Here is a 72,089-nt window from a genome sequence, read left to right on the forward strand (position 1 = left end):
ACATTATAAGGGAGAATCTAATTTTTTTTTACAGGAGCTAAAATAAAAACTCGCTAACATTTTAGGGGAGTTGTATATTTAACCCAAAAATCTATTATTAATCTAAATATTTTTTTAACCTTTTATTTAAAATAAATATATTATGTAAACAAATACGTATAAGATAGCAGAACCCGTGCGTATGCATGGGTTTGTTACTAGTGTATCTTTAAAAGTATAGTGAATTGAAATTATAAAGAATATTCTTGGAAATTTTTTTAAAGTATTTTTATTGTTACAAATCTAAAATAGAAGTTTATTGAAGAAATAATTTGGATGACAAAGAGACCTAATTGGATATTTGTTCATCCCATTAATAAATTTGTGGGACTTTTATAATTGCTCAAACGTTTGACAAAAATGGTGTCAACTATTGGTATAATTATATGTGTTATAGAACCTTATGCTAGGAGATTACTTGATGGTCAACTCATTTGTTAAAACGTTTTTTTGGCTTAAATGCACTTTTGGTCCCTCTATATTAATTTTTTTAACATTTTAGTCCTCCAATAAAAAAACCCAACTATTAGGTCCCCCGATATTAAAAAACGTGAATTTTTGTTAGTCCCCAGTCATTTGGCAGATTTTTTAATGACATGGCACCTCATTGTATGTCCAGTCACTTGCCACCTCATTAAAATTAATTTGTTATTTATTTTCAATTTGTTATTTAATATTTATTTTATTAGAAACATTATATTTATTTTGAAGGAATAAAAAATCATTAAAATTAGGTTATAAAGTGGAAGACATCTTAAAAATTGAATCAGAAAAAACCCAATTTTTCACTTTCTTCTTCTGAGTTTCTCGCCCCCATTCTGAAACCCTAACAATAATTTCATTGATTCTTCTCAAATTGCAGGTTATGATGAACATGCCAATATAAATATTTATCTAAGGGTTTCGATTCCGTCATTGATTCTTTGTAAAGTTGTTGCTATTGTTGACCCAGAAACAGATGAGGTTTTTGCTATAAGGAAGCGTTTGCCTTTAAGAAATTCATAACTTGGTTACAATGAAGAAGGTGTTGGTGGTGATGATGGTTTGGAAAATTCTGAAAAAGCTACATCTTTTGCTAAGACATTGACTAAATCTGATGCAAACAATAGTGAAGGGTTTTTTGTTACGAGATGCTGTGCTGAAACAATCTTTTTGCGCCTGGATTATGCGGCTGAACCGCCTGTTCAGACGGTGGTGGCGAAGGATTTTCACGACGAGCTTACGAGATACAGTGTAGGCACTTAAACGAAGAAGAAAATGGAGAGAAACTCAAACGAAGAAGAAGATGGAGCATTGGATCTTTCAGATTATTTTTTAAAATATTTTTTAATTGTAGCTGATAGTATAATTAATTAAATTGATTTAAAAAATGAATCAAATAATTTTTATGGATTAAAATGAAGTGACATCATTAAAAATGAATAAGAAATTAATTTTAATGAGGTGGCAAGTGACTGGACATGTAATGAGGTGCCATGTCATTAAAAAATCTGCCAAATGACTGGGGACTAACAAAAATTCACGTTTTTTAATATTGGGGGACCTAATAGTTGGGTTTTTTTATTGGGGACTAAAATGTTAAAAAAATCAATATAGGGGACCAAAAGTGCATTTAAGCCTTTTTTTTTTTTTATAAATAATCTTTGTATTTATGTGCTATAAAATCTTTCTCTATGTGGTATCTGTCCTAGGTCAACCGCTCCGAAATTTTAGGGAAGATGCGGTCTTTTCTAAAGTGCGTAGACTCTATACTATTTAGAGGATTCGAGGTGAATGAACCTTATAAGGAGGAGGGTCCTGTAGCGGGGAAAATTTGAGATCAAAGCCATTGATTGACTTGACTCATATTTAGTGAAAGTTGCCACTGCGCTATATTGTTTCTAAAGGAAATGAGAAAATAACGAAGTAAAACCCAAAAGAAGTTTTTAAATCAAAAAGCAGAGATCTTAGGTATGGATGTTGATTATACAAGGGGAAGGTTTTAAGCACCCCTCATATATGTGGTACTCCACAGGAACCATTTTGAAAATATGTGTTGTTAAAGAATATTGTGTGCAAAAAAAATGGTTTGTTTTTAAAACGATACTCAGCAAGACATAACATCTTGTGCCTACATACCTCCTCAATGCAATGGAGAAGTCAGAGCAACTATAGTTCCACTTAAAAGGGAAGATTTTTAAAAGGAATAAACACTTTATCATCATAGGAGAGAATACTCAGTCATTGATCTTAAACATGAGAACAGATGGATCCTTTGCATTACAAATGAAAGAAGACTCCAACTTGGATAAAATCAACAAGTATGCCAACATTCAGAATATTGGTTATAGTGATATAACAATGAGGCTGACATTTACAGTAGAATGGTTAGTGATAGTGATGTTAAAAAGGTATATCAATACAACGTGAAAATGAAACTGCACTTATATGTTGAGCATAAATGTGATGCTCAAGAAGATTAAGTAGGTGATGCTCAAGAAGTTGAAGTAGGTGATGTTCAGGAAGATGAAGTAAGTGATGTTCAAGAAGATGATGTAGGTGATGTTCATACAGATGATGTAGGTGATATTCAAGAAGATGATGTAAGTGATGTTCAAGAAGATGAAAATGAGGACAATGGTAGTAGTGAGGATAGTGAATTTGAAGTTGATGGTTTATCATTTGGTGATAGTGAGGATGAGAGAGCTCTTGGGTCGATGATTGCTTTAAATACCAAGGCAGAAGTAGTGGGGCAAAAGTTGTAGAAAAAAGCACAAGTTCACAAATATATAGGGATGACATACTAACAAATCATTAGAAAACAAGGATGAAATACAAACAAATCATTGTGAAACAGGGATGAAAGCCAAAAAGGCCACAAACATAGAGGGACATACTTCATTAATGTCAAATGTTCTTATCCATTCAATAATTAAACAATACAAGGACGTCATTCCACAATTATACTTCTTTTAGGGACTAAAAAAAATACAGACTCCATGAACATCAATCTCACTACCATTTATGCTAAGTAAGGAACATGCACCATGATACAATCAATAAAAGCTTAAATAAATTGACCTTCTTTCTTTTGTTTTCCAACTTCAATTGCAATTACCTACTGATGATGTTGCCATGGATGAGTGTGCAGCGACCTTAACACTAATGATGTTCGGAGAGAAAGAATTTGCAGAAGATGGTTTGAAGAGGGAAGAAGATGATGCAAATAGTCTACTTTTTTGAATTTAGTCCTCCTTTTTAAACCCTCCACCCCCTTCACTAGGTATTCCATGTGTATAATTTATTATACAAAACAACCTATAAATTCATTTCAATTTTATCTCTTATCTTTTTACTTCTAAAATATATATTTATATAACTCTCTTATACTTAACATATTACGATTTTTCTTAATTCAATAGTTGAAACGGTTCTTTTTTGTATTCTTCACATCTTTAATATATATTTTTTCTTAATTCAACAGTCGAAACGTTCTTTATTGTATTTTTCACACCTTTAACAAAGTGAATGTAAATGAGTTTAACTTTATAAATGTCACAATTTAGTGAGTTTAGGCCAAACTATATCTTTGTATAACCATCCAATGATGTTCCTTTGTAATTGGCTAAGCGTGCATGTCTGTCTTCCCTAGTCTTTAGCTACCTTTGACCTTTAATTAGAAACTCATCTTTTGACCATTCATTTCCCACTTTCTCCCCCTAAGCAAATTTCAACTAACATAATACTAAAATAATAATTAAAAAAAATACAAATTTCAACATGCACCCCACGTTCACATAAAACCAATCTCATCCACTCTTTTGTCAAACTAAAAAAAACAAAAGAAAAAAAAAGCTACAATTTCATTTCTTACTATACTTTTTCTTTCTCATCTACATTAATTTTTTTTCTCTCCCTTGAAGGTCTCTTACACCCCATGTTTTGTTCTTCCTTGTTCATCCATTGAAAACCAAAGTTTTCTTTAGGAAACCACAAACAAAATGGTTAGAGCAGGGGAACAAGACCAAGAAAGTTACAGGTCCAAACTGTTTAATTTCAGAGGGATGTTTGAGAACAATGCAGGGAGACATACCAAGAGTTTGAGCGTTGATACCGCTACCACTTTGGATTTTCAACAACCTGCTGAAGATGGTTCTGCCTCATCAAGAAGCCAAGGTTCAAGGCCTCTTGATTCAGATAAAATTCCTAAGGCAAGGAGTATAAGCAAGGAGGAAATCGCGGCCAAGGAAGCCAAGGAAAAACTATTGCAAGGTCCGCACAAATTATATACTTGCAATCACGGCCGTCTTAAGTTTTTGAATGACCTGTGTTGGCTAACCACGATTTAAATGTGCAGTAGTCTGGTTTGCACGCCCTCAAAGACGGCCTTGATTGCAATAAACATTATGTATATGATTGTTTACTTTAATGATAAATTTTGATATTCGTTATTGGTTTTGATTCAGATATGGAACAGATGAAGGAGAGATTTGCTAAACTGTTATTAGGTGAAGACATGTCTGGTGGAGGAAAAGGTGTTTCATCTGCTTTGGCACTGTCAAATGCTTTCACAAACCTTGCAGGTATATAGTTCTTGCTTGGTTCGCAAGGAACAGATATTTGTAACATTGTTTCCGGTTTCAGAAAATGATTCATAATTTCATATCAGAAATGTTGTTTTGTTTTCATTTTCTCATTGTTTGTTCTTATTGAGAATATCAGCTTCTATTTTTGGCGAACAAAAGCGGCTAGAACCAATGCCGGCTGAAAGGAAAGGCAAGTGGAGAAAAGAAATTGATTTGCTTCTATCAGTCACTGATTATGTCGTCGAAATGGTTCCTTCACAGCAAAAAAATAAGGATGGCACACAAATGGAGGTAATTATTCTCCATCTCACATCATCAGTATTACAAAATTCACCGCTAGATTGAAAGTTTTACAGGAATATACATTTGATTAATATGTTATTGAAACATATCATGATTGAATCTTATTTTTGAATGAATAGATTATGACGACTCGACAAAGGACAGATCTCCACATGAATATCCCAGCCTTACGCAAGCTTGATACAATGCTTTTCGTAAGATTACTAACTTAGCCTACACATTTGTCACCTTTTGAATTTCTTAACGGTTTGGATCGATAGTTAATACGAACAATTGTTGATGTTGATGATGAGCAGGAATGTCTAGATAACTTCAAAGATCAAAATGAGTTCTATTATGTATCGAAGGATGCCGATGATGATAATAAAGACAAGGCAAAGACAGCCAATGATGATAAATGGTGGTTACCTACACCTAAGGTTCCGGCAGAAGGTCTATCTGATGCAGCTAGAAAATTCTTACAATATCAGAAAGATTGTGTGAATCAAGTACTTAAAGCCGCTATGGCGATAAATGCTCAAATTTTATCTGAAATGGAGATCCCTGAAAACTATATTGAATCTCTTCCCAAGGTGAGACACATAAGAAACGGACCTCGATTATCAGGGTTCAAACTCGGTTTCTCCTGATTGAATCGTTTTTAACTGAAACTCATTAACCGCTTGGTTACAATAAGTAGTACTACTTTCTTACACGGTTTAAGTTTTTTTTTTCTTTTCAGAATGGAAGAGCGAGTCTAGGGGATGCAGCCTATAGGAGCATTACAGTTGAATTTTTTGATCCTGACCAGTTCCTATCGACCGTTGACTTGTCATCGGAACATAAAGTCCTAGACCTCAAGAATAGAATTGAAGCTTCAATCGTGATTTGGAAGCGGAAAATGCACCAAAAAGATACCAAATCTACTTGGGGTTCTGCTGTTAGTTTGGAAAAAAGAGAGCTTTTCGAAGAGAGAGCAGAGACCATCTTACTTCTACTAAAGCACCGATTCCCCGGCATTGCTCAATCTTCATTGGACATAAGCAAAATCCAGTTCAATAGGGTAAGAACATTCAACGATAAAAGATTGTTTGGATTGATTCATCAGAGCTTATCTAGTCAAGTTGAAACGGTTGTCTAATATGATATGTTGTATATGTTTGCAGGATGTAGGACACGCCGTTCTTGAAAGCTATTCAAGGATATTGGAAAGTTTGGCATTCACGGTACTATCGAGAATTGATGATGTACTTCAAGCCGATTATAACACTCAAAATCCATCAGGAAAAAAGAGAGTATCAGTTTCGAAGCCGGCTCCTCCTCCAAAAGAAGAGATAGACAAAGGCAGCGTAGACATGTCTGGTTCGATGACACTACTGGATTTCATGGGTTGGGATGATCAACCCGACTCAGACACAAAGAAGGACTCGTTTGAAATTTCAGAGGACTCTTGCCAAGAAGTTGAAACCAAGCAGGAAAAAAAGCTTCCGGCCGTAGTAGTGACCAACAAGAAAGTTTCATACCTTGAAACCTTGGGAGTCATGAGGAGTCCCGAGTCGCGTCATTAAAACGCTGCATTTAGACTCATAGAGGTGTATAATTTGTCGGAGTCTTGTTGACTGTTTATTCTTGATCCATTCTCTAATTTTGTACATAGGAATGGCGGAATCATAAGAAACATTGTCATAGATATATTTTCCTCTGAAGGATTTGTAGGCTGGTAGGTAGCTACCAACTGGAGAATTTTTTATGATACCACAATGTATCTTTTCTATTGTTGTGGTAATAATTTTATGTAGACATTATTATCTTTGATTCAATCGAATATAGCGGCAATGATACTGTATATATGGATTGAAAATAACTAATAAGCATCATTGAATAGAAGTAAGATGTAATCATACTTACACATCATGCGATACGAGATAGATATACATGTTCGGTTTCAAAATGAGAAAAGTAAACGGGTTGAATTCGGAAACTAAATTAGAGCTTGCCGCGGGGACCGAGCTTTGGTGGAAGCTGTGGACCTTTCTTGATTGGTAGAATGTCACCTGAGGCTGTGGCACTGAAGTATGCAAGAGTTGAACCACCTCCAAGGATCAAAAACTTGAGTAATAGTCCTCTTTTTGTGAATGGTGCAGCGAATGTCTCAAAGAACTTGCTCTGCAATGCCGAATCAGAATCAACAAAAGAAAGTGGTCAAGTTTGTGCATTTTCATAAGCATGTTTGAATCGCTTTATTTGAGTTTGTCTACTAACATAAGCACTAGTAAGATTATTCGGAAGAGCTTATTGAAAGCTTATAACATGCACTTTAAGAAGTTTTTTTCAGCCTATTTTCATAAGTTCTTCAGGATAGCATATGAAAACGATTTGACTTTATTTTATATTTTGTTATACAAATAGCTTACACATAAACACTTATATGATAAGCGCTTAACTAAGTTGCATATCCAACACATTATCTGTTAGATGAACAAATTCTTTGACCTTGTTAAACCTAGACTCATATAAATATCACTTTGTGTTCATTAGTGTGTGAATGTGCAAAACATAGTAAAATATAATCAAATCAGTCTTTGAGGGCGTGCCAAGCTAATTATCGTACAAGGCCCAAAATTTGTTACGATTAAATCTCAGGCTAAATAGGCATCATAAAATGTTAATCAGGTATAAACCGTAGTTAAATAGGATCTTTCTATATTTTGTCATGGTTAAATTGCGACTAATTTACATAGGCTCTTCTAAAATTCATGAGACAAACCTGAAGAGGATTGTAGGGTGATGGTGCATCTGAGCCATACAAATCCCACTGACCTGTAGTGTTGCCAATATCCTCCAAATCAAAGTAAACACTCTTGTCACCATACTTTGCCACCACACAGCCACTTCTACATGTTAATCAATTATGTTACAACCAAAACTACACATATAATAACATGAATATTAACTTCTTCAAACTTATGAAAAACTACCTGAAATTCTTGGATTTGAAACTCTGGCGAGAAGGTTTGAAAGCAAGCTTAGTTCCGGTAAAGGAACTTCCACAAAGACCCTTAACATTGAGAGAAGCTGGTTGAACAGAAGCAAAACTAGCAAGAGAAGCCATGGTTGATTTGTTTCAACTTATTCAGTTCCTCTTGTGTGATCCAAATGTGACATACTTTGGTTTTTTTGATATCTTATTATGTTATGTTTGTTGATGGAATCTCATCTTGGGTGACACGTGGCAAACTGTTATTATTTTTGAAGATTTAGAAACTCATTTATGAGATGCCACGTGGATGAAGATGGATAAGGCTATCTACTTGGATGCCTTGGTAAAGAGATGTGCGATGATTATTTGCTGCTGACTTGGAAAATGCAAGTTATGAGAGGATTTGCTTTTACAAGTTATATTTGCAAACCAAAATAAAAAACAATTCACATATTTTCAACGGTAATAGTAGTTTAGAATTCAAACATTTATTTGTTATAGTAACAGAGTAAGAAATTGATTTCTTTACTTTAATTTTTTTAAATGGCCAAATTATATTAACCTCAACTCTTTAAAACTAGAGAATATGAATTTGCAACCTTATTTTAGTAAGATCAACTCTTTAAAGGCTAATTGTCAATCCCTATTTCTTTTTAGTGGTGGTGGAAGTGGAACCACACAAGGTTTTCAAGATTTTGGCTATTGTCAGAATATTACTGGAATTTGATTTCATTCGAAACCATATTTGATTAAGATCCACTATTAATATGAATCAGTTAACACGTCATGATTTTGGTTAGCTATGACAAACTAGCATGTCTTTTTAGCAAAAATCTGAAGAAAAAAATAGGTGAAGCAGAAAAATGCAAAATATTATGATAATTTCTACGCCTGCAAAAGCCCGTAAAAATGTGGCAGGGAGAGACTGACACATTTGAGGATGCAAAACTAAAATCATGTCCCGCCCTGCAAAAAAATGCGGGAAAAACAGGTCGTTGGGTCTGTTTTACCACCCTTAATTTTGGTCATGTCTATACTCCGCCTCCCACTTCTTTCTGTCCTCTTGCTTCCCACTACCATGGTTGTGGTAAATAGAACGAAGGATACTATGACCAACACCAAGATATTCGTTGCAACTATTACAACCTCTATTTGAAGATGAATGTCAATCAAAGGTAGAACAAAAATAACGGTTGGTTTAAGTTCTAGGTCAACTGTTTTGTTAGAACTTGATACTTGTATCGAATTATCTATTAAAAATAAGATATTTTTTGTGATGTTTGTTTTTCTAAAGTAACAAAATCTCTAGAATAACTAGTTTATTTGATGAAGCATTAAGAGTGACTTAATCGTGATACTCTAACAACTATATTTTGCTTTGAACTATTCCAGCTCACAACGCGACTATTTAAGCAAAGCACATAATTTGAATGCGATCTAAAATCACCTATATCTGTCTAGAAGCTAGTATCATTGTATTCAAATAAAACAATATCTTCTTGACCTCCATATATCACAGCAACCCAATGATTATCACCAGAATCAGATTGGTTCCTACTCGTTGTATTTAAAGCATATGAGACATTTGATCGAGTACATAACATGGCATACATTTCATCTTTGTAACTTGCAAATCTTCTTGGCTTGTCATGTCAAATCCTTCAGGTTGTGTCATGAACACATTCTTAAGGAGATTCCCATTAAGGAAAGCAATCTTAACATCCATCCGCTGAATTTCATAATCATGATATGCAGCGATATCAAGTAAAATCGAAATAAATTTGGGCATAGCAACTGGTGAAAAATTTTCATCATAGTCTACACAATGAATTTGATTAGCTCCTTTAGCACTCAATCGTGCCTGATAGGTATTCACCTTACCATATGCATTGGAATAATTTTTCTATGGCTAAGAGAAGTTAATTCAAAGGGAAATAAGAAAAATCAGACATACTAGTATCAGGCGAGCACAAAAGTATTATCATAGGTCGCCTGATGTTATGCTTTTTATTGCCCATTGGATGCAATTACTCGCATATACTAGGCTTGGATCAATTTGTACCTCACTTGCTTATAAAACATATAAAGTGAGGTGTCTTTGCATATTAACGAAATAAAAAGAACAGTCAAGGAGAGAAACCATTTTCTCCTTGATAATAGGAGAAATAACTACTCATTCATTCCACGCTTCTAAGGGAAGCGGAAATAACCACTCCATGGGTCTAAAGATCCAGGTGTTGCACCCCAAAATTTGCCCTCTTTAGTTGAGCCATAAGTTATAAAAGGCGTCTGTTTCTTCGTTCAAAAATGGAAGAAAAATAATAAAGAGTTCTCACGGTTTTAAAGAAGTATGGCGTGAAATTTGGTTTATATGGGGAAAATACGAAGAAATTTACAAGTCCTATCTGGAAGGTGCTATGAGCTTGATTCTTGCTAGACCAGGACTATTTTGACGTTCTCTACAACTTTCTTGTTCGTCCCAGAGACCAATTCTATGAAGAAGGTTGTTAAATTTGCAAGGTACTTGAGCTTTTACAGTGGAAATGGCGCCGAATCGTAGGTTTTCGGGTATTAAAAAATTCGTATCTCATTATCCGCTTGTCAGATTCACTCGAAATTTTAATTGCAGCTCTGTGCCATTATTCTCGAGATTTCATATGTTCGGGCCATCGACCAATTATGCATTGAAAATGCCCAGCATTTTGAAGAGCGTTGTGAGTTTTTAGTGAAAGTGCGTTTTCGGGTATGTCGCGACAAGTTTGAAAATTCATAACTTCTTCGATTTTTATTGTATGAGGTCCATTCCGGCGGCACTCTCTCGGAAATTTCATTAGCTTCGATTCTTCATCACAGGTGCTCGTTCATATTTCGAACCGAAGAATGAGTTTGATCGCGTTCTTTGAGTGGTACTCACAAAATTCTGCACGGTCGCGCGAGATGAATCGGCGTTTCTCGTCATTCAAACGCGCGTAATTTCTTCGCTGCTTATGAGATTGAGACGGTTCTCGCGGATACGAGTCACAAATTTAGCCATCTTCAAGTTGACATTGGTCCCGATTCCGAATTTCGCACCGAGTCACGTTTCCTTGAAAACGGGCCAAAAAGAGATAATTAGGGGCGTTTTTGATATTTCACCACTCACACTATATAAACCATTTTCCCTCTTTTTCTCTCATAACTTGAATTCACCCAAGATTCCAAAATCACATTCTCTCAATTCTCCCTCTCGATTCTCTCAAATCAAAACCACAAATCTCATAAAACTTTCATCAATCTTCATGGATATTCATTGATCTTCATCAAATTCAAGAACAACATTCATCGAGGATCAAGATCTCGAGTTTGCATATGCTCTCTCTCCCTATAGCTTGTGCGCCTCTCACTCTCTCCGGATTCGCAATTTCGACTTTGTTTCAAGTCCGCGTTCGGGTTCGTGTTCGCATTTCGGATTAGATCTTCGTTCGGTAAGCTTTCGGATCTTGAATTAAGTGCTTAATTGTTGATCATCATGTGAATTTGAATTTAGATCCATTGTTTATTGTTGATAAGTGATGATTGATGATGATTGTTCGATAGATCTAATAATTATTATTGAATTGGTGGTGATCATGTGAATTTTGAGTAGATCTAATGATTGTTGTGTATAATTGATGATTGTTGATGATTGATCATAACGTTTGTGCCTTGGATCTATGAATTGGTGATGATTTGGTGTGTTTAATTGTTAAGATTCATTGGTGTGAATTGTGGTGCACTCAATGTGTTTGTATAAATGCATGCGCTAAACTTTTGCTTGATAGTTGCCGCATTTAAGGACTAAATCTTAACTTGAGCACACTTGCTTTGATATGATCACATTTTCATATGCTAATCCTTGTATCCATTGTCGTGTTGACGTGATCGTTGGTGATATTGATTAAATGTGGAATTGATGGAACTTGAGGCTTGTTTGTTTGAATTACGTGATTGGTAGTAATTTGCTATATGTGAATCATACTCGTCGCTTGTTGCCATAATGTTGGTCGTGTCGTGCTTAATTGTTAGAGCATGATATACACTTGGTTTGCTTACTTGATATATGACGAGATGTGCCACTTGTTGCTTGTGTTGCTAGAAAACATGCTTATGTCGATTTCCAATTTGCATTTCTTATATGCTAGCATGCGATATTCTATGCCATGAGTTTGTGTTGTGATTCCATGGGCGTTTTCGTTGATCTTGAGGTTTCTTTGTTGGTTTACATTATGCATTTAAGTTGGCTTTGAATTTGATTGGATCGAATTGGTTCCCAAGGGTTAAAAGTATCAAAAAATTGGTTTTTAAACAGGGGAACCTGGGTTCCAGATTTGGGGAACCGGTTTCCATCCAATTAGAGGCAAAAGTATGTGGCAGTAGGTTCTGGGAACCAGGTTCTGGGTGTTTTTGTTGATCTTGAGGTTTCTTTGTTGGTTTGCATTATGCATTTAAGTTGGCTTTGACTTTGATTGGATCGAATTTGTTCCCAAGGGTTAAAAGTATCAAAAAATTGGTTTTTAAACAGGGGAACCCAGGTTCCAGATTTGGGGAACCGGTTTCCATCCAATTAGAGGCGAAAGTATGTGGCAGTAGGTTCTGGGAACCCGGTTCCCAGTTTGGGGGAATCGGTTTCCATCCATTCCTTTGGTTTTGCTCGCTGGCAGTAGGTTTTGGGAACCCGGTTCCCAGTTTGGGGGAACCGGCTCCCAACCTTTTCTTTTGTGTTTTTGCGTAACAGTAGATTTTGGGAACCGGGTTCCCACTTTGGGGAACCGGTTCTCCAGTGTGTTTTTTTGCCTTGTTGCTTTCTTAACTTCATTTTTTCGTATCTCTAGCATCGTTTTGAGTTTTCATGCAAATAAAAAGTGCTTTTCAAGTATAATGGTGTTTCCGAACACCAAATAATACCAAACACAACGATAAAATTATAACCCAACCCCACATACGGTCCATCATATCCCCGTTTATAGAGCAAGAACCCCACTCTTACCTTGTATTCAGAGTCCGCTCTATAATTCTACCGATCAAAGCCTTCTAGCCTTAGCTTCCAACCCTTGCCTCTTTTAATCAGAATCAAAAGCTGAAAATTACCCAAAATATGCAGATACAGTGCGATGATGATATCTCACAACTCAGAACTTATTTTGAAGATCCCAACGGTCAAAATTTAGATATAGGTGTTGCGAACATACCCTCAAAATTTGGTTAGGATCCAACCGTTAATGAATCAGGGATCTTTGATTTAGTGAGACTGCTGCAAGAAAAACGGGAATGAGTTTCTCTCCTATTTTCTCTATTCTCTGCAACTTCCCATGACCAATTCCCCAATACTTTTCCCTTCTAATTAAACTAATCTTTATATTAACCTAGTTTCATTAAACCTATTGGGCCTAACATTCACACCCTACCTTTTACTACCACCATCACTTAATTAAGTCCATATAATAAATCTAGTATTTCTTCAATACTATTTCTACAACTTAATCAATTAATTAATTGACTAATTAATCATAACGACCCATGTCAACAATTCTCTACACTCCACAAATTCAACAATTAAATTCGAAATAATTTAAAAATATTTAATTAAATATCAGGTGTTACAAGGGCCGCCCGCCCGTCCTTGAATGTGGCCTTCCCACTTTTCTTTTCTAAGGGACGTCCGTCCCACCTTATGGTCCCAGTCCCTATCATTTCCTTCTACCTCCATACTTGTTTCTTTCGTTTTTTTTCATTAACCAAGAACTACTCAATTTCAGAAATTCATCACCACAACAACACAAATTCATTCTCAGCAGGGAAAAATACTCATCGATCATAATTCCAATTCGTCCCAAATTAGAGACATCACAAACCAGACAATAAACACATATCAACAAATGTTTACACACAATTCCCAGAACAACAACACGACAATACCACACATGTCAGAAAAATCAACTGAAACAAAGGGATAATATTAATTCCCTAAACCCCGCATACAATTCATCATATCCCCGTTTATAGAGCAAAAACCCCACCGTTACCTTGGATTGACGATCGCTCTAACGGTTTCTGGTCGAATGTCCAAACTTAGCCTTGCCTCTTGGTCTCTATGCCTCTTCTCTCAGCAACCTTCATGTCCTCTCTTCCCCCAAAATCTTTGTGTTATGCTACTGACACCAAAACCTAATCCCCTTCTTTTATTTAACTTCACCCAATTATAATGTTATAATTCCACTTAATCAAATAATATTATTTCTCTTACTTGGCCTACTATTTGTACCTCCACCAATACTAACACCATCACATAAGTTTAGTCCACATAATTTCTCTTATAACTCATTTCTATTAATATTCTACCACTAAACTCAAATCATCAATTAAATAATTCCAACATAGTAATTACACCGATAATTTCCAACATCAACAGACAAATTCCGAACTAATTTAATTAAATAATTAAATTATCAGGGTGATACACGAAGCATGCTCAAGAGCAAGAAGATGCCGAAGAAGTTTTGGGCCGAAGTAGTGGCGTGTGCGATTTACCTGAAAAACTTTTCTCCAACAAGAAGTGTGCATGAGAAGACACCACAAGAAGCATGGATTGGAAGGAAGCCCGAGATCTCTCACCTTAAAGTGTTTGGAAGCATTGTCTATACCCATGTTCCAGATGAGAGGAGAACAGAGCTTGATGATAAAAGTGAGAAGTATGTGTTCGTGGGTTATGACTCAAGCTCCAAAGGGTACAAGCTCTATATCCAAATAGTGGAAAGATCGTCATAAGTCGCGAAGTGGAGTTTGACGAAGATGATTGTTGGGATTGGAGTGTTCAAGAAGACATGTATGATTTTCTTTCTTACTTTGAAGAAGAAGGCGAAATGGAACAACCAATGATAGAGGAACATATTACATCAGTGGCCTCACCGACACCAAGGTTGGATGAGACAAGTTCAAGTGGAAGGACACCGCGACAAAGGAACATTGAAGAGCTTTATGAGGTAACCGAAAAACAAAATGACATTAACCTCTTTTGTCTTTTTGGTGATTGTGAGCCTCTAAGCTATCTAGAAGTGGAGAAAAACATAAAGTGGATAGAAGCCATGGACGAATAAATCAAGTCAATCACGAAGAATGATACGTGAGAACTTACTACACTTCCACGAAGACACAAAGCAATCGGAGTAAGATGGGCATACAAGGCAAAGAAGAATGTAAAAGGAGACGTGGAGAAATATAAAGCATGATTGGTGGCAAAAGGATATGGTCAAAGAAAAGGAATTGACTATGATGACATATTTTCTCCCGTTGCTCGTCTTGAAACTATTAAACTGGTCTTTTTTTTACAGCTCAAAATAAATGGAAGATCTATCAAATGGATGTGAAGTCGGCCTTCATGAATGATTTTCTCGAAGAAGAAGTTTATATCGAGCAACCATTGGGCTATGAAGTAAAAGGGCAAGAAGAAAAACTCTTGAAGTTGAAAAAGGCATTGTACGGTCTCAAGCAAGCACCGAGAGCTTGGAATGTTCGAATCGACAAGTACTTTCAAGAAAGGAACTTCATCAAGTGCCCATATGAACATGCACTCTATATCAAATCGCAAAATGGAGATATTTTGATTGTGTGCTTGTATGTAGATGACTTGATTATCACAGGGAACAATCCAAGCATGTTCGAAGAGTTCAAGAAAGACATGTCAAATGAATTTGAGATGACAGATATGAAGCTCATGGCATATTATCTCGACATCAAAGTAAAGCAAGAAGACAAAGGAAGTTTCATCACCTAAGAAGGTTATGCCAAAGAAGTCCTTAAGAATTTCAATATGGATGACGGCAATCCGGTTAGCACCCGATGGAATAAGGCAAAAAATTGAGCAAGCATGAAAATGGAGAGATTATGGATCTAATTATTTAAGAATGTTTGGTTAGATGTCTACGTTACTTGATATATACAAGGCCAGATATTCTCTAAGCCGTAGGAGTCATAAGTCGCTACATGGAAGCTCCAATAACAACTCACTTCAAGGTGGCAAAGAGATTCATTCGATACATCAAAGGTACAACAAACTTTGACTTGCATTATTACTCTTCTAACAATTATGAGATTGTTGACTATACTGATAATGATTGGAGTGGAGACTTGGATGATATAAAAAACATTATTGGTTTTGTGTTCTTTATGAGAGATATTGATTTCACTTAGATGTCAAAGAAGCAACCAATAGTCACACTGTCAAATTGTGAAGCCGAATATGTCGATGTCACACCATGCGTTTGTCATGTAATTTGGCTAAGGAACTTTTAAAAGAGTTAAAACAAAAATTTATTATTATTTAAGTACGATACAAAAATAATAATTATAAGATGTAATAAAAAATTATTTTCATAATTCTCATATAATAAAAGTAATTTATAATAACCAAGCAAGTGGTTAATGAACTCCTCTTAAAAAAATAATCGTTAAAAAAAACTAGGAAATTTCTTAACAGACCTCCTAACCTTCTTGGTCACCCTTGGCGAAATTTCCAAAATACCCCTTGTTTCGGAAATACATTTTCGAAAACGTACTTTTATTGAAAAAAAAAAGGTGTTTTCAGAAATGCACTTCCGAAGACACGAAAAAAATGTGTTTTCGGAGATGCATTTCCGAAAACACCCCCTTTTTTGAGTTTTCGGAGATGCATTTCCGAAAACCCCTTTTTGGGAGAGGGGGTGTTTTCGGAGATGCATATCCGAAATATTCTAAGACCAAATTGGTCTTGGAATATTTCGGATATACACTTCCGAAAGAATTCAATAATTATTAAAAAATTAAAATCAAGGTGAATCAATACAATTAATAGGTATAAAATGAAAGTGAATCAATAAAATGAAGGTGAATCAATAAAATCAAGGTGAATCAAAATTTCCTAAACAATTTTAAAGTTAAAAATTATTTTACTAACTTATATAAATCAAAAACATCTTAATTTCATAAGTAAATTTTGAAATATATAAAATTAAATATAAAATTTATTCATTAAATAAAATTAAGACAAAATCTTTTTTTAATTTTTTTTAAACTAAATAAAAAATTATAACTCATTTTTAATTATGAATCAGAATAGAAATATATAAATATATAATCATAATTATTAATTTTGTAAGTGAAATATATAAATATATAATATATAAATATATAATAATTATTATATAAATATACAAATATATAATAATTATTATAAATTAAAACACTCATTTTTTTAATTTTTATAATTATTATATAAAATATAAATATATAATAATTTTTATAAATATATAATAATTATTATATAAATATATAAATTAAAACACTCATTTTTTTAATAAATATATAACAATTATTATAAATATATAAATAAAAAATTATAACTTATTTTGTAAGTGAAATTATTTTAATTTTTTTAGTTAAAATTATTTTAAATTTTAAAATATGAATCAGGATAGAAATATATAATAACTATTATTCATAACTAATAAATTATATCAAAATATATAATTATTATTATTATTCATTACTCATAAATTATATCAAATTTATGATATGTGAATTAATTAATATTCTAAAATTGGATTTTTTTAGATTTTTTTGTTGTTTCGGAGATGCATCTCCGAATTAGTCAAAATCTCAATTTTTGGGATTTTTTCGGAAATGCACTTCTGAAGTCTGGAAAAATTTAGAAAAAAAATATTTCGGAAATGCATTTCCGAAATGGGGTAAAATGAGTTTTCGCAGGAGGTGACCCCATAGGAAGGTGGGTAAAGAAAAAACCAAAAACTATAGTTCCTTCTAATTTAGAAACAATGATTGGCCAGACCACACGTACTTCTCTACCAAATTCTAAGATTACTAGAGTTTCTTCTAATGTTTTTTTTAGTAAAAAAAACTACATTAAGATCATTATAGAAATTTATGATCAAATACACACTTTAATTAATTATCTAAAATAAAATAATAATAAATTAAATCTAATAATTTTTTCCATATTATTTTTGGAATGATTACGCTTAAATTCAATGATTTATCTTTCTTATAAACAAAAAATTTATTATAATGTATAAATTATAAATATAATATGCTTAAGGGTGTGTTTGTTTCAAGATTACCAAAATTATTACTGGGAATATGAGTTTGGGAATGCAATATTCTCATGTTTGATTCAAGTTTTAAAAAGTTATTTCAAGAAATTTTTTATTCCAAGGAATATTATTTACACATAGTTTTTCAATTCTTATTCCAAGGCATAAAGGGTGGGAATAAAATATTCCCATGGAAATAAATTAAACAACTCTAACTTCCAACTATCACACATAATTATTAGAGTTAAAAGGTAGTGCACTGACAGTGTAAAATAGTTTTACACTGTCATTCAATAGAAAATCATAAATGTGCCATGTCATTAAGTTTTTTTTAAATAAAAAAATGATTTAATTGGATACATGGGTGGTGATTGGTTGACAGTGTAAAAATATTTTATACTGTCAGTGCATCACCCCTTTTTTCTAATTATTATTATTTTTATTTTTTTATAATTTAAAATTTAACAAATTTTATTATTATGTCTAAAAATCTAAATTTCTACCAAACACATAAATTGAAACAATATTTCCGAGAATAATAATCCTCGTAATAGTATTTCAAGGAATATAATATTAAGCATCAAAACAAACACACCATATCCACGCAAACCCCAGGTCAAAGTTTAGTAATACTTAAATTGCAGTGGCTAAAAGTAAAATATAATCCATCAATTTTTCAACTAGAAACCAAATAAAAGACTCAAAAACACATGCAAAGACTCATCATACACTAAGCTACCAAATAAAAGTTATAACAAACTAAGCTAAGAAAAAAAACTAAAAAACGGTAAATGAGAATAAAAGAAAGCATTAAATGCCTCCCCACACTTTAATCCAGCGTAGTCCACAATGTGGGGAAATAAGTGCAAGATAGGGGTAAAACCTAGTGAGAGAAGCTCAATGCCAATGTCGGTCTCGTCCATGTCCATGTCCATGGCCATGCTAGTTACCTTGCCACCACTCTAGACCTTGCCATTGTCCAGCTCCTTGGTTGTTCATGTTTTGGACCTGCATATGCAAACTAGACAATGTCTCTGAAAAGGCATCCATCTTGGTTTTAAGGTCGTTCTCAATTGTTTGCACAATCTGAAGATGCTGGAGTATTTCATTGTTCTGGTCTTGCAAGGCAACTTGTGACGCCTGCATGGCACGCATGTGCTCCATCATCTCAAGCTGTTGCTGATGCATGGCACGCATGTGCTCCATCATCTCAGGCTGCTGCTGGTGATGCATGGTATCACGCTCAGCATCAACGTCATTTCGGGTTTGCACCGTGTGGAGCACATCGTCATGGCTACGGTCCATCTCAACATCAGTGTCAGCATCCTCTGGGGCGTCAGTAGCACGCACAGTGGGGCATGCAGTAGTATCAGCTGGTGCATCCAAAGGGAATAGCCAATTCCTTTCCTCTTGGACATTAATGCGATCCGGGTTTGGCAATACAATGCTCCGTATCTCTTGGTTTTTAATCATAAGGAAGTACTCGCTCTGGTCTTTATATTTAATCAATTTTTGTGCCAAACACGAGTTTAGGTCTAAAGGCGCAGTGGCCGGAATAGGCTCCAAAGTGGCCACCTCATTTTCTAAACCCATGGCTATGGCGAGGGAGGTGATCAGACCTCCCATCGCAATTGCACCGGTGGTTGCCGTAGCAATCTTTTGCATTTTAGCGAGCATAAATGCAGCCGAATGGACCCACCGAGGACGGAAAACAGCATCAATGAAATATAATTCTTTAGAATTTACGTTGCCACTACTGTCCCCACGGCCAAATATTGTATGAGCTAACACCTTCTGAAAATACCGAATTGCTGGGTTATGGATGTGAGAGGATTTCCTCCCTTCTGTGCTAGCTGTTCTATCTCCGGTTAGTCTCTCCCAGATAGAACAAAAGTCTATGGCATAACGGCTGTCAACAGGGGGAATAGCGGTGACGCACAGCACGGACACCGCTTCAAAATGAAAGAGGTCGCCTATCTCATCTAGATGTAGGGTATACTCTTTGTCAAACATTCGGAAAATGGCGCCACCATAATTTCGCCGCACATTGAAATCAAGTGAACTCAAAAACTCTAAGGTAAGCCTAGTGTAAGTTCTGTGCCTTAGAGTCATGAAGTTACTCAACTGTAGGCGGTTATACATAAAGTGCACAGAATCGTAAAGGCCTAGTGCCCGAAGACAAGGGTCATCGGAATACCGGGTGGAAATGATTTGGCGCTGGGATAACTTTTCGAACCGTCGCATCTGCTCCTCATCTCTGAATTGTATATCCATATAGTCAACATTTCGAGTTCTTTGAGGCATGGTAGAAGAAGTTTTCGAAAAAATTGAAGGAAGAAAGTTTCGGTTATGAGACTGGAAATGGATTCTGGACAGTTTGGTGGTTACGGTTTTTGATTTAGGTAAGAGATGAGTGAGTTTTTAAAGTGGTGTTAATGGAGTTTTAAGAGAAGTAATGGAGGGGAGGAAGAAGAAAAAGTGGAAAAATTTTTGTAAAAGACCCAGCAAAGTTATGAATGGGTACAAGATTTTGTAAAAAATTATAGTATGTATAAAGAGAATACATACTATAATTATATTGGGTTGGCTCTATTTTCATTCCTAGAATACTCTCTATCTTTTAGTTAATTATATTTTATTAAAAAAATTAAAAAACAAATAGCTGACACAGAAAAACTGCTTCAAGTTGGTGGATAATGAAGCGGTTCCTCAAAGCTTTCTGTAACTGTAAAATATAAATATTGGTGAAAGAGGGATAAACATATATGTTGCAATAATTGTGACATTTTATTTTAAATTTTTAAGTCATAGTATCTATGAAGAGGCCCACGTTCTTTAACAATGGTATGGCTTTTAGTTGTGATGAATTGTTGCAATAACTGTGTGACTGTGAGTACTCCTCCTTATTTTATATTACCTTTTTTAGCTAAAAATGATAGAAATCGGTCCTCTTAAATGAAAGGGATTCGGCAACTTTGAAAGGTAAATAATACTTCTTTCCGTACCATTTATAAAAAAAAATTCTCTTTTTACGTTAACTAAATAATATATTTAGACAACATACTATCTACTTACATTATTTATTCAATGTATATAAAAAAAATCATTTTTTATAAATGGAACCGATTATAAATGAGACCGGAAGTAGTATTATAGAAGAAAGACTCAAGACTGTCTCGGTCTCGCGACATTAATGCATGATGCATCAAGCCACTGCAATGTGGCTAGGGGTGCTCGCGGTGCGGTTTGGGCGGTTTTGACGAAAAAAATCATCCGAACCGCAAGAGAAAAAATAGTGCGGTTTGGTTTGGTTCGGTTGGTTTTTTAAAAAAATCCGAACCAAACCAAACCAAACTAATGCGGTTTGGTTCGGTTCGGTTGGTTCGGTTTTTTACAAATATTTTATTGAGCCATACATACACATATAGATGATAACATAATTTTGTATTTATACATTCATACACTATCAAATAACAACAAAACTCGTCATATTTTGACAACAATTTTCCATTTAATATGTAAAAATTAAATTAGACAAAAGTGGAATATTAAACATAAAATAATAGCATAAAATAATATAAAAATTATTATAACGAAACAAAAAAATAGAAGAGACGAAAGATTAGTGAAAGTGAAAAAGAAAAAAAGTGTTGAGCGATTAGAGAAGAAGATATGCGATAAAAACGAAACTGAAATACGGAACATTTACATAAAAATGAGAAGGTGAAAAAGAAAGAATATAAGAGAGTAGAGATTACAGAAGAAGAGGGAAGATGTATGTGGCAAAAAAAGTGCGATAATGTTATTAGAGATTTTAGAAGATCGGGACTGAAATTATATGTGTAAGGATGAGAAAATTGTTCGTAATCATAATGCTAATGTATAATAAGTTTAAGTTTGGGTTGGATGTGAGTTAGTAAAATTTAGGTTGTAACATAGTGCGGTTTGATTCGGTTTGGTTCGGTTTACAAAATACAAACCGCAAACCGAACCGAACCGTGCGGTTTTGTAAAAACTGACCCAAACTAATCCGAACCAAATGCGGTTTTTTGCGGTTTCGGTTTGGTTTGATTTGGTTTGCGGTTTTCTATTGGGTTGGTTTGGTTTTGATCACCCCTAAATGTGGCGGTTGCTTTATGCATGGCAGGTTGCTTTTTGCATGGCTTTTTCTTTCCCTTTTCATTTCAATATCTTATCATTTCAATATCTTATGTTTATCCTCATGAATAATAAGAAGCTAAGGTAAATTATGTATATGATTGTTCTTTTCATTTTTATGTGATTAAAATTTAAATTTTTATAATAATATATTGTCGAAAAGTAAAGACATTACTTTGTAACAAACATATGGATGCATAAATTTTGGTCTTGTACGCATTTGTTTATATAATATATTTATTTTAAATCAAAAATAAAATTTAAATTAAAACTTTTGGATCATAAATATCATTTTTTATATATAAAAATATTTAAGTCAATAATAGATTTTTTCCCGTATACAAATATTATTTATGTTTAGGTATCAATTAGAAAAATATCTGGATTAATAGTAAATTTTCGTATATAAAAATATTTAAATTAATAATAATTTTTTTTTCCGTATACCATTTTTTAATTAAAATTTTTTTAATCACAAATACCATTTTTAATATATAAAAATATTTAGATCATTAATAAATTTTTCCCATATACAAATATTACTTATGTTTAGGTATCATTTACAAAAATATCTTAATCAATTGTAAATTTTCGTATATAAAAATACTTAGATCAATAATAGTTTTTTTCACGTATACCTTTTTTGAATATTTTTTTTGGATCATAAATACTATTTTTCATATATAAAATTATTTAGATCATCAATAAATTATTCCCATATACAAATATTATTAATGTTTAGGTATCGTTTACATAAAAATATTTTCTCAATAATAATTTTTTTCTCGTATACCTTTTTTGAATAAATATTTTTTGGATGCTTAATACCATTTTTCGTATATAAAAAAAATATTTGGATCAATAATAGATTTTTTCCATATACAAATATTATTTTTGTTTAGGTATCATTTACAAAAATACCTGAATCTATAGAATTTGACTATAAATAATAGTAGTATGTTACAATTGAATAAGCACTACACTTATATATATATATATATATATATATATATATATATATATATATATATATATATATATATAAAGATATTCTTACTCCAAGAGTAAGTTATCAATACTTACTCCTCATCATGACCATTGACTCTTCTCATTCTAATGGTTAAAGTTAAGAGTAATGCTATTTAGTACGAAGCAATTTGAAGAAGAAATGCAAGAATGAATATGTGTCACTATTTTAGTGGTGAATTTTAAATTATTTTTAAATTTAATTTCTTTTTTAATAGGGATCATAGGGTTGTGGTGATAATGGATGGTTGAGATTTATTCTTACATTTCTTGTTTTTCTATTTTCTTACTAATAAGCATTTTCCTAAAGTTAATTCTCCATATTTAATTATTTATTAATTTTAACCATTAAATTAAAAAGAATCAATGGTCGTGATGAGGAGTAAATTTGGATAACTTACTCTTGGAGTAAGAATATCCCTCCTTATATATATATATATATATAAAATATTTTTTTTTTTATATTTAATTGTGCAAACATTATTGTGATGGTCTAAATTTCATTAATGACATAAATTAATAAAATAATAGTTTGAATCATATAAATTAAAATTAATGATAAGTGATACACATTTTTTTATTTTATCCAATAACACACTTCTTCAAGTATATTTTTAAATTCATTTTAATTGAAATAATTTTTTTAAAACTATTTGGAATATATGCAGAGGAAGTGACTGCGGTGTCCTATTAAAATTATCAAAATCGATAATTTGGGATGAGGCTTCAATGGCTCACAATTTTTTTTGAAGCATTGGATAAAACCCTCAGAGACATCATGGCAGGATCCAAATCATCTGACAGAATATTTGGAGGTAAGGTTAGTGTTTTTAGGGGAGATTTCAGGCATATTCTACCAGTTATACAAAGAGGAAGTCGTTCAGATATAATTCATGCCACAATTAATTCATCATACATATGAGATCATTTTGTCATTTTGAAACTTACATAGAACATGAGACTTCAATAGTATGTGATTAGCACAAGTCCTTCTGAGTTGGAACAATTTTCGAACTGGATATTAAAATCCGGGAATGGAAAGTTAGCAAAATCTAACGATGGTTATGCAGAGATTGATATTCCTCCAGAATTGTTGATCACAGATTTTGATGATCCAGTTCAAGCAATATTTCAAAACACATATCCAAATTTTGCTGTTAATTACCATAATGAAACATTCTTGCAATCAAGGGCAATATTGGCTGGAACCATTGAGACTGTTGATATAATAAAACAGTATGTATTAGAATTTCTACCAGGTAATTTCCATTTAGTAAGTTTAAATTTTGTTTCCTATTTGACATTATTTAGCATGTGACTTATAAATAAACATTCAACAAATTTCAGGCGAACAAAAGGAATATTTATCTTTTGATTCAGTTGATACATTTGATGGTGACGCCAACGAATCTTTTGATGTTTTTACTCCTGAGTTTTTTAATACACTCAGAAATTATGTCCTTCCCAATCACAAGATTATATTAAAGATTGGTACTCCAATAATGCTTCTTAGAAATATTGATCAATCAGAAGATTTGTGCAATGGGACACGACTCATTCTTACAAGATTGGCAGATCACGTTATCGAAGCAAAAATTATTTCGGGCAAAAACATCGGAGATGTCGTATATATTGCAAGAATGAAGATTACTCCTACTCAGTCCCTATGGCCCTTCAAGATGACTAGAAGGTAATTTCCTATAACTGTATGTTATGTCGTGACGATTAACAAGTCTCAAGGTCAGTCATTGGATTATGTCGGTATATATTTTCCCAGGAGAGTCTTCAGCCACAATCAACTTTATGTTGCAGTTTCAAGGGTAAAAAGTAAAAAAAGGTTTTAAGATAATAATTCATGATAAAGATGACAAAATGTTGGCGACTACAACAAAATGTTGTTTTCAAAGAGGTTATTGAAAACTTATAGAATGTGAATTTTATTCATTTAAATGTTTCATGCATTCTTAACACAAGTACATCATTTATATACATTTGATCAGAATTTGAAGTTGTTCTTTTCACTTTTTTATTTTTAATGAGACACAAGTTTATTTCTTAAGTTTGGTCGGAGATTATGAAGATCATCAACATCATTTTTTTTCTTAATTTCAATGAGATACATATTTACTGCTTAAATTTTATGCATTTTTTATCCTACAATTTTAATTTTATGTGTGTATTTATATCCTTCATTCCAAGATTTGTTTCTTTACATTATTGACAATATTTGTGACATTTTAAAGAAACTGATATGAGAGAAACATATTTGATTGTCGATTATAATTTAACATAGAACATCATAGACTATAGACATCTTATAATTTTATTTTAGAGTCATTGTTTCTTTACCATCATTTTGGTGTTTCCATTTCATTAATGGTTCATTTTATAGAAACTTATATGAGTCAAACATATTTGATTTCAATTATAATTTAACATAGAACATCGCAGGGTATAAGTATCATACTGTTTCGTTTTAGAGTCATTGTTTTTTTGCCATCATTTTAGTGTTTCCATTTCATTAACTTATGGTTCAATCGTACATAATAAATATTAGCATGTCATAATAATTTCAATCTTATGTTGTTTAATTTGAAAAAGAAAATAGCTAATTATCATGTCATTTGAAGACTATATCATATATGTATTTTGTACGACATTATCAAAAAATGATGTGAAAATAAAATTTGCCGATAAGAAATATATTCAACATAAACATACATTCAACAAATTAGAGGTTTCAAAAGCACACATCATTAGACTATAAGAAATTACAAATTGCTTAACCATAGGACAACATAATAACAACTAATACAAGATCAACTTACATAAAACAACTTGAAAATTTCATACATTCATTTTATAAGAACAACACACAAACACCCCCCTACAACCATATGCTTCTTTCATTTATTAATATCAACTACCCTTTAACACATTCATCAACAATGTAGCATATGAACATATAACTTTTTGAAACCACGCCTCACACTCAACACCAATTTTTAAATATTCATTTCCCTCTATTTTTTTTTCACTTTCTTATATCTTCCATGGAATTTCATTAAACAAAAATATATCAGTTTTTTTTAATTCTCTTAAAAAAAAAATCATTTGCACGACCCGTGCAAACGCACTAATCCTTTACTAATTTAATAGAAATAATATAACCGAATTAATTATAACAATTGTCTGAAGATTTTATCGGACCACTCTATCAAAGTTGGGGAAATCTAGTAACAGCAACTTAATAGAAGAAATAATCAAATTAAATTCTGAATTACCACTTAATTTAGACCGTAGACTATAGACTACCACTTGAGAGTCACTTTCAAATAAGACATGATCAATGTGAAGGGAACTAACACATTGGATGGCTTCCTTGAGAGCTAAAGCTTCCGCTTCCAGAATAGATAAAGAACCACCGTCCCAAGCAGTGCCAGCGATAACAAAGTCGCCATGATCATCTCGAAGACAACACCCCCGGTTCGATGTACCAAAATGACGGTTAAAACCCGCATCCACATTACACTTAAAGCTACCACTCGACAGTGGAGTCCAATGAACCAACTCCATGTTGTTACCACCAGAGGGTCGAATATGTTGAGCAGAAAACCATTCTTGCCACTTATGCAAAGCAATCCAACCAAGTTTTGTCGCATCTTCCTTTTCATTGTTCCAAAGCCAATCATTTCTATTCCTCCACAAGCCCTCTATCATTACCGCTACTCTACGCGCAACATGACGATCTTCCTTGCAACAAATATCAATAATAACGGATTTAGCATCCTCAAAAGAGTGGAGACGGGGAGATATAACATTATACAAACCTGCTGCCCTCCAAGAGGAAATTGCTTCTGAACACCCAAAAAAAACATGCCAATCGTCTTCATGAGGATCTTCACAAGACGGACAGTTATGAGCACAAGAAACATGATGCTGACGGAGTCGCATTCTATAGTAGGGAGGCACTCCTTGCAAATTCTCCAAATGAGATGTTTTACTCTAGCCGGTGCCAATATTTTCCAAAGATTATTCTAGTTGCTATTCTCCGCCACTCCTCCATTTCTTTTCGTCGCCTTCCTCCACATGTGGTACCCCGATCTGACACTATAAGAACCATGTTTTTCTCCCTTCCAAATCAATCTATCAACCATAACTTGCTCGACCAAAGGCACTTGTAAGATTTCTTTTGTAACTATATAGTCAAACAAATCACGAATAACCCTCATATTCCACTGGTTAACATTGGGCATCAATAAATCCTTAACCATAATATTATACGCACCTTGCATTTGTGGTCCAGCCAAACACCCGTCACAATTACCACGGAGCCAAGGTTCGTTCATTACTTTTATATTGCTCCCATCCCCAAAACTCCACCTGCATCCCAAAGTTAGAACTTCTCGAGCCTTCCAAATACCTCTCCAAACAAAACTGGGGTTATTACCAAGGTGTGCATCAAAGAAAGAAGATCTCGGAAAGTACCTTGCTTTGAAGATTCTGGACACAAGAGCCTGAGGATTAAACATGATAAACCAGCCTTGTTTAGCAACCATAGCCATATTAAAGGCTTTAAAGTCCCTAAATCCCAAGCCACCTTCCTCCTTCAAACAAGTCAACTTATCCCATGACATCCATCTAATTCCCTTATGATTTGAACCACCTCCCCACCAGAAGGCATTAAGCATTTTCTCTATATCATCAATCACACCATCCGGAAGAAGAAAGACACTCATAATGTAAGCCGGGATAGCCTGAAGAACCGACTTGATCATAGTCTCTTTACCTGCTCGGGATAACGACCTACCCGTCCACGAATTAATGCGCTTCCAAATACGATCCTTAATAAAAGAAAATGTTGCCTTCTTACTCCTACCAATCAAAGATGGAAGCCCCAAGTAAGTTCCAGTTCCCATAACATGACGGACCCCCATGACCTTAGCAAGGTCCTCTTGCGCTGGGATGCTCAAGTTGCGACTAAAGAACACTTCCGACTTTGACAGATTAATCTCCTGCCCAGCCGCCTTGGCATATAAAGAGCCTTCAATTATGACAGATTAAATTTCACATCAAATGTATTAACGAGGAAGGAGTTTCATTCTCCTCCTCCTCCTCACTATCATGTACTAGTATTTCCTACTATAATTATTGAAATGAAATTTGGTGTGTTATTTCTTAATTAATAATTTCAAAAATATGGTTATTGAGCATCCACTGTTTTTTTTAACTCACGATATTTGATGTCTTTTTTATAAAAAAATTCTTTTATACGATTTTATTTAGGGTATTCCTCTTATTTAATAAATAATATATGTAAAGAGTGTATTCAATATGTGAGAAAAAAATAACTATCAATAATAATGGTTAGGTTTATTAACGCGTCAGATTAAAACTTTACAAGATGTATTTATAAAGTGATTTAAAAATCTTAAGACTACAATTTTCCTTAATTTATTACACGTCTTTTCTTCAAAACTCATAAAAGAGATTTTAAAATATTAATATAATTTCCGTGTTTTAAAATATGACTATTTTAATTTAAAATTTTATTAATTTTTTATTAAGAATAAATTATTTTAGTAAATTATTTTAAATAGATATTAATAAAAAAATTATCTGTTCAAATAATTTTTCTAAAATATAACATTTTAAATTTAATTCTTTATTTATTTATTTAATCTTCTAGTTAATTTTAACATACTTTTATATGAAATTTGTTGGTTTATTTTTTAAAATATTTTTAGTATATTATTTTAATTTTGAAATATTGATAAAATAATCACAGTTTTGTTTAAAACAATTGATACGTTTACTCCAAATACGAAGATCCATATGATACAACACTTTTTTTTTTATTTCATAAATTTCAGATATTTTTTAATATTGTAAGAAATATGTCAATTTTGTGGAACAAAACTTATAAATTAGATTGATATAATGGTAAAAACCTATTTACAAGTTAAATTAAATAATACTAATAAACCTAAAATTTTAAATGAATCTATTCAAATAATTCTAATATTGAAAATAAACAAATATTAATAATATTGAAAATAATTTTTATTAATTTTTATACTCTTAATATTTTAACCAATATTAACTTAAAATAACATTCTAACATCAATTATTCAAAATAAAAAGTGATATATTTATAATTTTAAAAGATTAATCAGGTGCATTAATTATATCCAATGATAAGTGATAGTATATATGTTAAAAAGTGAGAACTATCAATTTTAATTAACCATTGGAATTAATTGATGCATTTTATTAATATCCCACATGGTACTATTTATAAAATAATTTACAAAATATTCAACGCTATAATATTTCTAAAATGTATTACCTAGATCATTAGTACAATATTAGAATAGATTTTTAAAATATCTACAATATAAGAAAAGTAATGCCTCTGGAAATTCCGATTTTGCCCCTCTGCTTCCACAGTTTGCCACTTGGCTTACTTCTTCATGTAATAGGATATGCATGTTGTTAAAGTTTCTCTTTTACTCTTTCTTCTTTTATTCTGTTTCTTCTTTTATTATTTTAGATTATTTTTCCTTTGACTGAATCTGCCAAAAATCTTTTTCTTTCTCAAAACGTCCATTCAACTGTTCCCTTACCCCAACCAAGAAATTTTTCTTTCAAACGTCCCTTCATATGGTATGCAATGGAACATTGCTTCTCCTTTTCCTTCTCCAAACGTTTCCTTTTTCTTCTCAGCTATCGGTTTTGTATCTCCTATCAAATATGTAAAAGGTAAAATATTCATTTTTTTTTTGTATTTTTCCTCTCAGATCTGAGTTTTTTTATGCAGATTAAACATGTTTCCGCATCTTTATCTTCCTTCTGCAACCACATCAACCATTCAACAACTAAGAGTATAGATAAGCAACAACAAAATTGAAAAGGATGAGAAGAAGAAAGGAAGAACATCAAGGCTTTTTTTCTTCTGGTCAGATCTGACCCGATGGCCCTGACAATTTTTCGATTGGTAGTTTTTCTTTTGTTCATCTTATTTCTTGTCTTTCCTTTTTTTTTTTGTGATGATTGGATTTTGTGAGAGTTGAAGAGAGAAAGTCTTGGATTTGGTTTGTTACGTTTACTGTGATTATGTTTAAGAAAACTAACGATGTGATTATGTTTAAGAAAACTAACGAGGAGTTTCATTTCACTACGCCGTTCAAGGGCTTTAAAAGCGCTTTTATTGGCCTTTAACAGCGCTTTAAAGCGCTGCCAAAGCCAGCGCTGCTATAGGCTACGAAAGCGCTTTTAAAAGCGCTCTGGTAGGCCCCCCCTATAAGAGCGCTTTTATGGAAAAAGCGCTCTTGTAGGCCCCCCTTTAAGAGCGCTTTTCAGGAAAAAGCGCTCTGGTAGGCACCCCTATAAGAGCGCTTTTTTCAAAAGCGCTTTCGTATGTTGCGTTTTTTTTTTTTATGCTTTTTATTATTTCTAAACCTGCACTTTTTGGCAGCAATATTTTAGAACCTGTAATTTACTATTTTTTGGCAGTATTTTTTCATGAACCTATAATTTATCATTTCAAATCGATATATACCATTATAATCGATATCGATTATATACAAAAAAAGTATTATATTATATACCATTAATGTAAATCAAAATACATATATATATATATATATTTCTAAACCAAAACAACTAAACCAATTCACATGTTTCTAAACCAAAACAACTAAATGGGAAACAACTTCCGAGTTCTTATGCAACCAATGTACGCTTCCTGTATTATCTGGAGCTATGTTGTATTGATGCTTTAGTGGAGAACCAGTAGTCACCTGAGCTATGTTGTATTGTGTCACAGAATATGAATCAAATAACTGTACCCCGAACGATCCTGCCACAGAAGACGACTTCGGGGTACATTACTTGATTCATATTCTGTGGAACATAATCGGAAGGGGCACATTGTGTTCTATCCTTTACCAATCCATCCACTGTTTGAAGCTCAACCTACAATAGAAAAACGTGATTATTTACACAACATTCACATTAAACTTAGAAGTAAACTTTGAAGCTCAACCTACAATAGAAAAACGTAATTAGTGTTGGAGCTAAAGGTGCAGAACCTTTGCCTTGCAACTGTGAAAAAAAAAAAACTATAGAGCATGAATATGTGAAAGTGCTAGAATATGTGAAACTACATTGATATTTTAAAATAGTCCTTGACATTCATAATGACAAATCTACAATGACTAATTTGATTGAGAATATTCAAACCGGGGTTTTGTTAACCGCAAATAGAATCCAACCAACCGGGGTTTTGTTAACCGCAAATAGAATCTGCCCTAACTCAGATTTTAATTCCGAAAAGAATTCCTCGTTTAATCTGCATAACAAAACACTCCATCACAACAGAATACAAGTACAATACAAATCACATTCACTCAGAAAAGTACTACGATACGAACCGAGGTCTCATTCTGGCAATCTCAAATTCAAAATCCTGAGCTTCATTGTCAAGTAAGTATTCAATCAGCTCTTTTGGAGTTTCAGGAACTTTACGTGACTGAGCAAATAAAAAATTAACAAACTTCAGTTACTAAATAATATATAAATGATCACTTTTCAGATTCCTTATATCAAAAAAGGCCAAACACTAAAATAATTGAGTATGAACCATTATACCAAAACAACAAATTATGAGAAGCAAAAGCTGAGCCAACATCACAAAAACCCTAAAAAAATTTCAAACATCATCATCATCCAAATACACAAAACCTTCAGAAATCGTTTGAAGAAAAAAAGAAAGAACATTGTTCATCATATTCATCAAGCATCAAACCTAGAAAAAACCCAGAAATTGTTGAAAGGGAAGAAGAGAGACTCAACGAACAAAAAACCAGAAAGATCTCACCGTAAAATCATCATCATCATCTGCTTCTGAAATCGCGTCACCATCACCAAAACCCAACAACAGGGCCGGGTTTGAAACCTCACACTCTCATCCTTGTTACCTCACTTTCATCTTCAACCTCACATTTCCAGAATTAGGGTTTCAAGAAACAACAAAATAGTGAAAGATGATAGAAGATTTACCTGCAAACGAAGCAGAAGAACGAAGCTGAAGAACGAAGCTGTGAACGAAGCAGAAGAACGAACGGCGACGGCGGCGGCGGTTGGCAAGAAGAACGATGACGGCTGTGTGGAGGTTGGCGGCGACGGTACTGGGTTTGTGAAACAGTGAAGAAACGATGAAGAAACAATGAAGAATGAAATACAGAACGCGCGTTTGTTTTAATTTGTTTTAAAAAATTTAATTTTAAAATGAGCTACTAAAGCGCTTTTCAAAAGCGCTTTCATAGGTATACCTATACCGGCGCTTTTTCTCTAAAAGCGCTTTCGTACCATATACCTAATTTTCCCTATACCAGCGCTTTTGGAAAGCGCTCTCGTATCCATCCTTTACCAGCGCTTTTTAGAAAGCGCTCTGGTACCCCCCCCCCCCCCCCTTTACCAGCGCTTTTATAAAGCGCTCTCGTAGCCCCCCCTTTACCAGCGCTTTTTAGAAAGCGCTCTCGTACCCCCCCCCCTTGCCAGCGCTTTTTTCCCTTGTTTTTTATTTTTGTTTTTTGCGCAACCTATAGCAGCGCTTTTCCCAAAAGCGCTTTCGTAGATGCGCTGCTAAAGGACAAATTTGTTGTAGTGTTTTTTGGTTTAAAAAAGAGAGAATGAAGTTTAGAGGAATTGAGTTTCTGGTGAGAGAAAAGTGTTTATTGGTGTGGCTATTGTTTAGATTTTTTAATTCCCAGCGGTTGATGCTTATTTGGGTTGTTTAATTTTTGCAGGAAACAAATTCAAGAGGAGCTGAAAAGATGTAAGTTGTTGCTTCAACTTTTATTTTTAATGTTTTGCTCCTGGTTTATGTTGTTGATACTTTTTAATTATCATTTTTGGACAAATTTTTGCTCCTGGTTTAATTTTTAGCAGGGTACCTTCAAGATGCGTGGTGTACAAATTGAGTGAATCATTCTCATAATTCCCAGTAACAAGTGGGTGATATATGGAGAAAATATTTATTATATTTATTAAACATTGAATATTTATTATATATAATCAATCTGTTGTATGTAATATATATTTAACATAATGGGTTATATGTATTATATTCAAATTGAAAGATCATAAAACCAATTTGATATATGTATTATATATTTAAATATTGAATGAAATCTATTTATTTATTTTTCTTCTTAAAATATAAGTTACTCAGATTATTGAAATGTTTTTGGTTTAAATTCTTTAATTATTAAATATGTATTATATGTATACTCAATGAGTGATTAAAGTTTGAAGAATATTTTCTCAACCCATAAAAAACCTAAAACAAACAAATATTCTCAAATTATCTTTTATAATTAAAAAAACTGTTTTATAAAGAATTTAAATCAATAATTGATAAATTGAAATATTATTTTTATGTTATAAAAAAAAGTAAAAAATATAAATTTAAAAATATTGATGATTTAGATTGATTTAAAATAAAATGCTAACATAAATGATATAATTTTCTTTTTATATTTCATGGGTGCTAAATATAGATGTAAAAAATAAATTAACTTGAATCAATTTTAGAATCTAACTTTTATAGGATTAAATAGATTCAACGAGACATTAAAACAATAGATTAAATATTTATCACTAACAAATATTTTAAGAAAATATTAACTATTTATCATTCATTACTTACAAAAATATGAGACATACATTTATTATAATAAATACGGGTAATTAAATATAGGTCAAATATTTGTATTCATAAACATAATTAAATATAAGACACCTATTTATTATTATTAAATAAAAAAATTTAAATAATTTGTTGTATTATTTTTAAATTGATGATTTTTGGATCTATAATTTTGAGTAATTTTGAAAAATCATATAGTTATTTATATGTTATCACAAAAAGTTTATCAAATTAATTTTATAAGAGAAATTTTTACTGTTGATGAAAACTTTTTTATATACGGGAAAAAATATATTGCTATCCAAATTTTTATATTTGATAAACAATGTTATTTTTATAAACAGGAAAATATATATTGTTAATTCAAATATTTTTATTAACGAAAAAAATATATTGCTGATATTATTGGATTACATGCAATCAATGACTTTTAGTATAAGAAATCGAAAATTTATATAATTTATGATTTAATAACAATATTCTATAGTGTTTAATTAAAATTTATGATTTCACTATTACTGAATCTCAATATTTATGATTTCTTTTTTTTTTTTTGTCAATCTTTGTTTATGATATCACCAGAGCCGTCAAAATGGGCCGAAGCCCATGGGCCGGCCCGCGGGGCCCGAAAAATGTTAGGACTTGGGCCTAATTTTTTGAGCCCATTTTGTTTCGGGCCTTTTTGAGCCCGGCCCGAAAAAGCCCGACCCTAAATGGGCCAGCCCGTATGGGCTCCGGGTAGCCCATGGGCCGGATAAATAGTAAAATTTAATATTTAATTAATAAAATTTAATATTTAATACTAATTAAAAAATTCAAATTTTTGTATTTCTTTAAAATATATTTTATAATAGTGAAATATAAAAACAAATTTTAGTATTTTTTTAAAAATTAAACTTAATATAATTTATTTTTTAAAATTAAAGAGAATATTTAATATATTTTTTGGAAATGGGCTTTTTGGGCCCGGCCCGAAAAAGCCCGAGGCCTGAACAGGGCTGGGTCTGGGTAGTAAAAACGGAGCCCATATAAAAATGGGCTTTTTAGACCCGGCCCGAAAAAGCCCGAGGCCCGTTAGGGCCGGCCCGTTTAGGGCCGGGTAGCCCGTTTGGACAACTATAGATATCACTAATACTAAAAAATCTAAAAATTGTTTTTACGGGTAACAGACATTTTTCTATATATTTAATTATTATTTTGTCACGGGTACCAGACATTTTTTTATATATTTGAATTATTATTTTTCACGGGTACCAGACATTTTTCTATACATTCAATTATTATTTTTTTCACGGGTACCTGACATTTTTCTATATATTCAATTATTATTTTTTCACGGGTACCAGACATTTTTCTAAACATTTTTCTATATATTCAATTATTATTTTTTCACGGGTACCAGACATTTTTCTAAACACTGGTACCAGACATTTTTCTATACATTTAATTATTATTTTTTCACGAGTACCAAATATTTTTCTAAACATTCAATTCTTATTTTTTCACGGGTACCAGACATTTTTCTATTAATTAATATATATCTGAAACAAATGCGCGTTTCGTACCAGAACCCGTGCGAACGCACGGGTTTGTTACTAGTTGATATTATAAAATATGGTCCCCGATCACTATCAGGAGATGACAGGTCTAGGGCGTGGCTATTTTGAGTTTTGAATTTTCTTTCCAATTAAGGCTTTTATAGTTTATGGAGTGTGGCGCGTGGACACATGAAACATCAGACCCTTGATGTTGATATTATCAGCTTAAAGTCTTAAACTCTAGAGTGTAGTCTAAACAATTTGTAAATAACAATAAATGCACAATAACATCTCATGTTCAATGTTTTCTTTTATTATTACTGAGTTTTGTGCCTTTGAATTTTGTTTTTGAGTTCATCTTTCTTCGCACCAACAATCTTATCAACTTCCTTCCCATTCTTCAGCAACAAAAACATCGGCATAGCCTGCACCTTCACATCCTATCATTTCACCACAAAAATAAAAATCTGAAAAAGAAAAAAAAAAACTAAAAATAAACATTAACGGTTGTTTCTAGGGTGAGGGTCCAACTAAGTGCTTCATCCATGTACCATTTAATTTAACCATTAGATCAAATAGTCTTACATTATCTTATTACTCATTACCACATTGGATCTTTCCTTTGCAATTAAGGACAAAAATATTTTAGGATAGTTAAGAGTTTCTGAAATTTCAACATTTTTTTTAAAAATAAAAGAGTATATAATATATTTCAAAAAAACAAATACAACCAGGCGATCAAAAAGATCCTACCCATCATAAAACAAACTATAACATGAGCAAAGCAAGTTTGTTCCTAAGTTTGGGTTTCATCCACCCTCTTTGAATTATCATATCAACTATATTCCTAGCAACACTATCAGTATTATCAACATTATCCCTATCAAATATATTGGTATTTCTGTATGTCCACAAACCATATACAGTTTCAGCAATTGAAATCTTAAGCATGTTCTGCATAAAACCCTTCCCTCGCGTATTACTAGTAAGCCATGTGATTTCCTCCAGCCAGTTACAAGGTATATGCCTCACTTGGAGCCATTGAAGCACACTCTTCCAAACATCAGAGCAAATTCTACACTCAATTAAGAGATGGTTAAAATCTTCAGGAGCCTCATTGCAAAAGCTACAAAGCTCATTTTGCAGAATCCCGATTCTTTTGAGTCTGACTTTAATGGCCAAGCGATCCTGACAAGCTAACCATAAGCACACTACAGCACTAGGCCTCGCTTGATTGTGCTGAATAAGACTACTCCAGCTCACAGTAGGACCAGCAGGGATCAACTTCTCATACATTCTTTTCATGGAGAATTTACCTATGTTCTGCATCATCTGCCATGTATGCTGGTACTCTTGGACATCACTTCTTCTATCAAAGATAGCTTTCATGATCCAGGTACAATTGGAAGGAATATGAGCAGTCCATATAGAGTTCCTTTTCAGGTAGTAAAAGTGCACCCACTTAACCCATAGATTATCCATCTTATTGGCAATATTCCAAAGGCATTTGAGTAAAGCAACCTGGTTCCAAAGGCCCATATTGATAATATTCATGCCTCCATGTTTGATAGGTCTACAGACCTGCTGCCAAGCAACAGGGCTTTTTCTCCCTTTATCTTTACATGTCCATACAAATGCTCTGCAGATAGCCTCAATCTTGTGGATGACTGCTTTAGGCAAGGGAAAGCACATCATCCAATATTGAGTGGTGGCCAAGAATATACTCTTGACTAGCAGCATTCTGCCAGCAATGCTCAGTAACTTATGAGACCAATGCTTAATTCTATTAGTAATCTTGTCAGTAAGAGGCATATAGTGAATTAAATGCAGCTTTTTACTGGATAATGGAACACCTAGACTGACAGGTAATTTACCAACTCCAAATTGGGTCTGCAATTTGATTCTTTCAATAACCTCCATATCCATACTTCCACAAAACAATTGGCACTTCTGAGGGTTCACATTAAGACCTGTAGAATCAGAGAAATATCTAAAGGCCTTCAGCATGCAATTCACAGAATTATAGTCACCTCTACTAAAAAGGAGGACATCATCTGCAAATGCCAAGTGTGTTATGCCAAGTTTCTCACATCTGCTATGAAAATGGAACTCAGGTTCAGTCTTCATCTTAGCCATAATTCTCTGCAAATATTCCATGATGATGACAAACAACAATGGGGAGATGGGGTCCAAGGGGCGGAGCCCCTGGCGGGGTGCGGGGCAGCGCCCCGAGCAAAATTTTCGTTTGAATAGTTGCACCCTTTCCCAACGGACATAACCGATTTACTGAACAGGTGCTTCGTTTCCAACCAACATAACTGTTTTAGCGAACAGGTGTGTCTGTTCGTTTCTATTATTGGTCTCCTATATAAGGAGTCTTTTGGTCTCGATTTGAAATACGAAATTATATACTTCCTCTACATTCTGATCTGTTCTCCATTGTCAGAAACAGATTGATTCTTCAAGAATTATCCCCGCAAAGATTTCGTGAACCCAGACAAGAATAGGGGCGAAATACTTTGTTCGGAAAGTGAACAAACACAATTCTTGAAGATATCCAGGATTATCACATCTATCTCTAACAGTTTCTAGGGTGAGGGTCCAACTAAGTGCTTCATCCATGTACCATTTAATTTAACCATTAGATCAAATAGTCTTACATTATCTTATTACTCATTACCACATTGGATCTTTCCTTTGCAATTAAGGACAAAAATATTTTAGGATAGTTAAGAGTTTCTGAAATTTCAACATTAAAGCACCCTTAGTGAATTTATGACATTTGTCACAGAGTTAGACAAAAACTGTGTCTAAGTGGATAGACGCTGGAATATGAGCGAGAGATCAGAGAAGAGAAAACGGTGGAAAAAAATAAATTAGTATGTATATAGTACATAATAACATCACATGGAATTCTTTCATCCAACGGTTTATAATGATGGTTCACCATGAAGTACCTAATAGATGGTTCATTCTAGACTTCACCTAAAAATAAATAGAATTAAAGTAGAAAAGCAATTTGATGCCATTGCTGTTTGGTTCCGCCCTGTATTGGTGCGACAAGCTTTGGTTCTGAAATCGAGCAATTTTGTTTTGTTTCGATGTTGCAGGTTTTCTGACAGATTCAAGATCTCTCAGCAGTTTCTGTTCGAATTAGCAGGTGTCGGACATACTGTCTTTAATTAGTTCGGATTCTATGTAGCTTGGTTTAATCTAATCTCTATTCTGTTTAGGAGTTTCCCTATTAAGTGTATTTTTTGTTGTTGTCTTTTTTGTGTTGCCTTGCCAGGATTTGTAGAGCAGGGGTGCATTAGCTTGTAAGAAATTTCACTTTATGTTTTTTGTAATAGCTGCATAGGGATATGAGGGTTTTTACTACTGTACTGTGTAATTTTCTAATAGCTGCACTGGGAAAGGAGGGTTTTTTAACTTACTGTGTAATTTTGGTTGTTGGCATTTCTTATGCCCCAGTTTAATATAGTTTATCTTTGTTTGCCTGTTCAAAAAACACAATAAATGCACAAAGGTGAGATTAGGAAGGAAAGAAAGTTTGTTTCTAGGATCCACTTTAAAAAAACTTTCTGTTGGGTTTCGAAATCAAAGTGGCATGATTATGCATTTATACGTTGAAATTATCATAGTTTTAAAACCCGAACCGTTCCAAACAGTTGAATCGGTTAAATCGTGAACGGGAGGATAGAGTAATCCGATAAAATCATCAGACAATTGTTATATATATTAAACTAGTAAAGGACTTGTGCGACGCACAGGTTGCACAAATAATTTTTTTTAAGAGAATTAAAAAAACTGATATATTTTGGTTAATGAAACTCCATGAAAGATATAAGAACGTGAAGAAAAAAGATTAGAAAATATAAGAAAGTGAAATAAAATAAAATAAAATAAAATAAAATAAAATAAAGGGAAATAAATGTTTAAAAATTGGTGTTCAGTGTGAGGCGTGGTTTCAAAGAGTTATATGTTCATATGCTCAGTCGTTGATGAATGTGTTAACGGGTAGTTGATATTAATAATTGAAAGAAGCATATGGTTGTAGGGAGGCATTTGTGTGTTGTTCTTATGAAATGAATGTATGATATGTTGAAGTTGTTTTATGTAAGTTGATGTTGTATTAGTTGTTATTATGTTGTCCTATGGTTAAGCAATTTATAATTTCCGATAGTCTAATAATGTGTGCTTTTGAAACCTCTAATTATGTCGAATGTATGCTTATGTTGAATGCTTGAATTCCATTAAACTTTCCTTGCCCAAGCGCAAGCACCCATTTCAAAAAAAACTCGTCTCTACGCCCTAGAGGGTTTTGTACGTACTTGTACAAGTTGCTCTTTAAAGCATTTAGGCGATGGCCGTTAAGCCATTGTTTGAATGCTTGAATTCCATTGATGACTTCTTAAAACTAGATTCATCTCACCTTCTCATAAAATATTTTCGATTCAAACTCATTTTCTCTTTGCCCAAGCGCATATTTTGCCCAAGTGCGAACCCCATTTCAAACAAAGTCTTTTCCGCCCAAGTGCGATTAGACCCATCAAAATCTACCAACAAATTTGTAGTTCTTATTCAACTACAATTGATCTGATTCTTCCATTGAAGATATGTATGCACAAGACTCAAAGGTCTCGGCGAGCACACTAATAAAAAATATGATTTCGTAGCCTCGAACTACGATGCTCTGAATTTCCCATTGCACGAGGGAATACGTAGGCACAAGACTCAAATATCTTGGCGAGCTCAATAATAAAAAACTCAAATCCCGTTTCTTTCTTTTCCATATATAATTAGAACGTAAGTAGATAATAAGCTAACAATCAATCACAAGAATAACTAAACGGGTCCCATCGAGTACGATGGAGGTAAGGGGTGCTAATACCTTCCCTTACTTAACCGACTCCCGAACCCAAATTTGGTTGCGAAGACCATCTTATTCATTGCTTTCATTTCCCAAGGGTTTTATCAATATTTTCCTTTCCCATTGGGATAAATAAAATTTATAGGCGACTCTGTGTGTTACAATTTCGTGGCGGTTATTTTTTGACCTGCGACACTTTTTAAACAATAATTATCGTTTTACTAACATCAACTTTTTATTACTTTAAGTAACTTTTTTCTCTCTCTAATAAATGGGTATGAGTAATTTTGACAAAATAATAGTTATTACTACTTTGAAGTTTGAAACTAGTAAAGGGCACGCGAGTCTCGCAGTTTAATTAAAAAATCGTGAATAAATAATATAATATATAGATGTATTATACTTTATTATAAATAATAAAAAAGGATTATAATTGATATTATTAATGAAATATTGAGATCATTGCGTTACCATGAATAATAAATATATTTAAAAAAGATATACAAATTAAATAATTTTGGTATATTGAAAATATATATTTTGATAGAAAAAATAAGTAAAATAATTAAAATGCCATCTACCTGTGCGTTTGCATGGGTCGCTTCAAACGATATACAAATTAAATGCTCTCGATTCGTTATAAATGCATATTTTAGTAGGAAAAAATTATTAAGTCATCTTTCTGTCAGAAATGCATATATATTTTATTAAAATATATATTTTAATAAAAAATAAAGAAAACAATTAAGTAGTCATCTACATGTGCGTTATCACCATAAATAGTAAATAGTAAATAAATAAAATATAATGATGGTTAAGAAATGTATATTATATATATTAAGTAGAATTAATAGCGATTGAACCAAGCGGTTGAGCTCCATTGGCAAGGAGCCCTGTCCAAGGACGTACTCGGGGAATACCGAGTTCGATTCCCAGACAGAACAATCTTGCTTGGGTGGCCCACCTGTGGTTAATTGTACGTAGTTAGGCTCTGTTTGATAAAATTAGCGGTTGGTTGATTTAGTATTTTTATTTACGATTGAAATATATGAGTTGAAGAATCATAATTAATTAATGAAAAAAATCAAATTGTAATCACTTTTTAAACTCCCGTAAAATTCATTTATATTGAATCATATTATTTTATTGGAATTTCATATGGTCTCCTATATTGACTATGAGGATGACAATTTACATGAGAAATTGTAATCCAATTCTCCGGTGAAATTCATTGTATTATTTAAAAGAATTAATGATGAAGATGTATACTTTATTTTTTGTGGAATTTTTACATGAGAAAATTTGCAAACAAATAGTGACTTGTTTTAGTTTGAGGCATAAGTAACAGTTTGGTTAAAAAAGGATCTTGTATCATTCATATTTATCCTATGAAATCAACTCAATAGGTTATGTAGGGACATCAGTTGCGCAGTGACACAAGTTTGAATCTGCAACATTCAACTTATTCATTTTTAAGGTGAATTCTAACAACTAGACTATTGAAGAAAAACATTTAAAATTTTTATATAAATAAAGTAAATTATTATTGATTCACCAAATAAATTAGGTAAAACACATGTGCATCCAACTAGTAGTTGATGCAATCAGTAGGCTTAAAAGAGATTACATTTTTTTGGAGATCATAACCAACTAAATGGTTATGTTGTGCAAAGTTCCCAAAAATGATATCACCTTGAGATGGAACAAAAGCAAAACACTTAATCCCTTTCTGAACTTCAAAAAATGTGCTATTATAATATAACTTGACATCTGCACCACTAAAATGCGTCCTAATAATAGGAAAATTATTTGATTGTTCCCATGTCGTATTGTAACAAAGACTTAGAGTTTTGAAGGGGTTAGGTGGCTCAATACGCTGTAGCTTAATCATTTTTGCCGCTGTTGATTCCAACTTAGAGTGAAAATAAGGTGGCAACAACGTCAATGGTGTGCCTGAGTCAATAAAAGCATTTCGGGTAGAAGTATTTTTTCCTTCAATTTTAACCCCTTCATATTTTATTCTTTTATTTCCCACACTAATTGCTTCCAATGTCACTGAGAAGCCACTTTGATATTTACTCATGGGAGTCGAAACAACTCCTTTACCCGAAACAACAGCATCATTTCCAAAGTTGAGTTTGCTAGTGAAGGATGATTCACCAAAATCATTATAAGCAGGAATCAAACAATATGAAAATTTTCTTTCAATTGAAGAGCCTAACTGTTGTATAAGAGATATTGGTCCACTTCCCATGCCAACTATACCAGATATTCGACCGTTGTACGGAATCGAATTGTTGTGTCCACATCCTATCACAATCTTAGGAAATACGACAATAGAGTCCGAGGTGGAATTTAATGTTAGAGTATCCACACTAAGATCTCCTTGTGAATTAATTCCAGTACCATATTGAATATTGTACTCACAAACATCTTCATTTTGGGAGCACGATGGAAATACATCTATCGCATCTTTACATTTCCTAGAAGAGCAATGTATATTTTTGTAACTTGAAGATTTTGAATGATTAAATTTGGGAGAGGTTTGATTAAAACATGCATAACAAGGTAGGCATTGAAGCCAAATTAAGGAACTACCTGTATCTATGATACCATAGGTCTGAAAAGGTGGGGTACCAACTGCGAAACTCATGAAATATTCCGCTGAATCTGGGGTTAAGGTTGATACTGGATTGTTTGTATCAGGTGAAAATTGTTTGCTGAAGTGATTGGCACGATTAATTGAACGTTGCACAGCATTGTGAATTCTTTGGAATTTAGTTTCCGTAGGATTGTAGACCGGTGATTTTGAAGAATCTCGATGAATGAGTTCAACACTAAAACCATTATTTAACGCACGAGAAAGATAAATGAAATAAGAAAAACAAAAGAAAATAAACATCAAACATGACAAACAAGACATTGATATTATATATTTGTGAGAGTTTTCGTCAATATTTAGGTTTGTTAGACGTTTTTAAATATACACTCTCATTATAGAAATAATATGACTAATCATTTGTAATAAAATAAAATCAAAATATCACTAAAAAAGTAAAAATTTCTATAAACTCAATGATATTTATTCTCAAAATTTGACTAAATTTAATTTTTAAAATATTATTTAATTCTGTCTTATATTTGTAATTGATTTCTAGAAAAAGAGTATCAATAAAAAGTAAAAAATATCTAAAAAATCGAAGTATTTATTTTAAAAGTTTAACCAAAATTAAGGTTTTAAAAGAAAACATTTATGGAGTGATATTTTTAATTCCATTTAATTCTAAAACTATTTAATGTTTTAAATGTGACAACTTCTCTACTCATTACAAAAAGTTGGATAGTATACATTCACAAATCACAAGAACCCATAATTATTTATTGTTTCCAAGTTATATACATAGAAGATAACTTTACTCTACTTTTTGAGTTGGATAAATAAAAATTCACCTTTTTTTTAATCCAAAATTACTAAGTTTTTAAAGCCACTTGACTAAAATTTGACTAAATTTATTTTTTCTAAATATAATTTATTGTCTCTTATATTTATAAATGAATAAAAATGAATTAACAAATCTATATCAAATATTCCTTTTTATTCTTTTATAGTAAATAAATGAGACTAAAGGATATACTCTAACATTGTAAAATTATTTTATACTCTCAAACAATCACAACATTATCACTAGAGGACATTGTAAAACTATTTTTTAATTAAAATATTTTTTTGAATGTATTTGAATAAAATTGAAAGGACTATTGTCTAATGCTTTAGGGAATTTTATTACTTAGTTGTTGGGGCAATGTTTCTGAATGTAACAAAAAGAATATAAACAAGTTTTAATAAAACAAACGCTGTTATTCCTAAAAACAAGTTAATTATTTTCATTTCTAAATATTAAATATAAATATAGTGTTTTTTAAACTCTTAACAAGTGCACCTAAGATACTCGTTACTATTTCTTTATAAATAAAAATTACTCTCTCCGAATTTCGTTTCTTTTTAATCGTCACTTTTCAAAGAAAAATTTATTTCTTTTTAAGTGTCATTTCAAACTTCAATGTAGTAATAATTATTATTTTTGTCAAAATTATCCTTACTCATTATTATTATATATAGAGAGAAATTACTTAAAGTAATAAAGTTGATGGTATTATAGGTAAAAAGTTAATTACTATTTAAAAAGATTTAAGTATGATTTCTTTTATAATTTTTTTAAAGAAAAATATCATATACCTAATGGAAAATGATATATAATATTATGATATAATAAAAATAAAAATAAAATTGACATAAAAAATATTGACATTTTTTTACAATACAATCTTAACATTTATTCTTAAAATTGATACATATTTTTGTTTTTATAAAAAAATACGAGATAATTATGATTTGTGAATAAACAAATTTTTAATGAAAGACATAAAACTATTATTTTTTATATTTAAAACAAAAGGCCAAGATATCTGTTATTATATATTTATTTATTATTTATAACGATATTATATATAAAGTGTACATCCTTATCATTAATTCTTTTAAAAATTATTTTTATTATATTTAATTAAAAAATGAGTATATGAATTTCATGGGAGATTTTAAAATTGGAATTGCAATTTTTCTCATGTAAAAATTCCACAAAAAATAAAGTGTACATCCTCATCATTAATTCTTTTAAATAATACAATGAACTTCATGGAGAATTGGATTACAATTTCTCATGTAAATTGTCATCCTCATAGTCAATATGGGAGACCATATGAAATTCCAATAAAATAATATGATTCAATATAAATGAATTTTACGGGATTTTAAAAAGTGATTACAATTTGATTTTTTTCATTATTATGATTCTTCAACTCATATATTTCAATCGTAAATAAAAATACTAAGGCTCTGTTTAGCAAACCCTATTTTGAGCTTATAACTTATGGCTTAGTCCGTGTGATAATAAAAGACTTGTTTGGTAACAGTCTTTTTATCATGAGCTTATAACTTATTTTACTAACTTATAGCTTATTTTTCAGACGATAATTTAAATAGCGTTTGAGCTTATAGCTTATCACTTTTTTTCATTATTATCCTTATAAATTTTAATTATTTTAAATATATATATTTAATTACTAATTAGGAAATATCTTTTTATGTCATTTTACATTTATCTGCTAGTTAAACGGCTAATTTTACCAAACACTTTAATTAACTTATCAACTATCAGTCATCAGCTATAAGCTATAAGCTATCAGCCATCAGCCATAAGGTATAAACTATCAACTAGTTTATCAACCAACCGCTAATTTTATCAAACAGAGCCTAACTACGTACAATTAATTTTAAAATACATTAAATGTATAAATTAACAATATACATAATATCAGTAAAAAAAATACATAATATACATAGCCCTTTAAATTTATTACTCGAGGATTTATGAAAAAAGAATTAAAAAAAGGATAAAGCTAACATGTGCCCTAAGGGCACATGATAAGAAACCTAAATATAGTAAATTAATATTGGAAAATGTAATAAATACATTAATTATGAACTTTTTATGAAAACAATGCACATTTTTTTAGAAAGAATTTCTACATTTAGCTCTTAACATGTGCCTTTAGGGCACATGTTAGCATGACCCTTAAAAAAATACCATAAGAATATTCAATAAATTAATAGTTATATGATTTACATCTACTAAAATATTAAAACAGATTTCACAAACTTCTATATTATATTAATTGTATAAATATATTTAAATATATAATTAACTTTACTTATTTATTAATATAACAATCGCTATTAATTCTACTTAATATATATAATATACATTTCTTAACCATCATTATATTTTATTTATTTACTATTTACTATTTATGGTGATAACGCACAGGTAGATGATTACTTAATTGTTTTCTTTATTTTTTATTAAAATATATATTTTAATAAAATATATATGCATTTCTGACAGAAAGATGACTTAATAATTTTTTCCTACTAAAATATGCATTTATAACGAATCGAGAGCATTTAATTTGTATATAATTTATATATCGTTTGTAGCGACCCGTGCAAACGCACGGGTAGATGGCAATTTAATTATTTTACTTATTTTTTTCTATCAAAATATATATTTTCAATATACCAAAATTATTTAATTTGTATATCTTTTTTATATATATTTACTATTCATGGTAAAATTGCCCAACTCTTACGAACGCAATGATCTCAATATTTCATACATAATATTAATTATAATCTTTTTTTATTATTTATAATAAAGTATAATACATCTATATATTATATTATTTATTCATAATTTTTTAATTAAACTGCGAGACTCGCGTGCCCTTTACTAGTTTCAAACTTCAAACTAGTAATAACTATTATTTTTCAAAATTACTCATACCCAATTATTAGAGAGAGAAAAAAGATATTTAAAGTAATAAAAAGTTGATGTTAGTAAAACGATAATTATTGTTTAAAAAGTGTCGCGGGTCAAAAAATAATCGCCACGAAATTGTAACACAAAGAGTCGCCTACAAATTTTATTTATCCCAATGGGAAAGAAAAATATTGATAAAACTCTTGGGAAATGAAAGCAATGAATAAGATGGTCTCCGCAACCAAATTTGGGTTCGGGAGTCGGTTAAGTAAGGGAAGGTATTAGCACCCCTTACCTCCATCGTACTCGATGGGACCCATTTAGTTATTCTTATGATCGATTGTTAGCTTATTATCTACTTACGTTCTAATTATATATGGAAAAGAAAGAAACGGGATTTGGGTTTTTTTTATTATTGAGCTCGCCAAGATATTTGAGTCTTGTGCCTACGTATTCCCTCATGCAATGGGAAATTCAGAGCGTCGTAGTTCGAGGCTACGAAATCATGTTTTTTATTAGTGTGCTCGCCGAGACCTTTGAGTCTTGTGCATACATATCTTCAATGGAAGAATCAGATCAATTGTGGTTGAATAAGAACTACAAATTTGTTGGTAGATTTTGATGGGTCTAATCGCACTTGGGCAGAAAGGACTTTGTTTGAAATGGGGTTCGCACTTGGGCAAAATATGCGCTTGGGCAAAGAGAAAATGAGTTTGAATCGAAAATATTTTATGAGAAGGTGAGATGAATCTAGTTTTAAGAAGTCATCAATGGAATTCAAGCATTCAAACAATGGCTTAACGGCCATCGCATAAATGCTTTAACGAGCAACTTGTACAAGTACGTACAAAACCCTATAGGGCGTAGAGACGAGTTTTTTTTGAAATGGGTGCTTGCGCTTGGGCAAGGAAAGTTTAATGGAATTCAAGCATTCAACATAAGCATACATTCGACATAATTAGAGGTTTCAAAAGCACACATTATTAGACTATCGGAAATTACAAATTGCTTAACCATAGGACAACATAATAACAACTAATACAACATCAACTTACATAAAACAACTTCAACATATCATACATTCATTTCATAAGAACAACACACAAATGCCTCCCTACAACCATATGCTTCTTTCAATTATTAATATCAACTACCCGTTAACACATTCATCAACGACTGAGCATATGAACATATAACTCTTTGAAACCACGCCTCACACTGAACACCAATTTTTAAACATTTATTTCCCTTTATTTTATTTTATTTTATTTTATTTCACTTTCTTATATTTTCTAATCTTTTTTCTTCACGTTCTTATATCTTTCATGGAGTTTCATTAACCAAAATATATCAGTTTTTTTTAATTCTCTTAAAAAAATTATTTTATCGGATTACTCTATCCTCCCGTTCACGATTTAACCGATTCAACTGTTTGGAACGGTTCGGGTTTTAAAACTATGATAATTTCAACGTATAAATGCATAATCATGCCACTTTGATTTCGAAACCCAACAGAAAGTTTTTTTAAAGTGGATCCTAGAAACAAACTTTCTTTCCTTCCTAATCTCACCTTTGTGCATTTATTGTGTTTTTTGAACAGGCAAACAAAGATAAACTATATTAAACTGGGGCATAAGAAATTCCAACAACCAAAATTACACAGTACGTAAAAAAACCCTCCTTTCCCAGTGCAGCTATTAGAAAATTACACAGTACAGTAGTAAAAACCCTCCTATCCCTGTGCAGCTATTACAAAAAACATAAAGTGAAATTTCTTACAAGCCAATGCACCCCTGCTCTACAAATCCTGGCAAGGCAACACAAAAAAGACAAAAAAAATACACTTAATAGGGAAACTCCTAAACAGAATAGAGATTAGATTAAACCAAGCTACATAGAATCCGAACTAATTAAAGACAGTATGTCCGACACCTGCTAATTCGAACAGAAACTGCTGAGAGATCCTGAATCTGTCAGAAAACCTGCAACATCGAAACAAAACAAAATTGCTCGATTTCAGAACCAAAGCTTGTCGCACCAATACAGGGCTGAACCAAACAGCAATGGCATCAAATTGCTTTTCTACTTTAATTCTATTTATTTTTAGGTGAAGTCTAGAATGAACCATCTATTAGGTACTTCATGGTGAACCATCATTATAAACCGTTGGATGAAAGAATTCCATGTGATGTTATTATGTACTATATACATACTAATTTATTTTTTTCCACCGTTTTCTCTTCTCTGATCTCTCGCTCATATTCCAGCGTCTATCCACTTGGACACAATTTTTGTCTAACTCTGCATTTGTCACTGTGTCATATATTCACTAAGGGTGCTTTAATGTTGAAATTTCAGTGCATTGTGAAGTTTATGATCAACAGGGGAAGTTTCAATTCTATCTGACTGTAGTTTATGCTCATAACACTTTGGCACAAAGGAAAATTCTATGGCACACTATTATCAATATTCATACTACTGTTCAGGGGCCTTGGTGCATTATTGGTGATTTCAATAATGTGTTGGGAGCACAGGACAGAATTGGTGGAAGGATGGTGAAAGAAGTATAGAGATATGCAAGAAATGATGACCATGACTGACTTAAATGAGATGGACAACAGTGGAGATTTCTTTACTTGGAATAATAGACAGAGTGATGGAATCATTTACTCTAGAATTGATAGAGTGCTTGGCAACTTGGAGTGGTTTCAGCATAGTAATGCTTATAAACTTCAGTGCTTACCTCCCAGTGTATCTGACCATGCACTTCTGTATCTAGATCATAAGAATTTCAAGCCTAAGACAAGAAGATTCAAATTTCAGAATTGTCTAACTGATATGGAAGGTTTCAAGGAGGATGTGGAAAAGAGTTGGAAAGAGCCTAATACAGGTAATGCCATGTATACCCTGTGGAATAAGCTACAAAGACTTAAACCTGTTCTTGCTAAATTCAGTAAATCTCTCTCCCAACTTAAGGTCAATCTGGAGGCTACCAGGGGTGCTTTGGAAGAGGCTCAATTGAGTCTGCAACATGATAGGTGGAATCCTGTTCAGATTAATAAAGTCAGGGAACTCACTGATACACTGAATCAATTGAACAATCTCGATGAGAGTCTTCTCCAACAAAGGGCTAAAACTGATTGGCTAAAGAAGGGTGACTGTAATTCTGCCTACTACCATGCCACCATTAAGGCTAAGAGTCAGCATAGAAGCATGGATATGTTGCAGCTCGAGGATGGTACTTATATCACTGAGCAAAAAGATATTCAGTAAGAAGTCATGAGGTACTACACTAGCATCATGGGGAGCAAAGCTAGATCACTTAAACATGTGGACATTGAGGCTATTAGAAGAGGTAAACTTGTCACTATGCAACAAGGTCTAGATCTTGTGAAGCAGGTTACTGAAGATGAGGTGATGGAAGCTCTCAATGGCATTGGTGATCTGAAAAGCCCTGGTATTGATGGCTATGGTGCCAAATTCTTCAAGTCTTGCTGGTCTATTATAAGACTTGATGTCCTAAATGCTGTCCAGGAATTCTTTCTTAAAGGCAAGCTGTACAAAGCTTTTAATAGCACTGTGGTAACCCTCATACCTAAACATGCTAAAGCTGCAACTATTAGGGAGTACAGACCTATAGCTGGGTGTACCACATTCTATAAGATTATCTCTAAGGTGCTAACTAATAGGTTAAGTAAGATCCTTATTGAGATTATTCACCCTAGCCAAGCTGCCTTCATACCAGGACAGCAAATCCATAATCATATTCTGCTTGCTACAGAGTTATTGAAGGGCTACTCCAGGAAGGAAGGAACTCCAAAATGCATGCTGCAATTGGACATTCAGAAAGCCTATGGCATGGTGGATTGGAAGTCCCTAGAGTGTATACTTTATGAACTTGGCTTTCCAAAAATTTTCATAGACTGGATCTTACTTGGTACCTCCACAGTCAGCTATAGATTCAACATAAATGGTGAATATTCTAAAATCCTGGAAGCTAAAAGAGGAGTGAGGCAAGGGGACCCCATCTCCCCTTGTTGTTTGTCATCATCATGGAATATTTGCAGAGAATTATGGCTAAGATGAAGACTGAACCTGAGTTCCATTTTCATAGCAGATGTGAGAAACTTGGCATAACACACTTGGCATTTGCAGATGATGTCCTCCTTTTTAGTAGAGGTGACTATAATTTTGTGAATTGCATGCTGAAGGCCTTTAGATCTTTCTCTGATTCTACAGGTCTTAATGTGAACCCTCAGAAGTGCCAATTGTTTTGTGGAAGTATGGATATGGAGGTTATTGAAAGAATCAAATTGCAGACCCAATTTGGAGTTGGTAAATTACCTGTCAGTCTAGGTGTTCCATTATCCAGTAAAAAGCTGCATTTAATTCACTATATGCCTCTTATTGACAAGATTACTAATAGAATTAAGCATTGGTCTCATAAGTTACTGAGCATTGCTGGCAGAATGCTGCTAGTCAAGAGTATATTCTTGGCCACCACTCAATATTGGATGATGTGCTTTCCCTTGCCTAAAGCAATCATCCACAAGATTGAGGCTATCTGCAGAGCATTTGTGTGGACAGGTAAAGATAAAGGGAGAAAAAGCCCTGTTGCTTGGCAGCAGGTCTGTAGACCTATCAAACATGGAGGCATGAATATTATCAATATGGGCCTTTGGAACCAGGTTGCTTTACTCAAATGCCTTTGGAATATTGCCAATAAGATGGATAATCTATGGGTTAAGTGGGTGCACTTTTACTACCTGAAAAGGAACTCTATATGGACTGCTCCTATTCCTTCCAACTGTACCTGGATCATGAAAGTTATCTTTGATAGAAGAAGTGATGTCCAAGAGTACCAGCATACATGGCAGATGATGCAGAACATAGGTAAATTCTCCATGAAAAGAATGTATGAGAAGTTGATCCCTGCTGGTCCTACTGTGAGCTGGAGTAGTCTTATTCAGCACAATCAAGCGAGGCCTAGAGCTGTAGTGTGCTTATGGTTAGCTTGTCAGGATCGCTTGGCCACTAAAGTCAGACTCAAAAGAATCGGGATTCTGCAAAATGAGCTTTGTAGCTTTTGCAATGAGGCTCCTGAAGATTTTAACCATCTCTTAATTGAGTGTAGAATCTGCTCTGATGTTTGGAAGAGTGTGCTTTAATGGCTCCAAGTGAGGCATATACCTTGTAACTGGCTGGAGGAAATCACATGGCTTACTAGTAATAGCGAGGGAAGGGTTTTATGCAGAACATGCTTAAGATTTCAATTGCTGAAACTGTATATGGTTTGTGGACATACAGAAATACCAATATATTTGATAGGGATAATGTTGATAATACTGATAGTGTTGCTAGGAATATAGTTGATATGATAATTCAAAGAGGGTGGATGAAACCCAAACTTAGGAACAAACTTGCTTTGCTCATGTTATAGTTTGTTTTAGGATGGGTAGGATCTTTTTGATCGCCTGGTTGTATTTGTTTTTTTGAAATATATTATATACTCTTTTATTTCAAAAAAAAATGTTGAAATTTCAGAAACTCTTAACTATCCTAAAATATTTTTGTCCTTAATTGCAAAGGAAAGATCCAATGTGGTAATGAGTAATAAGATAATGTAAGACTATTTGATCTAATGGTTAAATTAAATGGTACATGAATGAAGCACTTAGTTGGACCCTCACCCTAGAAACAACCGTTAATGTTTATTTTTAGTTTTTTTTTTCTTTTTCAGATTTTTATTTTTGTGGTGAAATGATAGGATGTGAAGGTGCAGGCTATGCCGATGTTTTTGTTGCTGAAGAATGGGAAGGAAGTTGATAAGATTGTTGGTGCGAAGAAAGATGAACTCAAAAACAAAATTCAAAGGCACAAAACTCAGTAATAATAAAAGAAAACATTGAACATGATGTTATTGTGCATTTATTGTTATTTACAAATTGTTTAGACTACACTCTAGAGTTTAAGACTTTAAGCTGATAATATCAACATCAAGGGTCTGATGTTTCATGTGTCCACGCGCCACACTCCATAAACTATAAAAGCCTTAATTGGAAAGAAAATTCAAAACTCAAAATAGCCACGCCCTAGACCTGTCATCTCCTGATAGTGATCGGGGACCATATTTTATAATATCAATATTTTAAAAATCTATTCTAATATTGTACTAATGATCTAGGTAATACATTTTAGAAATATTATAGCGTTGAATATTTTGTAAATTATTTTATAAATAGTACCATGTGGGATATTAATAAAATGCATCAATTAATTCCAATAGTTAATTAAAATTGATAGTTCTCACTTTTTAACATATATACTATCACTTATCATTGGATATAATTAATGCACCTGATTAATCTTTTATAATTATAAATATATCACTTTTTATTTTGAATAATTGATGTTAGAATGTTATTTTAAGTTAATATTGGTTAAAATATTAAGAGTATAAAAATCAATAAAAATTATTTTCAATATTATTAATATTTGTTTATTTTCAATATTAGAATTATTTGAATAGATTCATTTAAAAATTTAGGTTTATTAGTATTATTTAATTTAACTTGTAAATAGGTTTTTACCATTATATCGATCTAATTTATAAGTTTTGTTCCACAAAATTGACATATTTCTTACAATATTAAAAAATATATGAAATTTATGAAATAAAAAAAAAGTGTTGTATCATATGGGTCTTCGTATTTGGAGTAAACGTATCAATTGTTTTAAACAAAACTGTGATTATTTTATCAATATTTCAAAATTAAAATAATATACTAAAAATATTTTAAAAAATAAACCAACAAATTTCATATAAAAGTATGTTAAAATTAACTAGAAGATTAAATAAATAAATAAAGAATTAAATTTAAAATGTTATATTTTAGAAAAATTATCTTGTAGAAAGACTTAATTTTCACTATGAAGGTGAAAATCCAGTTTTTTTTTTTTGACAATAGGTGAAAATCCAGTTTACTACATCGACATAGATTATATTACCATAGTTATTGAGAAACTATATTAGCACAGTTCTTAAGAAACCGAGTGTCACTAGGTCAATGTTTACATCATGGTTTGAAGCAAATCAGAAGTATCAAGAAGCACATCAGCTAACATACAAAAAATTTGTTTCCAAATTTGTTTATGTTAAAAAGAAAAGAGAGTGGAAACCACGTCAAAGAGGTTATACAATTGGCATGATAATATGAGTTCCTCCAACTACCGGTGAATTGTATTATATTAGAATGATGCTAACACATGTGAAAGCTCCACGTATTTATGAGGAAATAAAGATTGTCAATAACGTCAAATACGATACATTCTGGGATGCATTTTTTGCTATGGGGTTTATTGGCGATGATCGAGAATCATATCTGTTATTAAAGAGGCTTATCATTGGGGTTATGATCATTATTTGAGGTTACTTTTTGTTCATATGTTATTTTCAAGTAGCATAAATAGGCCAAAGTATGTATGGAGAAAGACACAACATCTTTTGTCTGATGGGATCCTTTATTCTCAACAAATTATTGCAAAAAACAAAGGTAATAATTATATCATGCAAACTGTCTTCTAATTGTTATAATTCACAAATTTCCTTTGAATTGTTACGATTTAGTAATCATTTGTTTTAAAATAGGTTTACAGTTATCGTATCAAGAAATAACGAATTTACATTGATTGAAATTGAAAAACTCCTTCAACGAAACCCCAAGAGTTTAAGTGACATATATGGAATGCCTAAACCACGAGGTTATTTAGTAGAGGAGTTGGGGAACAAGCTCATTTATGAAGAGCAAAACTACAATTAAGCTGAGAAGCTTCAAGAATTCAACATGCTATATCAAAATCTCACAGGTCTCAAAAATATTAACCTTGCTATTTGATTTAAAACATTTCTTATATTCTACCGATGCAAATGTTAACAAAGGAACATAATCAGTATTAGTTTTACATTTGAATAACAACTTCATTATTGTCTGACTATTTTTATGTCTATATTCATGTTAAATACATTATAGATAAGCAAATATATGTGTTTAATTAGATAATGCAAGCAATCACCAACTAGAAGGGAGGCGTGTTTTTTTTTGTATGGGTATGTGTTGCACCCCAATTTTTGACCTCTGAGATCCCATCATTTTTCTAAGTATCATGATCATTATCATTATCATTTATCATCATGCGTATTTTTATTTACTAACAAAAAATAAAAAGAAAAAAAGTTTGTTGCTTGTGTGTTAAAAAGACAGGAGAATGATCAAGAGAAAGCTGAAGAATTCAGGGTTTTGAGGCCCACAAGAGGTTCAACATTCTCTCAAGATTCAAAGGTTCCTTCAATCAATATTCAAGTCCAAGGATGGCTCAGTTTAAGGCAGACAACTCTCAAGATTGCCAGAAGCGCCAAATTAGGGTTTTTGTTTTTTTTCCAGGAGAACGAGTTTTTGAGACCTCAAATGGATTTCATGGATCTTCATATGTCTCAAAGTACCACCAGACAAATTTTCAAACTTCAATTCGCTGGGACGCACAGTCAACAGCTCAAACAGTCAACAGACGACCAGTTTGACCAAAAAGTCAACAGACAGTCAAAAATGCAATTTTTTGTCAACATCCATATTTTGTCAAAAGATTCATCATGTGATCAATGGTTGATCATAATTCATCAAGAAAAGTTCAGAAATCGACAAAACTCAAAATTGCAAAATTAGAGTTTTTTACCTAAAAGTCAACTGAACTTTGACCGACCATAACTCTCTCATAATTTATCAGAAAAATTCCAACCAAAGCTCATTCTCAAGGAAATTCAATTCTCTACAACTTTGATGTTGGGACCAAGGTCAAGAAATGCTTCCGCCTAGGAGATATAAGCCAAAACATTACAGGTCATTTTCAAAGTCAACAAAAAGCAGTTTTTTGTCAAAGCCCATATCATCAAGATAACTTCTCCAAATGCAAAAACGCTTCCAAAGTGGCTTGTAGAGGACATCTTGGGCTTTCCAAAAAGTACAAGAACACTTTCATAGGATCAAAATTGAGGGATATATGCCTTGATGAAGTTGACCTTTTTTGGAAGAATGCATGAAACAAGTAATGACCAAAATTTGATTTTTTTTCAAAAAGGCCAATTCTTTTGTGATTCAATCTTGATTCTCATATGTTTAAAGGGCATCCACGACCCATCCATGATTCATGACATTTTTATTTCATTTTAATTAAATTTTATTCATTTAAAGTTTAATTAAAGTGAGATAATTCAAAGATATTATCAAAGATGCTTATGGTTGCCAATCAAGACCAATTCAAGATGCTTAAATATATTATTGCAAGGTTGAAGAGAATAATACTTGAGTGTTTTAACCATGGTTAAGAAATACACTCATTGAAAATATTCCATTATCATATTTTTTCCACAAAATCAATCATGACAATTTCCACTTGCAAGGCTTCCAAGATCAAACTCTTTGCCTATAAATAGAACTTCATTTTCTTCATTCAAGGAGAGGAAAAAAAAGGGAGGAACAAGAGGAGAGCACAACAACAAACACCAAAGCCATAGCATAAGTTTTATATTTTCCAAAAGTTTCAATAAACTTGTAAAAATCAAGGCTCATTCAAATAGCCACTTTCAATCAATTTCAATCACTCTATTCCACTCTTGGGACATCATAGAGTAAGTACAATGTAATTTTTAATATGTAGTAGTGTTAGGAGTTCATGAATTAAAAACTCCATATTTATGCATATTTTCAATTTCTCAAAAAAAAAATGTTTTAATTTTAGTTTTAAGTTGATAAAATGTTTATTTAATTTTCAACATAAAAATATTTTATTTCTTTCCATAATTAATTTATCTTGCTTAATTAATTAGTAATTATGTAAATATTGCTTTTTAATTATTTTTAACCAATCAAAAAACTCCAAAAATATTTTCCTTTTAGATTTAGGTTTATATTTTTTATAATCTAATTTTTGACATATAAAATAATATTTTTCTTGTTAAGTTTAATTATTTGTATAATTATTTGTTTAATTAGCTTGTTAATTAACTTAAAATCAAATTCCAAAAAAATCACAAAAAGAATGAATTAAGTTTAATTTGTTTTATATTTATTTTTGTATATTATTTGATATTATTTCTTATCTTTTTCTTTGTCCCGAATTGGAATAAAAGATCAAATATGGCAGAGATTGTATGCAGTTGATTTAAGACTTTTAGAAATTTATCGTGTAGTCGCTATGATTCTATCAAGCTTCTGATAAATTTCAATTAACTTTAAATCCGAGATCATCATTCACTCACCATCGATCTTCACTAACATCGTGGATATACTTGACTAGCTTCAAGATGATTCGCGTGCTAACATACTAACAATTGACTTTAATTTCCGCATTTTATTATATTGTTCTTTATATTTCTTGCTTTATGCTTTATTTTATTACTTATTATTTATGTTTCTGTTATTTTTTCTTTGTCCATTTGGACATATTATTTATATTTCTGCTATTTTTTCTTTGTCCATTTGGACATATTATTTATATTTCTGCTATTTTTTCTTTGTCCATTTGGACGTATTATTTATATTTCTGCTATTTTTCTTTGTCCATTTGGACATATTATTTATGTTTCCGCTATTTTTCTTTGTCCACTTGGACATATTATTTATGTTTCCGCTATTTTTCTTTGTCCACTTGGACATATTATTTATGTTTCCGCTATTTTCTCTTTGTCCATTTGGACGTTTATATTCCGCTATTTTCTCTTTGTCCATTTGGACGCTATGTTTATGTTTCCGCTATTTTCTTTTTGTCCACTTGGACCATACTTTACTTTAATGCTAAAACACTAATAAACAACAAAAAACTAAAAAAACGCTTAAGGTTCTCTCTTGGACTACTGGTTACTATCCCTAGCATTTTGGAGATTCGGACTTATGGACTTAGTGCCTCTGGACCCTTATTCTGTTATTACTCTGTGGTTGTTCTGTCTGGCATTGGATTGTTGTCTGTTTGCGTATACAGGTATTTCCTTGAAAGTCCTTGATGGTTAATTCCAAGGCATTGAGATAAGGATTTTACCCAAAAACAGCCGTTACTCTGCCCGATTTTCATCAAAATTTTAATGTGCTTAATGCAAAGTGGTGCTAAAGATAATAAGTTCATCTGGATCCCCAAGTGGTAATGCGTCGGTCAACTGTTGGTTTCTTATTTTGGTCAGATCATTCTCTCCTTAAACTTTTATTTTATGCACTAGGTTAGCCTCTTCATCTCCTCCACTTCTTATATTTTCAAAATCTTCTTCCTTTTTTTTTCCAAAATCTTCTTATGTTTGTAAAACCTTTTTTTAAAACCTTTCTTAAAAATTTCTTTTGCCCTTAGTGGCTTTTCTGCAAAAGTTTAGACACGATTAATTATTGTAGTGAGTTGCGATACCCCACGATTTTGAAATTGATTGATATAATGAGATCTTTTCTGCGTGAGAGAGCTAGTGGCATACTCGTTGATTTTATCCGAGTTGGAGCCCTTCTTTCATTAGCGATGCAAAGAACTCATTTGTTCTCATGCTCAAGATCAATGGCCGAGTATTTCTCTCCGACGATGATAAAGTGTTTATTCGTTTTTTTTAAACCGTTTTTCCTTTTAAGCGGAACTACATTAGCTCTGACTTCTCCATTACACCAAGGAGGTATGTAGGCACAAGGCTTAATGTCTTGCCGAGCTTATTTTAAAAATCAAACAAGAGCAAAAGTGATCTAAGCAAAACTAAGAGCCCATGGATAACCATGGATACAAAGGGTGCTTAAAACCTTCCCTTTGTATAACCAACCCCCCGAACCCAAAATCTGTCAAAAGGTCTTTCCTGTTCTTTTATGCCTTTCCTAAATGTTGGATAAAATAAAAGTCGGTGGCGACTCTTGCAAAAAATAAAAAAAAATAATCAAAAAAAAAAGAGCAAGGAGTCAGTTCGCCTAAAAAAAACCGAGTTTACAGAACTGGCGACTCTGCTGGGGATTTGAAAAATCTTTTTTAAGAGGGGTTACCTTAGAGTTTTTGATCACTTTAATATCTGCTTATACTTGGTTATTTTGTACATACTTGTTATTTCATGCTATTCTTGATATATGTGTGGTTCTGTTACAAGTGATACATTATGGACAAATCCTAACCCGGATTAAGTACACATAAGAATTAGGTGGAGGGTATAGTCATGTATGGCATACAAGGAGTTCAGTCCTTAAAAAGCTGGCATGAGAATCCTTCCGCTCAGTGGAGGTTCCTGGTTGGTAGTATATGTTTAGCAAGTTCAGTTGCGAAGACATTATTGCTTTCATTGAACTGTAGAAGCTGAGTTGGCCGTAGAACCCCAACCCATCCTGGCCTTATTAGGTTGTGGCGCAGAAACTATTCAGGTGAAGACTTGGATTAGTTGTCATGCGGAGAGCCACACTCAGACGAGTTTTTCTTGAGAATATTGCTAGCTCACAAGTTCAGTTGTGCAAGCCGGTAATATCCGAAAGAAGAATGTGGACTCTGACGTATCAGTAGAACATGTTGTGCAGGTGATTAACCCTTAGTACTATCCCATGTTTGGTTCTTTAACCTCATGCTCGTGACGTTGAACTTTGGAACCTACCTTATGTGCACCATGTTTGTGTTACAATTTCTGTATATGTGGCATTCATGCATTCATACATTCATAAAAATCTTTTCCTTTGATTTCCAATGAACTTAGAGGTCTTTCTTTGTAAACATCGTAAGTTTCATCAAACTCAATGGATCTTGGGTGTTGATGGGGTGAAAACTCTAATCCACCAAAATGGATGATTGATTTTGATGATAACTTGATCAATGCTTTAATCCAATGCTTGAATGTTTTCAAATTAATATCTTAAGTTCTTTGAAACTAAATAAAAAATAAAAACAACAATTGCATCATTTGCATACATACATCCAGGTTATCCATGAAACTTATCATTGTCTGTCTCCATCCTCAAAGTTGTCTGTCTACCATCGAGCTGATTCTTCCTCCTCGGAATCCTCTTCCAAAAGGTTTTAGGTCTGATCTTCATAGTCCTTTCCATCAAGGGGCAGCGGGCCATGATTTAGAAAGATGTTTCCCTACTGTTTGCATTTCCTCAGTCGTATTGTTTGCTTTTAAACTTTGTTTATTCCTGAATGTTAGTTTTAATGAAATGAGCATCGTATGTTTGAATTCATTTTCATCTACTATGTCTATGTTTATGCTTCTTTTACAAAAAAAAAATAAAAATTCTATTTTGCTTTCTCTATCAAACTTGTGTTTTATGCAAAGATTGGAGGGAGGATGATGACAACGAAATACCCAGGTTGTTGAACTGTATGCTTTCAAATAAAACTTTGCTGACGATGTACAGGCATTGTTTCAATTCCCAAACACTGGAGAAATAAGGATGATAATCCCTCGTTCACCCCTTTGAACCTAGAAGTTGGTGTTTCTTTCTGTACGAAATAACCCATATTTTAACCCGGGGCAGGGTAGTTCCCAGTTAATTTGTTTGTGCATTCTATTTTAAGAGAATCATTCAATGCACCTTTTAACAAGTGTTTTAATCACAAGCTTTCCCCCGCTTACATCAAAGAAGTACTGGAGATGCCAATCAAAAGCTGATAATGGTTCATTATAATCATTAAGCAAAGTAGTCGCTATCTTTCAGGAAAAAGTATCGAAAAATAAAATCGACGAAAAGCCTGCTAAGTCAAAATCAAAAAATGACTTAGGCAAAAATTAAGGCATCCCGCTGACTGTAAGTTCAAAATAAACAGTTCAGGCAAAAGTTAGGGATATCAAAAGAAGGAAAATAGAGAAAAGTCAATAAATTCTTGAACCACAAAATGTTGTGACTATCAAAAGGAAGAAGTGACTGCCATCACTAAGTTTGCTTGGCTTGTGAACTATCATCATCACAACAGATAAAATTGCAGAAGTCTCTTAGAACCTGAATGCATATTTTGAATTAACTGGGTTTAGGAATGAAGATCATCACGAAGATGGGGTGGGTTACAAAAAATTTTGAGCCTTATACCTTTTATTTTTTAAACCGTGAACCTGACCACGTTACAACCTTCAAAAGCCCTAATTGAAGCAAGGTTTATTTTGAAAGCATACTACAACAAGGTTGCGTAAGCTGACTCCCAAGAGATTTACCAATCATTTATGTTGATACCATATCTTTGCTTTATCTTTCACGTTGATTGTTTTAACCTTTATGTTTTGAACAGTGATTCCATTTTCTTTACAAAGTGACTTTGATTTCAAAAATATATTTTGAGCATTGCATTAAAATTACCATTCTTGAATGAACATTTTATTTGCAAGTAAGCACTCATCTTCTAGGAAGTTCAAACAGTCGAGAAACTTGGTCAGTGATCCTATCAGGGGCACGTTACTTCAAGATCCTGTTGTTCATATGTTTAATCAAGATTTGTTGATCAGAATATCCTCTGCAAGATGTATACTATGGCAAGTCTTCCCAACACTCATTTCAAGAGTTGAATCCGTGATCAGTTTATCCCCAACATAGTTCAAATGAAGCCATGATCAGTTAACTTGCAACAATTATTCAATCAGGGGCAATCTTCTTCAGCAATACTCAAGCCTAGTTTATCAGTTATTCTCAAAGGATCATTTGCTTGATACAGTTATCAATGTGACAAGAAGTTTGTTCAAGCATCTTCTTTCCAAGCAGAGTTTTCAGAGTTCCCGTGTTAAGGAATCAAAGCTCCAATCTTGCCTCACAAAAGAGTCAATCCCAGTTGTCATAAATAACTACATTGCATTGAGCATTCATCATGCATAGAAAACTTTAACATCATGCATAGAAACAAAATCATGCTCATTAAGATTCTTCCAAGGTCCTGTTGTTGTCAACATCTTACCTTGAGATCAAAGTCCAACTTATTGGCAACTACCAAAACAAATTTATCCTTTTGATTCGTTTTGTCTGTATCTATCTGATATTCTTCATGATATGTCTTGTTTGTTCTGACAATTTTTCAGAACTTTGTCACCTTTTATTCAAAGCTTCTATGGATGTCCCAATTCCCAATAAAGTGTTATTACCTCATTCTAAGTCACTCTTGAATATCTCTGAGTTCAATCATGTTTTATCTTGATTGTCGTTTGATGCTGCTTCATTCATGGTTTATCTTAAAACGCTTTTGATATTTTCTTCTTAAAGTTCAAATCATGTTTTACCTTGATTGACCTTGGTGTTCTCTAATCATGTTTTACCTTGATTGTCACTTGGTATTCTCTAATCATGTTTTACCTTGATTGTCATTTGGTATTTTTCAATCATGTTTTACCTTGATTGTCATTTGATGTTATCCAATCATGTTTTACCTTGATTATCCCTTAATGACATCCAATCATGTTTTACCTTGATGGATCTGTGACGATTATCTAATCATGTTTTACCTTGATTGTCCGTTAATGATTATCCAATCATGTTTTACCTTGATTATCCTTAATGACATCCAATCATGTTTTACCTTGATGGACCTGTGATCATGTTTTACCTTGATTGTCATTCGATGTTGCCCAATCATGTTTTACCTTGATTGTCATTTGATGTTGTCCAATCATGTTTTACCTTGATATTCATTTTATGTAGCCACATTCATGTATGCCTCAGATATTCTCTTCTCAAAGTTCAATCATGTTTTATCTTGAAAGCTTTTGTCAACTGTTTCTTTCTTGTGTGAAGTCTGATTCTATTCCTAGATGACGTATACCTTTTCCCTAGCGGAGTCTGTTTACTTCTCCCCATTTGTGTCCTGTTTCCATCTCGTGGAAATCATATGCATTCATAATCATAAGCATTACATTGCATCTCAGGTTCAAAAATTGTGTTTATATATATATATTTAAGTCTCTTCAATCACGTCGAAACGAAGATTTACAATCTTCACATCTCCGGATAGAAGAAACTTAAATAGGGGCATCTGTTGCACCCCAATTTTTGACCTCTGAGATCCCATCATTTTTCTAAGTATCATGATCATTATCATTATCATTTATCATCATGCATATTTTTATTTACTAACAAAAAATAAAAAGAAAAAAAAGTTTGTTGCTTGTGTGTTAAAAAGACAGGAGAATGATCAAGAGAAAGCTGAAGAATTCAGGGTTTTGAGGCCCACAAGAGGTTCAAAATTCTCTCAAGATTCAAAGGTTCCTTCAATCAATATTCAAGTCCAAGGATGGCTCAGTTTAAGGCAGACAACTCTCAAGATCGCCAGAAGCGCCAAATTAGGGTTTTTGTTTTTTTTCCAGGAGAACGAGTTTTTGAGACCTCAAATGGATTTCATGGATCTTCATATGTCTCAAAGTACCACCAGACAAATTTTCAAACTTCAATTCGCTGGGACGCACAGTCAACAGCTCAAACAGTCAACAGACGACCAGTTTGACCAAAAAGTCAACAGACAGTCAAAAATGCAATTTTTTGTCAACATCCATATTTTGTCAAAAGATTCATCATGTGATCAATGGTTGATCATAATTCATCAAGAAAAGTTCAGAAATCGACAAAACTCAAAATTGCAAAATTAGAGTTTTTTACCTAAAAGTCAACTGAACTTTGACCCACCATAACTCTCTCATAATTTATCAGAAAAATTCCAACCAAAGCTCATTCTCAAGGAAATTCAATTCTCTACAACTTTGATGTTGGGACCAAGGTCAAGAAATGCTTCCGCCTAGGAGATATAAGCCAAAACATTACAGGTCATTTTCAAAGTCAACAAAAAGCAGTTTTTTGTCAAAGCCCATATCATCAAGATAACTTCTCCAAATGCAAAAACGCTTCCAAAGTGGCTTGTAGAGGACATCTTGGGCTTTCCAAAAAGTACAAGAACACTTTCATAGGATCAAAATTGAGGGATATATGCCTTGATGAAGTTGACCTTTTTTGGAAGAATGCATGAAACAAGTAATGACCAAAATTTGATTTTTTTTCAAAAAGGCCAATTCTTTTGTGATTCAATCTTGATTCTCATATGTTTAAAGGGCATCCACGACCCATCCATGATTCATGACATTTTTATTTCATTTTAATTAAATTTTATTCATTTAAAGTTTAATTAAAGTGAGATAATTCAAAGATATTATCAAAGATGCTTATGGTTGCCAATCAAGACCAATTCAAGATGCTTAAATATATTATTGCAAGGTTGAAGAGAATAATACTTGAGTGTTTTAACCATGGTTAAGAAATACACTCATTGAAAATATTCCATTATCATATTTTTTCCACAAAATCAATCATGACAATTTCCACTTGCAAGGCTTCCAAGATCAAACTCTTTGCCTATAAATAGAACTTCATTTTCTTCATTCAAGGAGAGGAAAAAAAAGGGAGGAACAAGAGGAGAGCACAACAACAAACACCAAAGCCATAGCATAAGTTTTATATTTTCCAAAAGTTTCAATAAACTTGTAAAAATCAAGGCTCATTCAAATAGCCACTTTCAATCAATTTCAATCACTCTATTCCACTCTTGGGACATCATAGAGTAAGTACAATGTAATTTTTAATATGTAGTAGTGTTAGGAGTTCATGAATTAAAAACTCCATATTTATGCATATTTTCAATTTCTCAAAAAAAAATGTTTTAATTTTAGTTTTAAGTTGATAAAATGTTTATTTAATTTTCAACATAAAAATATTTTATTTCTTTCCATAATTAATTTATCTTGCTTAATTAATTAGTAATTATGTAAATATTGCTTTTTAATTATTTTTAACCAATCAAAAAACTCCAAAAATATTTTCCTTTTAGATTTAGGTTTATATTTTTTATAATCTAATTTTTGACATATAAAATAATATTTTTCTTGTTAAGTTTAATTATTTGTATAATTATTTGTTTAATTAGCTTGTTAATTAACTTAAAATCAAATTCCAAAAAAATCACAAAAAGAATGAATTAAGTTTAATTTGTTTTATATTTATTTTTGTATATTATTTGATATTATTTCTTATCTTTTTCTTTGTCCCGAATTGGAATAAAAGATCAAATATGGCAGAGATTGTATGCAGTTGATTTAAGACTTTTAGAAATTTATCGTGTAGTCGCTATGATTCTATCAAGCTTCTGATAAATTTCAATTAACTTTAAATCCGAGATCATCATTCACTCACCATCGATCTTCACTAACATCGTGGATATACTTGACTAGCTTCAAGATGATTCGCGTGCTAACATACTAACAATTGACTTTAATTTCCGCATTTTATTATATTGTTCTTTATATTTCTTGCTTTATGCTTTATTTTATTACTTATTATTTATGTTTCTGTTATTTTTTCTTTGTCCATTTGGACATATTATTTATATTTCTGCTATTTTTTCTTTGTCCATTTGGACATATTATTTATATTTCTGCTATTTTTTCTTTGTCCATTTGGACGTATTATTTATATTTCTGCTATTTTTCTTTGTCCATTTGGACATATTATTTATGTTTCCGCTATTTTTCTTTGTCCACTTGGACATATTATTTATGTTTCCGCTATTTTTCTTTGTCCACTTGGACATATTATTTATGTTTCCGCTATTTTCTCTTTGTCCATTTGGACGTTTATATTCCGCTATTTTCTCTTTGTCCATTTGGACGCTATGTTTATGTTTCCGCTATTTTCTTTTTGTCCACTTGGACCATACTTTACTTTAATGCTAAAACACTAATAAACAACAAAAAACTAAAAAAACGCTTAAGGTTCTCTCTTGGACTACTGGTTACTATCCCTAGCATTTTGGAGATTCGGACTTATGGACTTAGTGCCTCTGGACCCTTATTCTGTTATTACTCTGTGGTTGTTCTGTCTGGCATTGGATTGTTGTCTGTTTGCGTATACAGGTATTTCCTTGAAAGTCCTTGATGGTTAATTCCAAGGCATTGAGATAAGGATTTTACCCAAAAACAGCCGTTACTCTGCCCGATTTTCATCAAAATTTTAATGTGCTTAATGCAAAGTGGTGCTAAAGATAATAAGTTCATCTGGATCCCCAAGTGGTAATGCGTCGGTCAACTGTTGGTTTCTTATTTTGGTCAGATCATTCTCTCCTTAAACTTTTATTTTATGCACTAGGTTAGCCTCTTCATCTCCTCCACTTCTTATATTTTCAAAATCTTCTTCCTTTTTTTTTCCAAAATCTTCTTATGTTTGTAAAACCTTTTTTTAAAACCTTTCTTAAAAATTTCTTTTGCCCTTAGTGGCTTTTCTGCAAAAGTTTAGACACGATTAATTATTGTAGTGAGTTGCGATACCCCACGATTTTGAAATTGATTGATATAATGAGATCTTTTCTGCGTGAGAGAGCTAGTGGCATACTCGTTGATTTTATCCGAGTTGGAGCCCTTCTTTCATTAGCGATGCAAAGAACTCATTTGTTCTCATGCTCAAGATCAATGGCCGAGTATTTCTCTCCGACGATGATAAAGTGTTTATTCGTTTTTTTTAAACCGTTTTTCCTTTTAAGCGGAACTACATTAGCTCTGACTTCTCCATTGCACCAAGGAGGTATGTAGGCACAAGGCTTAATGTCTTGCCGAGCTTATTTTAAAAATCAAACAAGAGCAAAAGTGATCTAAGCAAAACTAAGAGCCCATGGATAACCATGGATACAAAGGGTGCTTAAAACCTTCCCTTTGTATAACCAACCCCCCGAACCCAAAATCTGTCAAAAGGTCTTTCCTGTTCTTTTATGCCTTTCCTAAATGTTGGATAAAATAAAAGTCGGTGGCGACTCTTGCAAAAAATAAAAAAAAATAATCAAAAAAAAAAAAAAGCAAGGAGTCAGTTCGCCTCAAAAAAACCGAGTTTACAGTATGGCGGTACCGACAAAACTTATATGTGAAGAACTTTGGCTTCTTACATTAGATCACAAAAACAAATATGTTTGACTGTTGCTTCATCATGTATTTCATCACTTTTACTTTTTGGTGGCCGAACGACACATTCAAAATTCAAGATTCCAATTCCTACACTTGAATCTTCCACCTGCGATATATGCAAAGGAAGTGACTGCAGTGTTCTATTAAAATTATCAAAACCGATAATTTGGGATGAGGCTTCAATGGCTCACAAATGTTTTTTGAAGCATTGGATAAAACCCTCAGAGACATCATGGCAGGATCCAAATCATCTGGCAAAATATTTGGAGGTAAGGTTAGTGTTTTTAGGGGTGATTTCAGGCAGATTCTACCAGTTATACCAAGAGGAATCCGTTCAGATATAATTCATGCAACAATTAATTCATCATACATATGGGATCATTGTGTCATTTTGAAACTTACAAAGAACACGAGACTTCAACAGTATGGGATTAACACAAGTCCTTCTGAGTTGGAACAATTTTCGAACTGGATATTGAAACTCGGGGATGGAAAGTTAGCGAAAGCCGATGATGGTTATGCAGAGATTGATTTTCCTCCAGAACTGTTGATCACAGATTTTGATGATCCACTTCAAGCAATATTTCAAAACACATATCCAAATTTTGCTGTTAATTACCATAATGAAACATTCTTACAATCAAGGGCAATATTGGCTGGAACCATTGAGACTGTTGATCTAATAAAACAATATGTATTAGAATTTTTACTAGGTAATTTCCATTCAGTAAGTTTAAATTTTGTTTCCTATTTGACATTATTTAGCATGTGACTTATAAATAAACTTTCAACAAATTTCAGGCGAACAAAAGGAATATTTATGTCTTGATTCAGTTGATACATTGGATGATGAAGGCAACAAATCTTTTGATGTTTTAACTCCTGAATTTTTGAATACACTCAGAACTTATGGTCTTCCCAATCAAAAGATTAAATTAAAGATTGGTACTCCAATAATGCTTCTTAGAAATATTGATCAAGCAGAAGGTTTGTGCAATGGGACACAACTCATGCTTACAAGATTGGCAGATCACGTTATCGAAGCAAAAATTATTTTAGGCAAAAACATCGGAGGTGTCGTATATATTACAAGAATGAATATTAATCCTACTCAGTCCCTATGTCCCTTCAAGATGACTAGAAGGTAATTTCCTATAACTGTATGTTATGCCATGACGATTAACAAGTCTCAAGGTCAGTCATTGGATTATGTCGGTATATATTTTCCCAGGAGCGTCTTCAGCCACTGTCAACTTCATGTTGCAGTTTCAAGGGTAAAAAACAAAAAAAAGGTTTTAAGATATTAATTCTTGACAAAGATGATAAAACGTTGGCGACTACAACAAATGTTGTTTTCAAAGAGGTTTTTGAAAACTTATAGAATGTGAATTTTATTCATTTAAATGTTTCATGCATTTTTAAAATGTACATCGTTTATACACATTTGATTAGAATTTGAAGTTGTTCTTTTTACTTTTTTATTTTTAGTGAGACACATGTTTATTTCTTAAATTTGGTCGGAGATTATGAAGATCATCAACATCATTTTTTTCTTAATTTCAATGAGATACATATTTACTGCTTAAGTTTTATGCATTTTTTATCCTACAATTTTAATTTTATGTGTGTATTTATATCCTTCATTCCAAGATTTGTTTCTTTATATTATTGACAATATTTGTGACATTTTAAAGAAACTGATATGAGACAAACATATTTAATTGTCAAATATAATTTAACATAGAACATCACAGACTATAGGCATCTTACAGTTTCACTTTAGAGTCATTGTTTCTTTACCATCATTTTGGTGTTTCCATTTCATTAATGGTTCATTTTATAGAAACTTATATGAGTCAAACATATTTGATTTCCAATTATAATTTAACATAGAACATCGCAGGCTATAAGCATCATACAGTTTCATTTTAGAGTTATTGTTTCTTTACCATCATTTTGGTGTTTCCATTTCATTAACTTATAGTTCAATCATATATAATAAATGTTAGCATGTCATAATAATTTCAATCTTATGTTGTTTAATTTGAAAAAAAATAGCTCATTATACAATCATGTCATTTGAAGACTATATCATATATGTATTTTGTACGACATTATCAAAAAAATATATAAAAATAAAATTTGCCGATAAAAGATTCAACATAATCATACATTCAACAAATTAGAGGTTTCAAAAGCACACATCATTAGACTATGAGAAATTATAAATTGCTTAACCATAGGACAACATAATAACAACTAATACAAGATCAACTTACATAAAATAACTTGAACATTTCATACATTCATTTCATAAGAACAACACACAAACACCTCCCTACAACCATATGCTTCTTTCAATTATTAATATCAGCTATCTGTTAACACATTCATCAACGACTAAGCAAATGAACATATGACTGTTTGAAACCACGCCTCACATTGAACACCAATTTTTAAATATATATTTTCCTCTATTTTATTTTTTCCACTTTCTTATATTTTCTAATTTTTTTCTTCACTTTCTTATATCTGCCATGGAGTTTCATTAACCAAAAATATATCATTTTTTTAATTCTCTTAAAAAATATCATTTGCGCGACCCGTTCAAGTTTATCGAATTACCCTATCCTCCAATTCACGATTTAACCAATTCGACTGTCCGAAATGGTTCGGATTTTAAAACTATGATACTTTCAACACAAATGCATAATCATGCCACCTTGATTTCGAAATCCAACGGAAAGTTTTTTAAAGTGGACCCCAAAAACAACCTTTCTTTGTTTCCTTCCTGATCTCATATTTGTGCATTTATTGTTATTTACAAATTGTTTAGCCTAAACTCTAGAGTTTAAGCTGATAATATCAACATCAAGGGTCTGATGTTCCATGTGTCCACGCCCCACACTCCATAAACTATTAAGGCCTTAATTGGAAAGAAAATTCAAAATAGCCACGCCCTAGACCTGTCATCTCCTGATAGTGATCTGATCGGGGACCATATTTTATTTTACCTTTCCTGTAACTCATGGCCTTTAATGGCACATTGCATTTGTACTTGATCAAATATCCTATGGAGATTGTTTCGGTATTGTTCCCAACCCGTCTAATAAGACTCTTGTGTCACTTGTGTATGTTGTTAAAGACACAAAAGATTATAAAATGTGAAAATTATATCAATATTTTTAAAATCTATTCTAATATTGTACTAATGATCTAGGTAATACATTTTAGAAATATTATAGTGTTGAATATTTTCTAAATTATTTTATAAATAAAACCATGCGGGATATTAATAAAATGCATCAATTAATTCTAATGGTTAATTAAAATTGATAGTTCTCACTTTTTATCATATATATCACTTATCATTGGATATAAGTAATGCACCTGATTAATCTTTTACATTAATGTTAGAATGTTATTTTAAATTAATATTGGTTAAAATATTAAGAGTATAAAAATTAATAAAAATTATTTTCAATATTATTAATATTAGTTTATTTTCAATATTAGAATTATTTATAAATTATTTGAATAGATTCATTTAAAAATTTAGGTTTATTAGTATTATTTAATTTAACTTGTAAATAGGTTTTTATCATTATATCGATATAATTTATAAGTTTTGTTCCACAAAATTGACATATTTCTTACAATATTAAAAAATATATGAAATTTATGAAATAAAAAAAAAATATTGTATCATAGGGGTCTTCGTATTTGGAGTAAACGTATCAATTGTTTTAAACAAAACTGTGATTATTTTATCAATATTTCAAAATTAAAATAATGTACTAAAAAATTAAAAAAAAATAAACCAACAAATTTCATATAAAAGTATGTTAAAATTAACTAGAAAATTAAATAAATAAATAAAGAATTAAATTTAAAATGTTATATTTTAGAAAAGTTATTTGAACAGATAATTTTTTCTATTAATATCTATTTAAAATAATTTACTAAAATAATTTATTCTTAATAAAAAATTAATAATATTTTAAATTAAAATAGTCATATTTTAAAACACGGACGTTATATTAATATTTTAAAATCTCTTTTATGAGTTTTGAAGAAAAGACGTGTAATAAATTAAGGAAAATTGTAGTCTTAAGATTTTTAAATCACTTTATAAATACATCTTGTAAAGTTTTAATCTGACGCGTTATTAAACCTAACCATTATTATTGATAGTTATTTTTTTCTCACATATTGAATATACTCTTTACATATATTATTTATTAAATAAGAGGAATACCCTAAATAAAATCGTATAAAAGAATTTTATTATAAAAAAGACATCAAATATCGTGAGTTAAAAAAATCAGTGGATGCTCAATAACCATATTTTTGGAATTATTAATTAAGAAATAACACACCAAATTTCATTTCAATAATTCTAGTAGAAAATACATGATTAATTCTAGTAGGAAATACTAGTACATGATAGTGAGGAGGAGGAGGAGGAGAATGAAACTCCTTCCTCGTTAATACATTATTATTAAGCACACAAGGGAAAGTAGTAGATGGAATACATTAAACACAAAATGCAAATACATTAAACACCTTCACCAACAACTACGGGACCTTCAGCAGCAACGACCGGACCTTCACCATCAACTACAGCAATCTCAGCAGCAACAACGGGACCTTCACCATCAACTACAACAATCTCAGCAGGAGGTGGACTCTTAGGAGGACACCCGGGACGAATGCAGCAAAATGTGCACTTTTCTCCAACTACAGCACCTCCTTTACCGGTTATTGCACGGCCATCACTTCTGCCTAATACTAGAAACAAGAAAACAAAAGCTAAAATGATCTTCATGATTTGCGAGTGAAGTGAAGTGATATTTGTGAGTGAAGTGGAGTGAAGTGATATTTCTGTTGTGAATAAAAGAGGTCCTTATATAGGAATGGAACCACAGACAACTTTCCTTCATCTCCATCTCATATACGACATATCTTTTTGTAACTTTTCCATTTTCTCAATTATGCTTTTTTACTATGTTTTTGTAACTTTGCTCGTGTTTTAATGATACCATTTATTATATTTTTGTAACTTTTTCATTTTTGTAAAGATGCTTTTTATTTGTTACGTAACATGTCCCTCCTCTTTTGTGAAACATCTTATCAACACTTATTTTTACAAACATATACTCTTAAAATTAGTTCAATACTCAAGCAATCAATCAGAAGCATACATTACATTACCATCATTCAAGCATAGCAACATGCATTACTATACCGTCATTATTACCTTTCCTAAACATCTCACATAGAATTGTTCAATACTCTTGTAAATACAAAAGACAAGTTCATAAGAAACAAAAGAAATACATCCATATATCCAAGAAAGAAAATTAAATTTGACACGAATGAAAAAAAATTAATGATTTCTAATTAAGAAAGAACCTCTTATCAAAAAGATGAGAGAGAAAAATTGAGACGAATGAAACTAAGTTAAGTGATTAGCAAAGAAAATT

The 72,089-nt window shown here is 32.1% G+C and overlaps 6 protein-coding genes and 1 long non-coding RNA gene across 8 annotated transcripts; 4 read left to right on the forward strand and 3 right to left on the reverse strand.

Moving 5' to 3' along the window:
- Positions 1-3,884: 3,884 nt before the first annotated feature.
- Positions 3,885-6,706, forward strand: LOC131654142 (rop guanine nucleotide exchange factor 12-like). The gene is made up of 7 exons (XM_058924565.1): positions 3,885-4,290; positions 4,485-4,601; positions 4,741-4,895; positions 5,027-5,101; positions 5,204-5,479; positions 5,629-5,949; positions 6,053-6,706. The coding sequence occupies exons 1-7, from the start codon at positions 4,020-4,022 to the stop codon at positions 6,452-6,454; spliced, it is 1,617 nt and encodes a 538-aa protein (XP_058780548.1). The 5' UTR covers positions 3,885-4,019; the 3' UTR covers positions 6,455-6,706.
- A 34-nt stretch (positions 6,707-6,740) lies between these two features.
- On the reverse strand, positions 6,741-8,058 carry LOC131654143 (photosystem I reaction center subunit VI-2, chloroplastic-like). Of its 2 annotated transcripts, none has more exons than XM_058924567.1 (3): positions 7,865-8,058; positions 7,654-7,777; positions 6,741-7,052 (listed from the first exon to the last, which is right to left on the reverse strand). In XM_058924567.1, the coding sequence occupies exons 1-3, from the start codon at positions 7,996-7,998 to the stop codon at positions 6,873-6,875; spliced, it is 438 nt and encodes a 145-aa protein (XP_058780550.1). In that variant the 5' UTR covers positions 7,999-8,058; the 3' UTR covers positions 6,741-6,872. The 2 variants fall into 2 exon arrangements, with proteins under 2 accessions (XP_058780550.1, XP_058780549.1); XM_058924566.1 differs by having other exon boundaries at positions 7,654-7,780; positions 7,865-8,053.
- Positions 8,059-23,928: 15,870 nt separating this feature from the next.
- On the forward strand, positions 23,929-24,844 carry LOC131651524 (uncharacterized). Its single transcript, XM_058921183.1, has 3 exons — positions 23,929-23,970; positions 24,121-24,409; positions 24,498-24,844. Exons 1-3 carry the CDS (start codon positions 23,929-23,931, stop codon positions 24,842-24,844), a joined length of 678 nt encoding a protein of 225 aa, XP_058777166.1.
- A 1,507-nt stretch (positions 24,845-26,351) lies between these two features.
- LOC131651525 (uncharacterized) lies at positions 26,352-27,104 on the reverse strand. Its single transcript, XM_058921184.1, has one exon. It carries the CDS (start codon positions 27,102-27,104, stop codon positions 26,352-26,354), a length of 753 nt encoding a protein of 250 aa, XP_058777167.1.
- A 2,581-nt stretch (positions 27,105-29,685) lies between these two features.
- On the forward strand, positions 29,686-33,259 carry LOC131648405 (uncharacterized). Its single transcript, XR_009298134.1, has 4 exons — positions 29,686-29,816; positions 29,971-30,147; positions 32,963-32,991; positions 33,105-33,259. It is a non-coding gene; the product is annotated as an uncharacterized LOC131648405 (long non-coding RNA).
- Positions 33,260-41,860: 8,601 nt separating this feature from the next.
- Positions 41,861-43,195, reverse strand: LOC131651527 (aspartic proteinase CDR1-like). The gene has a single exon (XM_058921185.1). The coding sequence runs from the start codon at positions 43,193-43,195 to the stop codon at positions 41,861-41,863; it is 1,335 nt and encodes a 444-aa protein (XP_058777168.1).
- Positions 43,196-66,835: 23,640 nt separating this feature from the next.
- LOC131651528 (uncharacterized) lies at positions 66,836-67,751 on the forward strand. Its single transcript, XM_058921187.1, has 2 exons — positions 66,836-67,316; positions 67,405-67,751. The coding sequence occupies exons 1-2, from the start codon at positions 66,836-66,838 to the stop codon at positions 67,749-67,751; spliced, it is 828 nt and encodes a 275-aa protein (XP_058777170.1).
- Positions 67,752-72,089: the final 4,338 nt, after the last annotated feature.

Source organism: Vicia villosa, linkage group LG2, assembly GCF_029867415.1.
Source record: "Vicia villosa cultivar HV-30 ecotype Madison, WI linkage group LG2, Vvil1.0, whole genome shotgun sequence".
NCBI classification, from domain to species: Eukaryota; Viridiplantae; Streptophyta; class Magnoliopsida; order Fabales; family Fabaceae; genus Vicia; species Vicia villosa.

What these genes read in the sequence shown, in the direction of transcription:
- LOC131654142 (XM_058924565.1), top strand. Translation starts at nt 4,020, where the DNA reads ATGGTTAGAGCAGGGGAACAAGACCAAGAAAGTTACAGGTCCAAACTG. An exon ending in ATATTGAATCTCTTCCCAAG is followed by an intron (nt 5,480 to 5,628) that starts GTGAGACACATA and finishes TTTTCTTTTCAG; the next exon opens with AATGGAAGAGCGAGTCTAGG. An exon ending in GCAAAATCCAGTTCAATAGG is followed by an intron (nt 5,950 to 6,052) that starts GTAAGAACATTC and finishes ATATGTTTGCAG; the next exon opens with GATGTAGGACACGCCGTTCT.
- LOC131654143 (XM_058924566.1), bottom strand. Translation starts at nt 7,998, where the DNA reads ATGGCTTCTCTTGCTAGTTTTGCTTCTGTTCAACCAGCTTCTCTCAAT. An exon ending in TTCAAATCCAAGAATTTCAG is followed by an intron (nt 7,781 to 7,864) that starts GTAGTTTTTCAT and finishes ATTAACATGTAG; the next exon opens with AAGTGGCTGTGTGGTGGCAA. An exon ending in CACCCTACAATCCTCTTCAG is followed by an intron (nt 7,053 to 7,653) that starts GTTTGTCTCATG and finishes TCGGCATTGCAG; the next exon opens with AGCAAGTTCTTTGAGACATT.
- LOC131651524 (XM_058921183.1), top strand. Translation starts at nt 23,929, where the DNA reads ATGGCAGGATCCAAATCATCTGACAGAATATTTGGAGGTAAG. An exon ending in ACAGAATATTTGGAGGTAAG is followed by an intron (nt 23,971 to 24,120) that starts GTTAGTGTTTTT and finishes AGACTTCAATAG; the next exon opens with TATGTGATTAGCACAAGTCC. An exon ending in TGTATTAGAATTTCTACCAG is followed by an intron (nt 24,410 to 24,497) that starts GTAATTTCCATT and finishes AACAAATTTCAG; the next exon opens with GCGAACAAAAGGAATATTTA.
- LOC131651525 (XM_058921184.1), bottom strand. Translation starts at nt 27,104, where the DNA reads ATGCGACTCCGTCAGCATCATGTTTCTTGTGCTCATAACTGTCCGTCT.
- LOC131651527 (XM_058921185.1), bottom strand. Translation starts at nt 43,195, where the DNA reads ATGTCTTGTTTGTCATGTTTGATGTTTATTTTCTTTTGTTTTTCTTAT.
- LOC131651528 (XM_058921187.1), top strand. Translation starts at nt 66,836, where the DNA reads ATGGCAGGATCCAAATCATCTGGCAAAATATTTGGAGGTAAGGTTAGT. An exon ending in TGTATTAGAATTTTTACTAG is followed by an intron (nt 67,317 to 67,404) that starts GTAATTTCCATT and finishes AACAAATTTCAG; the next exon opens with GCGAACAAAAGGAATATTTA.